The sequence below is a fragment of the Colias philodice genome, chromosome 14 (assembly GCF_061535455.1).
Source record: "Colias philodice isolate Cphi_HAF_F1 chromosome 14, ilColPhil1 Martin Lab GWU primary, whole genome shotgun sequence".
Taxonomy (NCBI): domain Eukaryota; kingdom Metazoa; phylum Arthropoda; class Insecta; order Lepidoptera; family Pieridae; genus Colias; species Colias philodice.
The window spans coordinates 10898764-10959833 of record NC_143099.1 but is presented as its reverse complement, the minus strand read 5'-3'; the positions used below and the strand labels follow the sequence as shown (position 1 = coordinate 10959833).

The following is a 61070-nucleotide window of genomic DNA, read 5'->3' as shown; positions in this document are numbered from 1 at the left end:
TTTTGTCGTTTATATTATTTGCTAGAACAATTTATTAGATATTTAGAAGTGACTGGTACCGCGTGGAACCAATTTTGTTACTCAGTAATTTTGGTAAACAACTATGAATAAAATTAATAACATCTAATAGAACCCAAATAAAACTCCATTAAACATGAATAAGAATCTAATTGATTCACTTTAGATTCACTGTAAATCATCATTCACTCAATTTAAATCACACTCAATTCAGTCCATCTGATGCAGAGCTATGTTATACTACAAACAAATAGGTAAATAGCCTTAGACGCAGTGATACAGTTATTTTTATTTGAACTAAAATTGTAAAGTAAACTGATTAAGTTGATGGGCAATCGGCTACGAAATAATGTTGTAGGACCTAAAAAATAAATTTTAAGAAAAACATCACATGCATATTTTCGTAAATATTTCCCACTTTTAATATATTTATATACCACTTTTAATTTATATACCAATCTATGTTCATGCGAATATATTCTTATATGGCGAAATTACATATTATACATAAAACTAAGCATAAAACATACTTTTTTAATTTGGAGGGCGGAACTTTATATTAGAATCAGATATGGAGAAAAGTTTATCATATAGAAACCTTCGGATTATAAAAATGATTATAGGTAAAGGAAAACATGACGTGGAGCATAATAAATGATATTAAATACCTGGATAATTTTTTCATACAAATTATTAGTCGTTGATGAAAAAAATACACATTGTTGATTGTTACATTTTCACACTTTACTACTGCATTGGATAGATAATAATAGTTTAAAAAAACTAAAAAACACGCTTTAAAATTTTAATTATTTTCTTACCTTATCGACTATAGATGAAAATTATATAAATTAACAAAAATCATATTTTGCAAATTGAAAAATGGAATAATTTTATCAAATTAGTGTATTGTCATCGGTCCTCAATAAATCTACAAAGTTTGAACGAAATCTGGCCATTTAAAGTGGGTCAAAATCGCGCCCAAAGAAGTCGGTTACAAACAAACATACAGGTGAAGCTAATAAAAAGCGTGTAAAATGATAAAAGCAATCTATAATGTAAATAATTTGATAGACACAGGGTAGATAAAACCTTGAAGAAGGTCATAGACTATTTTTATCTGAAGAACAAACAATGTTGCTCTCTCATCTATGTCGATAGCTTAGTCGTCGAGCTTAACGTTAGAATTTTATTATATTTTTATTTTGTTTTGGTCTTTATTATTTACCAGCTGTACCCCGCGTTTTAACCCACAGTGTTCCGATCCTGTTGGTCTTAGCGTGATCATAATATATAGCCTAAGTATAGCCCTCCTCGATTAATGGGCTATCTAACACCGAAAGAATTTTGCAAATCGGACTAGTAGTTCCCTAGATTAGTGCATTCAAACAAACTCTTCAGCTTTATAATATTAGTAGATTTCACGAACTTCGTGAGTTTTAACTCCTACATGAAAAAAATACAATGGAGTAAAGCGTCTATCTATATATACAAAAATTCACAAATATTTGTGCGAATAACTTCATAAGATTCTGCGCTAATCCGAAGCATGGTAATAAATTTTAAAGTTTCAGAGAAATCATTTCATAGGACACAGGGTATACATGCGTGACCCGGCTAAACTGGGTAATAAGGTTACATATAAAACAATATGGTAGAACGTACCAGTGACATAATATTAATACATATACTGAGAATACGAGAGTGCTTCGAAAAGAAGCCTAACTAAATTAAACCCTAAACTTACGGGCAGACTGAAAATCAGCGCTGTTCAGGTGTTAAAGCCCGACAGCATGGCTGAGTCTGACCCGATTGCCATGTATTGTATATATTTTTTTAGTAATATAAGTAGTTGTAAAGTGTGTGTAACATGTGGCAATAAATATTTTTTCTTTCTTCATTCTTTCTAAATTAACAAATTTTGAAAATTATACGTCGGTGAATCCATACTATATCAAAAGCATATTCATTTAATTACGAGTCAAACTTTTAAACTCTTCAAATATTTGTTCATATAGAGATAATACCAATTCAGCATTCGTGCATTTTAGCCCATTTGCAAACATATTGGTTCCGTATATTCCACCCTTCTGACTTTTAAGTGAATTACTGAACATGGCATTCGGGAATATATTTAAGCATTCCGTAGCGGGGAATGGGGAGTAGGGAATGCTTTTGATCGCGTTTTTAAGATCCTTTGTTCGATATTTAATAGTGAATTGTTTATGATGAGGTATCCTGGCAATCAAGATAGTTTAGAGGGCCTAAGGGTACTTTCCCGCCAAATGTGTAGCGAGTAATATGTTTGTAAAGGACCAATAGTATCGCTTCAAACGCTAAACACTTTAAACTTAATGAAGCGATACGATTGGTTATTTATAAACACATTCCTCGCTACACATTCTCGCACACTTTTGTTGGAAAAGCAACTTTGATGTTATTCATAATCACCGTCGGGAGCACACATCGACAATCATTTGTTAGGCCAACGCTGTCCGTTGTGAAGAGGGCCCATGATAGTGAATTAATTATGTTGAGGTATCCTATGTAATATTCGTGAAAATTTAAAGATTTGTTTGTAACTTGAGGATGTAAGGAATATGGATACGGTATCGATGCAATATGGGTGTTATAAAGATCAGATAGGTAGATATCTAGCTTTATACATTTTAAATATTTGTCGTAGGTAATATTAATTATGTGTTATTCCATCATTTCATTAAGCTATGTAAATTTGAAAACTTTGTACTGTAACTATAGATATAAGGTATAGGAATAAGGTAAATTTTCAAAATGACCCTTTTTATAACAACATCATCCAGTAAATTAAAGATATTATGAAAAGAAAAGTCAGAGTTTGATAACTCGCCAGCTGATAACACAAAATGAGTTCTTAAAAATCACAATCTGAATTATTAAAGGTTTTTACCGCAACCTTCCTAAATTTATGATCTCATTTCCTTGCTACGAGTCAATGTTAAACCTTTACAATGAATGGGGATGTCTAGTCGCGTGGAAAAAGGAATAATTGATTTTGTCGTGGTTGTGGTTGGAGGCTTTATTTATGCACCGGTTACCATGGCAACGGTTATTATTTTATCAGCTAGTGATAGTATTTAGTAGAAAAGTATTTAGGTCAAATACTAAGAAGCATCAAAGCGAATTTGTGGTACTCTCATAAAATATTTAACTTATATTTGATATTTGAATCTCCTATTCTCATAAAATACTAACTGTTGCTACAGTTCCACTTGGTTATATTTGAAATGTATTTTTCGTACACCAAATTTAAAAACAGTTATTATACTAGATTGTCCACGCAGAGACAAATTCAACAACACCAAATTCATTAAAATCTGTTCAGTCGTTTTTGAGTAATTAATAGGGCTCATAGACATAATATAGAAACGATGACTCGTCACAAGTTTAAGTGAAAAGGTTTACTTCAACTTGTTTGTGTTTAAGTTAGGACTGTTATTCTCACTTAAATCAAACTTTGGTGTTAAGTTTCAAGTTACCAAATTAGTAAGCGCATGATGCCACGAAACTTAATATTTGTCCGAGCCAAAGTTTATAGCAGCTAATTAGATCAAACTAGAGTAAAGTATACTTTACTAGCTCCTCTTCCCGGCTTTACCCGAGTTCAAATGTTTAATTTCAAATAATTTTATTTCACAAAAAACTTAGCCGTCTTCAAATTATCAAAAGTGGAGCAAATTTTAATAGGATCATGTGGAAAAACACAATTATCAAAATCGGTTCACTCAGTTAAAATTCAGCAATAAAAAACAAACAAACGAATAGTCGAACCTCCTCCTTTTTAAGTCGGTTGATAAACATTGAATCTCACTAGTTTTATAGGTTTTCCGATAGGTACGTATTCCTAAAACCTTCTCAAAATCGCAACCATTTAATATTCATTAGGTATTAATAATTTAATAAATAGATATGTTTGTTCTATTCTAGATATCATAGTCCTAGCATAAAAATTTACTTCGATCTCGACGTCTATAAAAAATACAGTATATTTTAGTCATATTATCAAAATATCTTATTTCTAAAGTAACTCTTTAAGCAAAAGCCCCAATTTAAAGTTATTCATAGAAACGTCTGAATACAACTTACAGTTTGTATGAAACTTGTAAGCCAAATTAGTACTTATATGATGTGCTGTAGATATTTATCCCGAAGTTTATCGTAACTCGTAATCGCATTAAATGGAGACTGTATTACATGTTCTTACTGTATATTATTTCCTTGTACATGAACGAAGTTACTAGAATGTTTTAAGTAACTTAATAGTGGTAAATATACATTTTAGATAGTAAATTAAGAAATTTAATATTATGTCTAACTGTAAAGCTCTTACGAAAAAATCGATGCACCTATACTGATAAAAACGTATAACTAAAACTTATTTTAATCAACTACTAAAGAAGTGCAACGAGTATGAAAATTTGTATAGCGAATCCCTACTAATATTATAAATGCGAAAGTAGCTCTGTCTGTCTGTCTGTCTGTTACGCTTTCCCGCTTAAACCTCTCAACCGATTTTGATGAAATTTGGCACGGACAATCTTTAGAGACTGAGAAAGAACAAAGGCTATCTTATATCAAAACACCACGCGGTCGAAGCCGCGGGCGGAAGCTAGTTACTAACAAAATCGAAAAATGAAAGCAGATCCAGGTTTGAGAAGGTAGGTTATTTATTACTTTATGTTTGATTTTATCCTAGTACGGAATTTAAGCCATTTGTAACCTTTAAAAAACAAATACTTCAACTTTAAAATTATGTATTGACGTGATAAAAATTGTTAAATTGAAAATTTATTAAACATACAAATATACGTTTTAAACATTTTTCCTATTTTAAGCGTATTTAAAACTAATATATTCTGCAATGACCTTAGTGCAAGGGTCAAGAGGAAAGCCCCTAAGCAAATATGTGACCTTCTTGTGGTTGATCGTGATTAGATTCTACAAAGTGCAATCGAATTTTCCTGATAAACTTAGTCAAAGTCATCTATTTATTTTGTTATTATAGGTCAAATTAATAATAAGTAGAGTTAATATTCAAAATATATCAATTATAAAAGTTTCGTTCAAAAGATATTGCCAATAGAGCGTAAAATTAATTATTTTTAATAAATCAGTTTTTATATTGATGTTTCGGTTAGTTTAGGATGGTTAATAGAAAATTTAAATTCTGTAATTATTCTAAAAAATACAATAATTTGGTATATAATATCCTTATAATAATACACACACGTTATGTAATATATTGATAAAGACGATGCAGTCTCCCATAATAATTATTACACGACAAGCCTTTGCTCGCAGAATTAAAAAAAAAACATGTTTCTTCATCGATTTTCCCGCGTAATTAAACGTCAGCGATCGTTAATGGCGCCAAACAAAAACAAGCGAACCCGTGAAAGTGACGCGTGGTGTACGTGCCTGAAATTAAAATTAAAATGTTATTCTAGTAAAACACGTTAGCGATTTGGTTAATTTTTTAGCCAAATATTTTTACACACGTTTTATTTTACTATGCAGAATATAAATGAGGCAAAATTATAATGTTTTCTGAACGGTGATAAAATTTGAATAATTACTTGGGCCAAAAATATTTTTTCATAAATTTATTAGATTTAAAAGGAATAGTAAATACAATTACTAATGATTTATTGTTATCATAATAATAGGCAAAGTATTTGGCTTAAAATTTGAAATAGACCCTATTACGTGACCTATGAATACATCATTATTGTTCAAACAATGCACTTTAACAACAGTTGTTAGTGCCTAAGCAAATTTTATGCAGATTGCCTATTACCGTTAGTCAAAGCAAATATATTTGCACATTCAGAACACATCGGTTTTGTCAATATGATCACACAATTGTGTTTGATGGACGCCACATCGATTGGCAAGGTAAAATGCATATCACGTTATACGAATTGGCTCAAGAGTAATTATGTAATTAATTAAAATAAAATTAATGATTAAACCATCTATGTATTATACATGACTATGCGTAGTCAAATTTGTAATATGCGGTCTGTATAATATTATTAAGAGTTCTCGTGAAGAGCTTACTATAGAAATGATCCTATGAAGTAAGGTCTTTGACCGCCTCCTTGGTACAGTGGTTGACGCGTGAGCGTAGAACCGAGGGGTCCTGGGTTCGATTCCCGGTGGAGACGAAGAAAAAAAAAATGTCTCGGTCTGGCAGGACACAGAAGGCTGATCACCTACTTGTCCCTAAAGAAAATCGATCAGTGAAACAGATGTATGAATAATGCATCTGCCCCTTACCCCACTACGGGGACACGGGACTTCACTTTATAATATTATTAACGTTGAATTTTCAGTTTTAAAGATAATCTAATGAAGGCAAAAAATATATAATTGCATTCAACTTTTCTCGTTTCAATTTATTGCCATATCTTGACTGCAGATTTAGTTATCACGTATGCAAGATATCGTTAAACAAATACACTGCAACTTCGAAATCATTTACTTAACCCAATATACGTGAAAGCTGTTTCACGTCGTTTACATAATATTAAAAAGGCATGCAACCCTCAAGTGCGATAACAAAGACCTAATTAGTGCCGGCGAAAGATTTCACGAGTCATGAATATTAAACTGGGTAAGGCATTTTGTAAACTGATCACCGTTAGGAACCACGTCACGTACAAGCAATGAACAATGACAGCTCCTAATCGGACCTCTTACACAACCGATGATCTTCAGTTAGGGGGCCAATGTCACACGCTCGGCCAGAATATCGATGACACATCCGGAGTCTACGGAAACTCAAAAATCACATGTTTATATCCCTATATATACGCTTTCGGCATTTGTGTCAGCATCATTCGGTAGCCAACCGTCTAAGTAACAACAATGAATACTTTCGTGTGTGTCCTCTTGCTCGCAGCAGTTGCGGTGGCTGAGCCGCCTAGATACCGCTTAGACAGGTTCAGATCTGCGAGACAAGAAGTTGAAGGCAGCGGTGGTGACGCACCCTACCCAGCGGCTGGCTGGAGACCAGCGAAGGCGTTCGACTTACCCAACCGCCAAGAAGTTCCACCATCCACTTCCTACGGCGTGCCAGCTGACAGCTACGGTGCTCCCTTCAACACATACGCACCACCACAACCAGAATACGGAGTTCCAGAAGAACCAAAAGAAAACGAAGACTCTGAAAACGTCGAGCAAAAGGAAGACACAAATGCGAAACTCGAGGAAGCACCAAAGAAAGACGCTGAAGTAATCAGCTCTCAAGGCGCTTACTACGTTTTGCTACCAGGATCGCAGCTTCAAAGAGTTCAATTCCAAACCGAGAATGACATCAGGAACATGGCGTATACCGCAAAGCTGCAATACAAGAGCGAGGACAGAGCACCAATTTTCGTGTACACGGTACCACAGATACAGAATGCGGCATACGTTCAGTTAATATGATTGGCCTTTACTACAGTGTGTCGTTACAAATGAACGCTTCGTAGTGACAGGATTTGCTGAATATCAGCTCTACCAAATATACCCAATATTACACTGTACTGTTATGTGATGATTTCTGGACTCTGGATAACCGTTTAATTGTACAAAATTTCTGTATCAAAATTGTATTCTACGAATTGCGCGCATTTGTACCGAAATATTTATTTTAATTTATCGAAATAAACGACAACTAATTACCGAATATGTTATTTACTTCAAAATTCTTTAATTTGACTTATTGATTACAGATTCAGTACACTTTTCCCATCAATTGATGATATAATCTTCATTTTCAAAAAGAGTTACGCTTGAAACATAACCACATACATAATCGCAGTATACAAGATGGCCCAATACTCCATATTTTGTAAAACAATTTTAATAACAATAACACCACGCAACTCATTATACAAACAACAACGTAATAGTCTGACCCACATAGTTTAAAAAAAAAAAGAAAAGACGCATCGAATTCAAAAGAAATTGTTTACAGCAGGACCAAAAGGCTTCCTATCGAACTCACTAATGTTCCCGCGGTTTTAGCCGCATTACTCCGCTCTTATTTATCTTAACGATATGACATATAGCTTATTGACTTCCTCAATAAATGGGCTATCTAACACTGAAATATTTTTTAAAATCGGACGTGTAATTCCTGAGATTAGCGCATTCAACCAAACAAACAAAAAACTTTTCAGCTTTGTCTAGTATCGATTTATGTACCTATATAAATTAACGTGTATATTATTTATTTAGCATAAAGTACATTTTCATTCCTATAGAAGATTCCAAAAAGCTTATCAACCTCTTATAGATTAAAAAACACAATTGCAACGCTGCTGCAGTAATCGTATCATCGATTTAATCTCTTTAAACGTTGAACGAACTCTAGTCCTTTGAAATTAGATACCAAAAGGTTATTAAAGGGATAGAGGAAACTATAAAATCGTCTAGGGTTCCGTCTAGAGGCCATAAAACTGCTAATTTATACAGGATTTTAATTAGTGTAACATGGCGTCGATAGCGTGGAGAGAATTTTAAGTGACCAATTAGATTATTCATTATACCTTCATATAATGTTATGTTTAAGAACAGAAATTCTAAAATGAAAAGGTTTGTATTCACTTCAAGTTAATTTTATATCTGTTTCACATACATCGGCTTCTATTTCATGTTCTATTTTTGATTTAGTTTATAAAGCGCCTTATCTAAAATGCTTTGTCAATGTAAATTTTTGTTAATAATAATTTAATTTATACTGTTTGTAAAAAACGAGCGTATTTATCTTATTTTAATAACTTTAATATGTTATGGTTGAATAATCAGATTTATTTATTTGTAAATTAATGAACCACTGAAATGTGAATTAATTTTAACACACTGAATTCAGTAATGAATACCGTAAATATAGAAATTAATAATAATCAACTTTATTTTATAACAGCAGAATGCAGTTTATAATGAAACTTATAACATAAATCCTTTATTTGTTCATAAAATTGAAATTTACTGACAACTTAATTGGTGTGTTTATTCTGTCGAATACGATGCATTCGCCATTTTTGTTATTTATTATTTTCTCAAAAAAGAATTGCTTTTTATTTGAGAATACTATGATCTCTATTTATTTTAAAAGCATTGGAATGTTAAAATATTAATTACAAATTACTTTTTTCTACTCATAAAATAGGTTTCAGTAGTGAAAATTTCTATTAGATTTGAAGAAATGGTTTTGTGATGAAGCCTACGGACTTATCTACTATCACCTTAACTTTAAAAAAGCACCACAAGTACACCACAATATACCGAAATCCTCCACTTTTTACGCTCAACTAGCTACAAACACTCGTCTCTAACCAGTTAAAAGACAGTTAAATCGACAGCACTATCCTAAAAGCAGAACAAAGGAAATGGAAAAGGAACAAATCGTTTTGTATACGAGAGACTGGGCGCAAATAAAATTGACGGTCTTTGTGCATGAGACATAGGAGTATGAGTCTAATTTGGCTGTGTTGAATAATATAAATATTTACCTGGAATATGTTAATAATGATAAATATTATGTTAAGTATGATAATGTACGAATAGTAACAACTAATTTTATAAACGCAATAGTTTGTAAAAATGTTTGGATGTTCATGAATGTTTGTTCAATTTTTGGTACAGAAATAGATTATAATCTGGCTTAACATATAGGATACTTTTAACCCAGCTACCTAGCGAGAGACGCCATGGGTTTTGACTATTATACCATAAGCAGTTTTAGTCTGTTATAAATAAAAATTTTACGATTTTTCGAATAAAGATGCAAAATTCTGCCTCATTTTCAATCCAACAATATGCACTTTTATGCCCTTAGAGATGTGGCTTTATTGTAATTTAATATTCAATGAATTCAAGGGAGTAAATTGCTGTGCAACCTTATTCCCGCGACCATGATATATTTATTTTTATAATATTATTATGTTTATTCAAATTCCCTCATCCATTAAAAAATAAAACCTTCCCAAAGCGTATTTTATAAAATATTCACGTCAAAATCTCAAATGTCAAACGCAGTTCAAAACAAAAAAGTTTCACTTCCAATCCTGCCAATTCAATACGTTTGGGACTCAGATGTTTTGGATTAAGTTTTCTTCGTGTTCATTTTAAGAAAAACTTAGGATATAATAGAGGCAATGCTACGACATGAATTGACTGAGATTGAACAACCTGTCTCATTGCTACCTAGGGATAAAACAGCTTGCTTGTGGATCTCTGATGTTATCATTCTACAATGTACGTATTTACGTAATCTATTAATATATTTAATCTCATATTGAGATTGAAGGCATAGTTTATTGCAAATTCATTAAAGTATTTTCGAAAAAGTAGAGTCTTAGTATCACTCTACTATGGTTATATTACTCTACGTAGTTAGAAATTATTCCTTGATACTATACAACAATTTTAAGCTGTACATTAAATTTGATAAAGTTTGCTCCTTTCCCTTTGAAGCTCATTATACTACCTTTGTTTCTCCCATCAGCATACTTCTTCTTCAAATAATAATGACTGTAAGTTTTTACAGGTATTTTGGTCTTCGCTGGAGCAGCCAGCATCATATACTGCGTGTGGTCTCCAGAACACTCCAAATACGACTACGACAAACTAGCCCGAATCATGTATCTCTACGACGCTCAAGCCTGTGGCTGTAACATCCGAGGCTCAAAGTCCATAACAACGTTACAATTCAGCAATGAGACGTATGGTCTGAATATCCGACCTATAAAGTACATGCCAGCGATTGTTACTGTGTCTACTAGGCTCTCAGCGAAAACGAGGAAGTATGATCCAAAAATATGTAGTTTAATGATATATTTAAACCTGTGTATACTGTCCGTATTATTGCAATGTTTTAAAATATTATATCTAACTGCCATGTGTCATCAAAATCCCTCCCTGGTTTTTGCGTGAAATTGTAAGATTTCACAAATTTTCACGTTTTATAATAATTAGTAGGATATTATAATATCATAACGTTCAATATTTTATAATTAATTAAAGCAAAAAAGCGCCCCCACCCAATATAATTCATAAATGTAACCATAATACATAATTCATATTAATCGATATATAAAATCAAATTATAAATAATACTAGCGGTCCGCCCCGGCTTCGCCCGTGGTGCCTACATGTTTAAACTATCCTATCCTATCTCTCAAGTTGGATCGAACTGAACATGGTATGCGAATTTTATTATAATCGGTTTAGTGGTTTAGGAGTCCATTGAGGACAAACATTGTGACACGAGATTTATATATATTAAGATTTGATCTAAACAATAAATTGCATCGATTCTAATTAATTGTACTTTTTCATTGATTGTTATCTATTTATCATATTACAGATTCATCAAGTACTCCATACTAATTCACAGCTACTGGATGATTATCGCCATAGCGTTACGAATCTTCAGATTCGCTACCAAGTTGCGCGTCTTGAAGTTCATTCTCTCCCTTAGCTACTACAGTTGCATCTTCGTCATCTTCTTCGACGTATCCATGGCCATTTTATACATATCACATATTCAACAGAGCTTGACCACTGGCATGATCTTGCGCTATAGCGGCTGGAGTGTTGATATGAAACTGGCCCACTACAATAGCTTCGGGGGTTGGCTTCCTATGATCGCTTCGATTTGTTGGTTACGAGGCATCATCATTTTCGGCTTGAACGTCTATATATGCAGGGTTATTAAGCTTATGAAGAGAAGGATCTGGAAACGGGAGGTTAAGAAGAAGTTAATGTTGGAAGAAAATAAACCAATACCAGAGCCAAAGTATCAAGAACCAATGGATAGGAGCGTGTTGTATTATAGAACAGGGGAATATCAACCGACAGTGAAGAAAACGCATTTCCCTGTATTTTTCTAATGTAAAATAAAATATTAATGATTTATATTGTGTATTTTTATTTCGTATCACCGCTTCTATAATTTCTGAATGAAAGTTAATATGCTTGCGCTGCAAAAAAATATGATTCGAGTTGTTTTTATTAAAAAAAAATATGTTGTCAAAAAATTCACTCCATTCAAAATTTTATGATATTAAAGCTTTTCGTTTTTCATACGAAGCTATTTTCAAATAGTCATTCTAAATCCTATTCAAAATATCTCTCTAACTTGTTAACAAGAATCTTTGTTACATAAAATGTATGTGACATGATAATACAGCGTATTTATAATCTGTCTTCTTCCTGAAATGGGTCGAAAGGATTTGAATGCGTTACGAATATGATGTAGGTATGTTTTAAAATACGAAAATCTGCATAAACAGAAGATTTGTAGGAATAAAAGGAATAATTTTAGACATTATTATTTACCACATTTGAATCTTTGGAAATAAATCAGGTTTTACAGAATCGTATTAAGATGTTTGTAAATTGTACGTACATTTTCTTGTAAACAACTATCTTTCCGCCCGCGGCTTCGCCCGCTTTGTCTAAAACATAATAAATTATAAACTAAAACCTTCCTCTTGAATCACTCTATCTATTAAAAAAAACCGCATCAAAATCCGTTGCGTAGTTTTTAAGATTTAAGCATACATAGAGACATAGGGACAGAGAAAGCGACTTTGTTTTATACTATGTAGTGATGTAGTAAAAAATGAACATTGCAGTTGTAGTGTATTTATGTTTTTGTACAGCTTTATTCAAAGAAGCTAGATACAATAACCATCCATTTAATGTGACTAACATTATCTTTTACTCGAAAGCAGGGGACTAAAATAAAATTAAATCTATACTAATATAATAAAGCTGAAGAGTTTGTTTGTTTGAAGGCGCTAATCTCGGGAACTACTGGTCCGATTTGAAAAATTCATTCAGTGTTAGATAGCCCATTTATCGAGGAAGGCTATATTTTCATCACGCTAAGACCAACAGGAGCGGGGCAATGCGGGTGAAACCGCGGGGAACAGCTAGTAAAATCCTATAAACATGAACTCTTTAATCGCAATACAATTTATAAGCACTCTTTAAGCACTTGGTTAATGCGAAATTCTATAACGACGCTGAAATTCAATCTGAGAAGGGGGCATTAAATTTTTCATTACAGAAATGTCAGCTAAGGACGATCATTAATTTCGGGCATTTCGGGCTTGTATCAAAACTGAACTCCGGAATTACGGCAAATTTGTTCATGGCCTACTTGAATTGCTTGTCAGGAAACTGTCCTTGTTTCACTAACTTAGTTTAAATGTACTAAATTAAATTTTAATTGAACGGTAATATTGTGAAGCAAACAAAGATGAACTCTCTCGGCATTTGGACTATTGTGATGATAATTTATCAAAGTAAGTGAAATTCAGTTAAAGTTGAAGAGTTTCGTTATCGATCCGTTTGAACTGGGAATAAATTTGTCCATTCATTGCTTGATTATCCTATAAAATGGTTGTACGATGATGTTCTCAAATTAATTTTCTTTTGCTTAACAACAATGGACGAACAATATTAATAATTACTTGCGAATAATCATAAAATGTTCCGTGGTATTATAAATTAAAGTTTGTGTTTGTATTTTTGTTGAATCATCGCAAAAAAGTTACTTTACGGATAGGGATGGTTTTAGGCAAACATCACTACATAGTATAAAACAAAGTCGCTTTCTCTGTCCCTATGTATGCTTGAATCTTTAAAACTACGCAACGGATTTTGATGTTTCTTTTTTAACTATATAGAGTGGTTCTCAAGGAAGGTTTTAGTATATAATTTATTAGGTTTAAGACAAATGGGGCGAAGCTGCGGACAAAAATCGAGTAGTTTATAAAATGATTTGTCATTCTATCTAGAAATTTGTCCAAGCTCAATGCAAATTAGTAATGATAGTAAGCAAATTTGAACTATCCATAATTTTAACACATCATCGAAATTTTCTTAACTCCAATATTTCTTTTCAGCAGCCATATGTGTGATAATCAGCTGGCTGACCCTCACCTGCCGCTTGGCACCTGACAGCAATGAGCTGCACGAAGTGACTCTAATGAAACTCCTCTATCTGTACGATCCAGAAGCGTGTGGCAGAATTCACTTCTACAACTTTACTGTACGGAACTATGATGACTTGCTGTTTTCTACTATAATGTGGCCTGTGTCTAATCCTATAGCTGCTCAGTTTAGAAGGTATGCTACTATCAAGTATCCTATGGATGTATGGATGAATGTTTCTTACTCTTTAACGAGAAAACCACTGTATCGATTTTGATGATGATGTAGTTTATGTAATAGAATAACACATAACATAAGCGAAATACTGGCTTGTGTCCGCGGGTTTGTCCGCAAGTAAAACCGTGCAGCACAGCTAGTAAAATAATATATATGAATGTTTGTATCAAGTTTGTATCAAATGAGGTTTATTGTCATGAATTATCAATTTATTTAAGTGTTTTGGTATCTTCTCATTAATCTGAAAGGCCATTTACCTACTTATTTATTTTAAATTTTATTTATTTGTCACCACTGAGTTAGCTAAGTATCAATACAATCAATCATTTCTCATTATTAAGCCACCGTAATGATCAGTCAAATCTGAAAGTGATGAGCGAGCAACTTAAATTTAACCGAAAGGCAAAGTTTTCAAATTGCAGTAATAATAATTATTATGGGACACAATTTCATCACCATAAGAAATTTCCATGTTACATCAAACTTTTGCTGTTTAAGCGCAATCTTATTTGCATACTTTTACTTTGACGTGTTTAAATCTTATTTCTTTCATGTTTGATATAACAACTCTATTCTGTTTTAAAGATGTTACTAATAGACTGAGTTAATTTGAAGACTGATCTTTGTCAATTCGATTCTGCCTCTAAGTGCTCCCACTTACTCATAATGCGAAAGAATGATCTACAATAGAAAAATTGTTTTGCCTATTCCGCATCTATTTTGTTAATCACACGATTGGTAATCTACGTCAGTCACGCCATTTCATAGATAATTAAATGGAGAATAATTCTGCTACCGACAAAAATGGTTACTTCATTTAGCGTCGTTTAATAGTTATTATCGAGAAACTAAAATTACTTCCTTCTTTTCGTCAAACGAATGAGCTTTATGAGTCGTGCACTTTTTTCAAATGTTTTATTTTATTTACTAGGGCAATACGCCTCTGGCTATCACTCCACATCATCTGGCTGGTCTTCAGTATCGTGAACGTGACCCATGGTAGGAGGCCTTGTGGCTTCTACGCAGTACTGGTACCATTCACGATCACGGGTCTTGCTATGCTGGTCGTGGATGTCGTATTTATGGCTATGTTCTTACAGGATACTGCTGAGTGCAATACTGAAAGTATGTATGTTTTGTTTTATGATAATTTTAATTTTATAGATAAAAAAAAATAAAATATATGACAACTAAGTCTAGTATTATTGGTCTTACATTTTTATGAGGAGGTTATTAATAAGCATTTTTTCCCATAGGCGTTTATAAATATCACCTTGATTTGTTCTATAAGTTTAAGTTTAAACAATAGGTACTTTGAATAAGAATTACATTTTCCAATAGTTTGATTACGAATTATTAATTAGTGAATTCAATATCTCTTCTCTATTACAAATTAATAAACCAAATTCCCCGATCTAATAATTCAATACGTACAATTTAGTACAGGAAACATATCAATGGCACTTCAATACAAAACCATTTGAGCATTAATTGAGTCTGAGAGCTTCACTTCGAATCAAACGGTTCCTAATAGCACCTATATGTTACCAGTTAATATAAGTGACTATGAAGTATGAAACTAGCGTCACATTGTACTGGCAATATCGGCTATCAATTATTGGTATGAATTTAGTGCTGGATTTTGGGTAATAAGCTGAATCCGTATGGAATTTAGAATTAGTAACGAATCAATGATTAAATTTTTGAGTTGGTATGCCCAATTCGTATAATATTATGAGAACTGCAAGTATTTCTGTTATAATATTTTCGATTGGATCTGATCCCAATTGAGTTACCAGCTGAATTGGACTTTAACTATTACCACAGGACTATTGTTAATTAAGTAAGAAACTCTTATAAATAATATCTTACATTTTGAAGATTCAAGAAAATAGAGTTCCATTGTATTATTATTTATCTAGTCAACTATGAGTACTCTAACTTTAATTTTATTTAGCATATTTTATTATATTAAAACAAGTTTATTATTTGATGAAATGCTAACATAAAATTTTGCTTTTCTTCTAACCAAATTATTTTTAATCAATCTACCACTGACCAAAATATCTCATTAAAATCTGTACCAAAATGTATTTATAAATAGTGTGCGCCAATTTCAAACATCCTTAAACCCTCTATCGACGTTTGACAACCTAATAACTTTTAACCGCTTTATGGCTGTCGCTTGTTTCATGGCCCGTTCTGTCGTTGATAGCTTTACCTCAGAATGGAGTAGTTATTACTTGCGGTAAGAGCTTATTAATATCCTATTTATTGAGACGAGGGCGTGGTTTGATCAGCTTTACAGGGTAGATTGTTTTCTATCATGCTGTATCTGCATATTGAGATAAATCAAATCGTAAGTCGTAACCACCTGCTATTAAATTCGATTCAATGTTATAGGGTTTATATCCCTACTAATATTATAAATGCGAAAGTAACTCTGTCTGTCTGTCTGTTACGCTTTCCCGCTTAAACCTCTCAACTGATTTTGACAATTTTTAGACCCTGAGAAAGAACTTAGGCTACCTTTTATTGCGAAATATGTACCACGGGCGAAGCCGGGGCGGACCGCTAGTTTAAAATAAGATTCCTATAATATGATCTGGATAATGAAATGTAAAAGAAAATGTAATTCTAATGAATCTCACCCGTTTTCCACTGCATATATTATCACGATTAAACATATATTATATGCAAACTTAGAAGAACTCTATGAAGTAGAAACGCAGAAACATTTTAACAAAAAAAAATTGGTTGTCTGTAAAGTCGGTTTACTGACGATAGTTGAACGTGACAACGTCCGACTGTGCTTCTTTGTCGCTCGTTCCGCGCTCTCGCTTGCACTTCAAGCCTATGGAACGCCTCAGAGCGAGGTAACGCCGCATGAGTCATGTTTTTTCGTGCGTGCAGCCGGCTCTATCGAATTATAAGACATTGTCACGTCAAAAACAATTATATACTGTAAATACGTACAAATAAACAATCAGATTCATAAATACCTATTAAAACATATACCTTATTCTACAGTTGCAATCCTGGACTACATGAACCGAGGTGGCAGATCGCTCCGCTGGATCATCAAAGTCTACCCCTGGCACACGGTATTCAAATCATTTTATTTGCCAGTGAACATGATATAAAGATGTACACATTAACAGCACGAAAATTTACACATCTCACATTAAGACGATACACAAAAAAAAATCCACTGCTTGGCGGGCGGAGTCTAATAGCTCGCTATCGCGAACGCCGGTGTGCGCGAAGTCATTCTTGCAAACTCGCCGCGCTGCCGCTGGCCGACTCGGGACAAACATGTATGGAGTCGTCATACAGTTATAATATTGTTATACATTTATTCAATTGTTGATTTATTGGTTTTATTTTCTTGCTTATAAACAAATAATCTTCTTTCCAACAACTACTTAGACATTATTAATAATTATTATTATTTCGTAATGTTTACTTTATTACAAAATAATACAGGTTATAAATAATCTTTAAAATAACAAAAAATATTGTTACTCTGAAAAAATGAAATGGTACTCAATAACGCGGACTACTGAATTGATTTAGATAGAATTTGATGCTGACGTAGATATTACATCATGCCCAGAAATGAAAGGTACTATTTCTGAAAGAAGTTATAAACCCTAATTCTTCTCAGTCAAAGTCAAGAGTGGAAGATATCACTAATACAGTAAAACTGATGCGAAACTTTGGATGTTAATTTGTATATTTTTTTGTTAGTTGTTACTTAATCACGTCAAGACTACATTACTAATTTTTATAAAATATAGCTAATTGCCTGGATTTACACATAGGATACTTTTTATCCGAACTGAACACTTCTGTGGGATAAAACAGGATTCACGATATAACCTAATTCCACGCGGGCAAAGCCGCGGTCGGAATGATATTTTTTTAAATAAAAAAATTGTTTAAAAAAATACACAAAATATATTGACGCATGTATTTATTTTTTGCACTCTATTATAATTGTAATTATTCATTACAAATAATCAAAATAAAATAGCCAGAACAAAGTTAGGCCCTGGTAGGGTAGGTAGGCAGGTACAGCAATGTGAGACGAACACTGGCTTATTTATACCAATAATAATGTATTATAAACATTAAATTAAGTTTACTTTCTAACAACAAAAATACATAATATTAGCTAATGCGAAAGCGAATCAACCAATCATCCCACAAAAATGAAATGTGCACACAAATATTCATCCAAATCGGTTCATGTCATTAGGAGGAGTGACTGCAGCGCCATCTTCCGGGCCCAATTGTGTTTCCAGATCACCCAGGAACTCAATTTAATATACTTACACAAAAATTTTCGAAATGAAAACTCACATTACTATGTAAATATGAATATAAACCTGTTTTATTACTAAGCAATTTCCCGCACAGGTGTAGTAAGTATAAATGAAATAAATATCAACATCAAATTCTTTATACAACATACTTATCTACCACCTTCTAAGAAATGTAATTCTTGAAATTATTTCGTATTTTTTTTAAATATAATACTACTCCAATGAGCTCCTGTTCCATATTATGTCCGCCATACTTCCACTAAGTTCACCATGATTTTTTATTTCTTTGCACTTTGTTGCTTTTTGCTAAAAATGGAATCATGCGATAAAACCAGTAGAACGTTGATAACATACATTTTTGACTGAATAAAGGTACTTACGAAGGAGTGGGTTCACATTGTGAACAATCAGTGGGTTTATTTTCCTTCTGGATTCCGGATTTCTGAAAAGATTATCTATGCTATAAATGAAACAATCTTACACATTCGTTATGTACTTAAAACAGGGGTACATATCAAACATCGTCTATAATACAATTATCATCAAATTTAAAATAAAACCAACTTACTTCATTAATTTGTTCCAATTGTAAGCATTCTTTTTCCTCCAACCTTTATGTTTCTTCTTCTTATTTTCTTTATTGTCCCCATTTGTCTCATTTTGTCTTATCGTGTTGTCACCCTTTTTTACGATTGCGCGAGCGACACAAGTTCCCCGTGTGACGGCCGTAGCGGGAATGACTCGTGCAGCGATCGGGGTAGGAAGGTACAGGGCGGCTCTCGCTATATTGGCTGGTCGCGCGCTAATTTCAAGTATTTCTTGTTTATTTCAAAACCATCGCATATTTCAAAATTCTAAATCGGTAGACGTATAGGTTGTATATTTTATAGTTAATATCCAAAAAGTCGTAACTTTACGTTTGTTATTTTGAAGATGCCAGAGATTATAAAAAAATAACAATGAGAACTTTGTATTTTTTTTCTATCGAGAAAATATCATGGAATCATGTTTCTAAAACGGTAGACGTATTGTGTTACTATTGAACTTTCTTGTCAAGAATTTTCATCACGACAACTTTAATAATATAAAAATTACGAAGGTTTGAAAAGGGCCGTAAATGTTAGAAAAATTAATTCATCACCTTAAAAATGAAACGCTAAAGTTGCTAAGCGCAAGTCTCGAGAACGGCTGCCCCGATTTCGTTATTTTTTTTATAATATTCCTTGAACTACGAGGATGGTTGCTATGGAGAGAAAACGTTAACAGGTACTAGGGGCGAAGCCGGGGCGGACCGCTAGCCTGTACATATTTTTGAAGTGAAACTTCTTTAGGCACGTTGAGAGTAATAATTCAACGTCATATCATGGCAATACCGTCACGTCATGGAATAAGGCGACGATTTTGGTATCTTTTAATCTTGCCAAAAAAAGTTTCACTTCTGATACGTGCGCTCGGCACAAACGTTCTTTTTTTGTCACTTAATTTTAATTTGTCACATAAATCAAATGTCAAACGATCTATTTAAATTAACATAGGTGGAGGAGCTCCAGCATGCTACCCTGGAAGATACCTCCTGGATTCCCCTCCTCTTTGCCTTTACCAGCTGCAGAGGTATTGTGCAATGGATTATCAACTTCTGGCTGGTTAAGGACAACTATTTTGCCGGTCTTGGGTTTTATCGTGAGTTTCTTTTTGTTACTGTAAGGGTTTGTTGATTTTGTCTACCTTTTCCTGTTAATAACTTTGTTACGAATTTATATTCTTTGTTACTTTAGAGCTATTTTTAGATTGGTTAGTAGATTAATATTATAAACTGAAAAGCTAAATTCGATAAGAGTTGGTTTATATTATTTATATTAAAGATTTTATGTAAATTATACATACAGTTAATTAATTTAAAGTTACTTATCTTATTTTTAAATAATTTTCTTCAATTTCTTCCATAGAGAGATTGAAATTATGTGATTCGTCGAGCAGATTTATATCTATTTCTGAATTGGTTAATCATTTTTTTCTCTTTTCAGGACAATTACAAAAAGAAGCTTACAGAAGCCGAGCGCGTCTGAAAGAATAAAATATGTATATAGGTATTAATATTTATATACCTTCTTAAATGTTTTACAATTTATCATTCTGTATTTAAACATAATATGCAAGTTTGGCATCCAGATAAATACCTAAAGTGTATGAGACATTTATGAGAATACACCTTCAATTTCGAAATCCAAATTTACGTTTATAAATAGCAATTTGTATAAAACACAAGTTTATTAAATCTCTGTCTAGACAAATAAATAAAACGTATCCTATTTTATCACAACAAGCCGATATATCCTTAAAACCGTCGAAAACTCGAAACGTATAAGTTACGGGCATCAGTCAGTTAGTGCTATAAAACAAAAAATAAGCAAGATCCAAATAATATCAAGATGAAAATCGCCCCGAATTCAGATATAACTAGAAATATGAATCCCATTATTTCAAATATTAATTCAATGGATAAACAAAGAGGATATCGCGTGGAGCAATTAAAATTGATATTACCTTGCTGTTCAAACAGTAAGGTTTCTGTATTTACTCCGCTCCCAATTCCAACACGTAAGCTTTACAGGCAATAATTATTATCTATATGGGAAAAATTTATATTGAGTTTTTGCTGTTTCATTGATCTTTGTTTATTTGTATTTTTATCGGATTTATATTTGATTGTGTATTGTTACATGTATTACTTTATGGCAGACATTATCTATACTAATAATAAAGCTGAAGAGTTTTCTTGTTTGTTTGTTTGAACGCGCTACTCTCCGGAACTACTGGTCTGACTTACAAAATTCTTTCGGTGTTAGATAGCTTATTAACTATCGAGGAGAGCTATAGGCTATCATTACGCTAAGACCAACAGGAGCGGGAGCCATGCGGGCTGAAACCGCGAAGCACAGCTAGTTATTGATAAAAAGAAATAGTTCAGAGTATCTAATAAGTGTGTTCGAATCACGCTGAATAAATAATTATCGATGTATATAGTATATAGTATGAGATCATCTCGATAAATATCCTTCTAGACAAACAGATATTGTTATTTGTTGGTTCGTTAATTCGTCATGTATTTATTGACAAGCTTTCAAAAGGTGTACAAAGCAGACAATCATTGCAAACATAGCTACCTAAGAGCGAGCGCGCACGAGCAACTTTGTCTCCGCAACTATTTTGTCTCCGCAACTATTTTGTCTCTCCCACCTATGGGCTAGTATGAAAGTGCGCGCACGTAGCGACGCAACTCCCCATACAAATTGATGGGAGAGACAAAATAGTTGCGGAGACAAAGTTGCTCGTGCGCGCTCGCTCTAATAGAAATTAATCAATGTAGGTACTACATCATAATCCATTGTCTACAAATCTTTAAACACAAACATCAATCACTTCAAAGCTCAATAATTAATATGTAACTTTAGAAACGTCATTAGCCAAAACTAGAGGGTGTACAAATTGAACATTATTATACGACTATATAATATTTACTTAGTTCTCGAATAATTGTAGCGTAAATACAGGCTTCGTTACAGAACTGGGTAATACCGTTTCAATTAGGCAACCTATATCAAAGCCGAGACTAAGATTGTATTTATATAGTGATATTATTCTAATGTAGGCTGTAATAAGCAGAAATGTGGTTCATTCTGGGAATGTCTGCTGAAATTTTTATGGGAGTAAGCCAATTGTATATTAAGGTTTTATTTTATTCATTTATTTACACTGAACATTCGTGCTTTATTCACAAACTTTGTACGGTTTTAAGACAATATGATTATTGTCGCTAAAGTATATGTTTATAACTAAGCCGAAACAAATATGGAGTTTTAAACACGAGGAAATAAGCGTCTATTTAAAGCTTCAAAATGATAATGCAAAAATACCCACCACCGACTGTGTTTTGGGGGATGTGCGTTCATTTTGTAACAGTATTTGTTGAAGATTTTCATACCAGACAATGTAAGTAATACTTTTACTCTTTCTATTAAAATTAATATTAATTTTTCTTCACCAATCATGGCATAACATTGACGACTCATCAAGGGATGTCCATTGCTACTGACGTCATAGGTTCAATGCCAGCTACCGAAATTCGTGCCTTGCATATCCACACTCATTAATACTCTGTCCTCCCGATACCATTTACGATACACAAAGAACTATTAAACGAACGATCTTAGTATAAATTCGTCGACCTATCAACCACATGCATCAGATATCAAATATGAAGTGTATCATAGTGTTGTGCCTTGCAGTGAGCGCCTTGGCTGAGCTACCTCGCTACAGACCAGCGAGGTTCCGTTCTCAACGCCAAGAATTAGCTCCAACAACCACGGATAGTCCGACCGAATCCACTACGGACGTAACTGGACCATATCCGCCGTCTGGTTGGAAGCCGTCTGGTGCGCCGTTCACGCTGCCAGACCCAACGGATCCAACACCAACGGACGCAGAGCCTACAGGACCTTACCCTCCGTCTGGCTGGAAACCAGCGGGCGCGGCGTTTACTCTACCAGACCCAACAGACCCCACGCCAACAGACGCTGAACCTGCAGGACCCTACCCGCCCTCTGGCTGGAAACCTGCAGGACAACCGTTCGCGCTACCACAAGAAACTTACGGTGCTCCTGACAGATATGGTCCACCAGAAAACACATATGGACCTCCAGAAAACACATACGGACCTCCAGAAAACACCTACGGACCTCCCGCGTCTACCACAGAAGCAGAAAAGTTAGATGGACCTATAGAAGTTCAGAGAAGCATTGGAACGTATTTTGTTTTGCTACCAAATGGACAGTTGCAAAGAGTTGAGTTTCTCACAGAAAATGATATACAGAATATGAAATATACTGCCAGATTAGAGTTAAGAGATCGTGCGCCGTTGTATGTGTTCGGGCCCTAAATGGTATCAAATGTAAGGACTAATAAATTATTAAAACTATGTCTTTGTATTTATTGGAAAATAATATATCGTTCATAATTATTTTACAAGCTTAATTTTATATTGATTTATGAATATTAATGATTATAATTTAAATTTTCTGTTTGATTTTTAAAAAAGGATTTGAATTTTTAGAAATAATTATAGAAAAGCTTTCAAAAAAACGATTTAAATTATCTGAAAATAAATTAGGTTAGGTATGTAAATTATTTATGAAATTATTTTTCGTAAAATATATCTAATGTCTGACGTGTCCTTATATTATAATTTACAAAAAAATGTTAAAACTTTTAAAATGAAATGTGAGGTCTAAATAAATACGTCACACAGTAGAATAGGGACAGACATTTCTATTTAAAATTACAATACACGTATACGATTTTTTCATTATAAAGCGCTGTAGCGCAACGTTTGATTGTAAATTAATGTTGAACGGGACACAGAAAGCGCTTCAGATTTTGATTAAAAATTCAACAATCACAAAACGACATCGATTCAGCGCTGAATCGGTTGCGAAAACCTGCTGTTTTTGGGGAAATTAAAAAAGTTGAGCAACAAATTAATATGCGCCGTGAGCTTACCGTGTAGAGGCGCCTGTCTGAAAAGAAAATTGCGAGAATTAGTTACATTTTTTCTCAAAAGAAAACTTAAGCAGGTGCTACACGAAATTGGCAATTGTAATACATATTTAAATGTACACATTTTATGGCATATTCGTAAATAAAATACCGGAATAAAAATGAAAATTACGGTCCATCTACGTTGTAAAGACTTGATCAAGTATGCAGTCGATTCAATAAAATCATTATAAGTAAAGGCTATTAAACTAGAAACTCCCATTAGTATGCTAAAGCGGTGCCTCGGCCATTTTGTCGTGTAAGTGAAGAACTTAGGGCGTATTCACACTGCTGGGAAACGCTATAAATGAACATTTAAAGTTTATTTCCTAATTATTGATTTTAATTTGAATAACGATGTGTTCTTAATTAATTTGGTTGTGAAAGAGAATAATGAAAAAAAACTAGGAAAGACGGTTTCACACCATTTTAATATAAATTATTATACCAAAAATATTTGAAATTATTAATGCACCGAATTGGGAACGTTTACAATCAATAGTCTTATCAGATATATACCATAATGGTAGAGCTATTATTTAATTGATTTCAAAGGATACTTAATTGATTTTTATTGTCAATATTTAAACTTTAAGACCCTAAAAGCTCAAAAGATTTGGTATTTTTAGTTCAATATTTATATTTTATTTATTTCTGGTTTATTTTTAAACTCTATCTAATAATAAACACCGTTCTATCTAGACTAAGCACAGCGTGGACTACGAAAATACTAAAGTAAAAAGTACAATTTAGCTTCCGTATCATTTGGCTTAATCGTAAATGGCGTCTTAGCGAAATAGCAGCAATAATAAAACCACAATAGAATCTATTTACGGCACATTAAAAACCTAAAGCGGCCATTAAATTCTTAACCATTTCCGAAGTGCATTTACGATTTTCAAAACGGAACTGTTTGAAATGCCCTTAAAAACGTTTTTAAAGATATTTTTCGGTATTTTTATTTATCGAGTAGATGGGACTCTGCAGAGTACAAGCTTTATTTTAGACACAAAAAGTAATTTCTGGAATGGCGTAGTTTTCAATCTATACTAAAATTCAGGATTAATTCTCAGGAACCACGAGCCCAATTTTAATAATTATTTCACTGTAAGGTAGTCCATTTATCGAGGAAGGCTATAGTTATATCATCACGCTAAGACCAATAGGAGCACAGCTAGTCTAATAAAATAACATTATAACAATATTTAGTACCTACACAAAACTTTTTTTAAAATACGCTATAAATTTTTTTTTAATCTCTTGCACCATACCAGAACTAAGTTGGTCCGTCTAAGCAATTAGATAATTTGTACTAACGCAGCGATTATCCTGCTGAGTCGACTAACTCATACAATGGACCATTGAATAGCCATCAAGTATTATAAAGTCAATGTGATATTATTATAGCTCTTACACGTTTTTTTTATTTCTCAAAACACTGACAAATTCGTGCTGCTTGTACATAATTTACATAATATTTTACATTTACATTGTTTATAAGCATATTTTATGTAGTTAATAAATATTATAATAGCAATGTCTATTATAAATTTTATATATAAAATTCTCGTGTCACAATGTTAGTCTGCATACTCCTCCGAAACGGGTGGACCGATTCTCATGAAATTTTCTGTGCATATCGGGTAAGTCTGAGAATCGGCCAACATCTATTTTTCATATGTACCACGAGCGAAGCCGGGGCGGACCGCTAGTTATAATATATTACTTCCTACTTTATTTGTAGCACACTAACCTTTAAATATAACGTCCCTCTGTTTAGTGCAAACAAAAATGCATTAAATCATGTTTTGTTAAACTTTTTAAGAAGTTTAATAATTTATTGCTGAAAAACTCTTTATTTTTACTTCTTATCTATACAGGGTGTCCCACTATCAGTATACTAAGCGCGAAGGGACTTGTAGTTTTACATACACTGATCTCGTAAAAAATACTTAAACAAAAAAATTACGCCAAAATTTTTTTGCTAAATTTTTCCTTAAAATCCATGTTTTCTTCTCTAACTTCGCGCTGCCGGCATATACCGCTTCGCTAATGTGAGCATTTTATCAATGAAAACATAATCTTAAAAGATAGCTGACGTGCTGGTGGCAAAGTTGGGCGGGATGCTTGTTAGTTCTCTACACATATAGTTTTAAGAATTCATCTATTTGAAAAAAAAATACGTCTGGAATTTTATAAGTATTTTTTACGTACTCAACGTGTGCAAAACTATAACCTCCTTTGAGCTTAGTATACCAACGGTGGGACACCCTGTATATTAGATATAATATTATGTAAAAGTACCTAATTCAAAATCGAGTTATTTCAAGTAAGTAGATAATTTATTGCCGCAACATCATTATAATCGGTCCATTCACATTATCAACAGAATTGATAAAATAATAAATTTTTAAATCTTTTCCTATATAGAGCAGATATTTAAAAATAACTTGTCTTTAACTCTTTATCTTGACCAAACATCACAATGAATGTACTGGTTTAATTTAAACTTGTCACCAAACTTGATGATATGATGAACAACAAAACATAATATTATAAGATTTGAAAAAAAACTAAATATTCCGCTTATTCACTGATAAATCAAACTGGTCAAGTGCGTGTTGCAATTAATACATTTAATTAATGCTTAAAATATTCTGGTAAGTACATAATATTTCGCCAAAAATATTGAAAAACAAAATATAAACTTCTAAGAGATATTATAATTATTATCACATAACCCGACATTTTCAGGAAAAGGATATTTTGCAGTAAATGGGGTCACGTGGCAAAATGTTTATCTATAACCTACAGAGATCGGTCCAGAGATTTTCAAATTCCATAAGGACATAAAATATTTCATTCTATTCATTAGGGAAATGAAAGTATATTATGTACGTGATAGGAAATATTTCAAAAATAATTATTACGAAAGAATTCACAGGAAACTGATCACAATAATTTATAGATGTATAGAAATCAACTAAATACCTTTTATCAAAACGAACTAGCTTTCATTTACATGTATGTAATAAAGTTTCGTACATACGTAAAACCTAACTGTGCGCCAAAATTAAACGACATTGTGCGCGCCTGTGACAAATTGCGAGCAACGTCTCTACTCGTAATTATTTGCGCCTTCAGGTGTAGCAGGCGATGAAATATTGATTGCTTGATAAAATTATTCTATTCTGGTTACAAATCGTATCAATATAACAAACGCGAATGTAAAGTAAATGTATAGATATTTGTGTGCTATTTCATACAAATACAGATAAATCGATTAAAAATTATGAATGAAATTATGCTTTCGTGATATTTACTGAAAAGAAATATGTAGATAGATCTAATAATTATTACTTTTTGACGTGCATTAATGAAAGCGCGCCGCGGCCGTTAGTAATTATGAACGGTCGATGAACGTGGAAATTGAATTATGTATTTTAGATAAATAATAAATAAGCATTTGCTAAAAGTGCTAAAACCTAAAAAAATGATTAACACTTTCGAATCTACGCTTTTCAATTTTTAAAGTCTGGAAAAGGCGAGCACAAAATTAAGCTACTTTTTAACTTCGAGAACAAAACCGCAGACTGAGAGAAGTAAGAATTATTTCTGTTCATTTACAAGCTATTTCATTACACTACATTCACACTAACTCACGGTATATTAAACGAAGTTATGACATAGTAACGACGCGGTATCGTCACGATAATTTGATCGTACCCTTCACGGATGAGATGCAAATATATTTACCGCTTGTAAATTCATTCAATTATGTTGTATTCAACGTTTCTATTTATAACAGAATTCGCTTTTAATTATGATGCAATTAATACGGAAATAAAAAAATTATATTTTTACCTACTAGCTACTAGCTTGGTACCTACTAGCAATTATAAGCCAAAAAAAGGAATTAAATATATATTATATAAATATAGTTACATAATATAAAACGTGTTAGACTTTTTATTTAGCCATCATCACGTTCTATTTATTTATTCATCTAGACTTCTATAAACTGTTTAAATGTTCAATTACAGACAAATTTGTTACCACCGATTCGGAAAGCGGGTTTTTCTGTGTAGAGCTAGCAAGAAACTCTATAATATCATTTGCTATTTAGAAATCGTGCTTTTGATATAACATTGAATGAGGAAAGCAATATTGTTACTAATCAATACCTATGTAATATACAGTCTATAAAAGTATTAAGTAAGTCGACTAGTTATTTCGCTTGTTAGAAGTGGAATATCAAGAAGAGCTGAACGGATTTGAATGATTATTGATCTAAGATTCATATTTCTACCTGAATATTAAAAAAAATGATAAATATCCGAGCTGAACTGGGACGAACTACTAGTATAATATCCATAAACTTTATCAATAGGGCATTTAATAAGGTATAAGGATCGGTTAAACCCTCAACCGCAATGCTCATCCTATTTAAGAATGTCCTAATGATTAGAAAGGGCTAACAATGGAAACCCGCATAATATGTCCGAAATTATACAAATGAAATAATTCCAAATGAATCACATTTATATGTGAAATTGCGTAAGTACCTTTCGACCTTTCCTGGTCATAACTGTCATAATTTCTAGATGAAGCAGCTAAAGGGCTAATTAATTATTCAAGTACAAAAGATTGCTACGATAATCTTAAATTAATTAATCGTTATCGATTAATTAATGTTTTTAATGGAAATCTAAAAATATTAATTTTTTCATGTAATCATTAGTTTAATAATGTTTAAAATGAATGATATGCAATCTACGTGCTGGTCTACGTCTAGAGAATAATAAAAACGTAAAAATCGTTATTTTTTTAAACAATTTTTTGTGTGACGACAGAGATTAGTAAAAGAATATTGTTGTCATATTGTAGTGTCAACGAATTGTATTTAATTAATCTGCACAGAAAAAGTCATCAAAATTGAAGAATTTCATAAAATTAAGGTTCCTAAATCAAGGTAGAGTTCTCACAAACCATTAGTTAGTATCTACTAATTCCTAAAACCTTTCTATCTACTTAAAGGTAAAATAGCACATAATATTATAATCACATCAAAACATTTATCGATTAGTTTTCCAAACAAACCTCAAAAACCTGACAGTCATTATAAACAAGCATCTCTGATAACGAATAATATACACTTGACCAATTACGTTAGTTTTCAATTTTCATACTCACACGCCGCTCTACCGTCGATTGATACACACGTGCCGTAAAAACCGAAATAAATAATAAAAAATAAGTAAATAAATAAATATGGTTATAGTACAAGTTAAGCAAGGTCGCTTAGAAGGGGAGAAATTAAATAATGTGACTGAAGATGGATTTTATTATAGCTTCAAAGGTATACCGTATGCCGCACCTCCGTTAGGAAAGCTGAGATTTAAGGTATGTACTTTATTGTATTATGTACTAGTTAGTGTTCGTGGTTTTACTCGTTTGATACTAAGTTATAGGTATATGCTAATACAGTTTATATGTGTGTCGAATTTCATACATTATAATCGATCTGATTGATTTACAATAAGTGTATATGCGTGATTAATTTACAAAAAATCATCTGTATATCAACACTTTTACAGTTATCACAAAGTATTGATTTTATAAAAGTAACTATATAGATAGTAGCAGTTATAGTACCTAGCTATATAGCAGACCGCAGACGTAAATAACCCATGGAGCCCCAAGCGGCCCGATCGGTCCCAGACACAATAGATTTTCTATTGTGTATGTGGTTCCGGCGCTTGAGTTAATAATGATATAATTAAATGCCGGAAAAAGATGTGTATCTACCTATGTAATATTGTTGTATTTTTTATATTTTTAACGTGCGTTGAATCTGTAATGTAACATACACATTGTTCTGTTGTTACATTGTAACAACGCAACAATTGTTGCAACGCGTACAAAAAGGTTAAAAAATTTATTGCCAATTTTGATTTATTTACATTATTTTCAAGTATATTTCGGCCATACATTTACTTATTTAACAATTTATAAAATTTAACGTGCAGCTTGCTAACATGATTTAATTGAGAGGTGTTACATTCGACAAAAACCGAAGGTTTATTAATTATCCCACGACGCGACGGAGCGTTGCGCTCATCAATTTTTTACATAGAGCTGAGAGCTCAAAATTTACTATATTTTCATGTTCCAAATTTCCAAAAACTTAAAAAATGTAATAAAATTTACAAGCATATTTAATAAGATTTAACAACAGATATTAAAGATATTTTATTGTCAGGAATTTGATGGACAAACCGAAAAACAAAAACAGCGCTGACCCAGGCTAATGTAAATAATAAAAAATACATTTATTTAACACGTTAAACAGGTTAAAATATATTTTGTAATGTATTACAACAGCGTGAAGGTCGTCAAGCCGGCTTACATCTTGAGTGATTTAATCGTATTTTTTATCGATTTTTTTACGAACAAAAACATTATAATTTATTTTGATGTGCATCAAAATCAGTATTTGTACGTTACATTGACGAGGATGAATAGTCATAACGTCTATATAAATAAAAAATGTGTGCGTGTACCTACTAGTGTACACACGTAAGAAGTGAAACTTCATTATGACCTTATTTTTCAAAAAATAATTTACTTTATGCAACTTTACAGAAATACGTCGAATCACGCGTGGTAGGGATAAGAAAAAGATGGCGCGTAACGGAAAAATGTTACACTAAATTTTTTTCCAACCCCGATAAAGAAGTTTCACTTCAATATTCCGTAGAGTTGTGCAATATAAAAAATGAGTCCAGCCTTGCATTTTTATTGATAATTATATAGTATCAAGACTGCACGGTTGGATGACAAGTTTAAGGTCAAAAAACAAGCAAATTATGTAATTGTACAACTAGTATGTGCACAATAGTTGTTTTATATTATTATAACTACGTTAAAAATGCATATATAAAATTACCTCATTATTAGTTGTTTTAAATAATAATCTTAAAAAATATTCGATTCCCACCCGGGCCAGATATTTGTGTGATGAACATAAGTGTTTGCTCTGTGTCTGGGTTTTAATTATCTATATAAGTATTTATTTAAAATTATATATTATTTATGTTTATCAGCCATCTGGTTTCCATAACACAAGCGAAAGCTTAGTATGGGATCAGATCGTGCCGTGTGTGAAAATTGTCCTGAATATTAAAAAAGACGTGTGGCACTCGGGGACTGCCGCTGTAAAGCTATTGCATGCAATGCCTTCAAGCCACACCTCAATGCCCGTCGGAGTGGGGAGCGTGAGGTTTTTTCGTTATGGAATTTCTGGATTCGGTCCCCGCGCTCAAGGCCCGCGATAGAAGCTATGCAATAGCTTAAAAAAAATTATGACGTAATATCTATTACATAAATTAAAAGAAACTCAAAACATTAAAACATTAGTTTCACAGGCCTTGTAACGTGGGTGGTGATGGTTTTAAATTTGATGTACATATTTAGATATTATATGAATAAATAAATACGATAACAGATAATTCGCAGAGTTAGTAAAATTAAATTAGACTTATCGGTCAACTCTATGTCAAATCTTATCATTTAAATCCGTCCACATTGGCAGATATAAGGTCATATAGAAAATAAATAAACAACATAACCGTGATTATTATTAAAAAGGAATAAATGTATGAAACATATAAAAAAATATATTATTGCAATTAAAAATTTCAACTTTTAATTATACTACCTTTTTTGTTATCATAATATGTATAAACAAAATTGATCTTCACTTTTTTGAATTAACAAAAAAGTGATTAACAAAATGAATGTCAAAACCTACTGAAGGTCTAAACAGTTAAAGAATGATACTCAGAGGTCAGCGTCAATTTAAAACATATTATGGTTAATAAATACACTACAGCTAGCTTGGTGCCTGTGACTCGTGTGTTTTTATACCCATTTCCATCATTGTATTTAAATACGGTACATAAAATAAAACCCTAGCGAAAATACCTAACTTATTGTATAATAGTAATTCAATGTAAACTTTATATTTTCAGGAACCGCAGCCGCCGCTCCCATGGGAAGGTGTAAGAAAAGCAACCGCACATGGACCAGTTTGTCCTCAACTAGACATATTTACAAACAAAAAACTACCTGGGAGTGAAGACTGTCTATTCCTCAACGTATATTCTCCAGATATCAAACCATCGAAGCTATTACCTGTTATGTTATTCATCCACGGAGGCGGTCTTAAAAGCGGATCTGGAAACGATGACCATTACGGACCAGATTTCCTCGTCCAACAAGGTGTCGTGTTAGTCACCATCAATTATAGATTAGAAGCTCTTGGATTTCTATGTTTGGATACGAAGGACGCACCTGGTAATGCAGGATTCAAGGATCAAGTTGCTGCTTTGAAGTGGGTCAATGAAAATATATCGCAATTTGGTGGTGATCCTCACAACATTACAATATTTGGCGAAAGCGCTGGAGGATTGGCCACTGCTTTACACGTTCTATCGCCATTATCAAAAGGATTATTTCAAAGAGCTATCGTGATGAGCGGATCACCATTCTGTGAATGGGCCCTCCCTTTTGAAAATAGAAGAAGAGCATTTGTACTTGGAAAAGAATTAGGCTTAGAAACGGAGGATCCTGAAGAGCTTTTAGAATTTCTACAAAATGTTCCCATCGAGAAGCTCGTGCATACGAGTCCTATTGTTTTTGGTCTTGAGGAAGTTTATGGAAATTATCTAAAACACTACCATTTCACAGCGGTTGTAGAAAAGAATTTTGGACATAACGCGTTTTTATCGAAGGCACCCGAGGAAATATTGAAAAGCGGCAATATCAATGACGTTAAAGTGATGATCGGCCATACAAGTGAAGAATGCATCATTGGTTTATTGGACAAGAACGTTTTAGCAACGTATTTTAAATATGATGACATATTTGTCCCAAAACAAATATTATGTACTGCTACACCAAAAACTATTTTAAAAACGGCGGATACTATTAAAAAGCACTATTTGAGTAAAAGTGTGGATAAAAATGTACGAACAAAAGAAATTATTCGGTATTGGTCTGAATGTACCTTTGAGTACCCAATTATGAAGCTCTTACAACTCCTATCAGATACAGGAAAATGCAAAACTTATTTGTATAGATTTTCATCAATATCAGACAGAAATGTTATGGGAAACATGGGAAAGGAGTTCGGAGTCACCGGCGCAGCTCATCTTGATGATTTAATGTATTTGTTTAATCCTAAATTATGGAATCTTTCAACTGACAAAAATGCCGAAAGTTTCAAATTGGTTGAACAATTTTGTCGCCTGGTCACAAATTTTGCTAAATATGGGTGAGTTGATTTTACTGTTAAATTTCTATTTTTAATCAGGCACATTGTCTGATGAACTGAAAAAAAAAACACCTTAAAATATCCTACTAATAATATAAATGCGAAATGTTTGTGAGGATGTTGTAAATACTACTGAACCGATTACAATCAAGTTTAGTATGTAGGTAGCTGAAGACCCAGAATAAGACATAGGCTATACTTTTTATCCCGGAAATCCCACAGGAACGGGAACTATCCGGGTTTTTCTTTGAAAACGCAGTCGAAGCCGCGGACAGAAATCTAGTTCTAAAATATATTTAACAGACTTTAAATGCTTTATTTAATAATTACAGGAATCCTACTCCAGATTCATCACTGGGTGCAACTTGGCAGGAATATGATAAGAAAAACAAAGCATACATGGATATTGGTCAACATTTAGTACCAGGAAACAATCTAAATGAAGATGTTTTCGAATTCTGGGAAGGGGTTTTTAAGTCATCTGGCAGTCCCCTGTATTTGCAATGAAAACTTGAACATACTGTGTACGTTAAAGATGAAGAAAGACATAGAAGTGAATGCAATAATAATTTGAGTATCTGTATCGATGCGAATCAAAATCAGAGAGCAAAAACAGTAGTTAGCTGTAACTCAAGTAGTATTTTTATGTGTTAAGATATTAGTTATGTATTTTATATGAGAATTAAAAGCTATTTTAAAAAAATATGTGTATTATTTAACAATATCTTATTTAACACACCCTTATTTATTGTTGTGGTACCTTTAAAAACACATAGGTTACACACTACATTATTTGATAAACATGAATTTAATCACTATTTTCATAACAGACTATACAATATTTCTTTCCAGTTGAATAAATCGAATTCATAACAGCTAAGAGTTTTCTAACTCCGCCGCTAATACAATTTTCTCTTCGTAACGTTTAATTTCCGTAGTTATTAAGTTTATTATTGACTAGTCCACCCAGTTTATTATGCAGCTCTATACATACATAAATAAGTTTATGCTAATATACATAGACTTTATTTTAAACACTATTACATATTAAGCTATTGCATAGCTTTTATCTCAGACTTTGAACGCGGAGACCGAATGTAAAAATTCCGTAACGATAAAACCTAACGCCCCCCACTCCAACCGGCACAGCGATGCGATGCTATGCAATCTAGCTTTACCGCGGCAGTTCTCGAGTGCCACACGTCTTTTTTTACTAGAAGTTATCATTGAACTATCCTGTTCATTAGTTTATTTATGTGTAGTGTGTACTTTAGTTATGTATTAAATACCTATACTAATATTATAACATAAGAAACATGATACAATGTTCATATTAAAACATTTTTAGCTGTTTTTACAAATAAACATTCTAATCTCTATAACCTGAAGCCACAAACTTAAAAGATCCTAGTTGTAAAACTATAATATAGGAATGTTTGAACGTAGTTTGAGTTTTATCATCACTACATAGTATAAAACAAAGTCGCTTTCTCGATGTCGATGCGGTTTTTTAAATAGATAGAGTGATTCAAGAGGAAGGTTTTAATATATAATTTATTCGGTTATAGACAAAGCGGGCGAAGCCGCGGGCGGTAAGCTAGTTAAGTATAAATAAATATTAAATCAAAACACAACTTGCCATACAATTCATATTTTCCTAGAATGCATCAACTTCCAACACGATACGTAATATTAACAAGCAGTTACAAACATGAATTACCCCGACCCCACACTCGACCATTTCAAATTTCTGTCACACGAATAACTTCTGTAGAAAACCGTAAGCCAGTGACTTAAGGGTGACCCTTGCTTTAATCTCTTTAAATACAACTAAATGTTTGACCCAAAGGTAACGGTCGAAGATTATCTGGGCAAGGGTAAATTAAACTTCTAAGAATTGTCCCTCTCATGTGCTTTCCTCTGATAGGATTGTGGTTCTTCTTTGGACTTTGTACATTTGCTAATTGGAAGTTTTGTTAGGATTTTTCACTTCCTTGTCTTTTGTCATTTGGATAGATATTTTCAGATCCTTTGGTTGTTTCTTTTAAGTTTAAAATGTGATTAGTCTTGGATTAGTCATTTGGTTTCATTTATTCATTTTAGTCATTCTTACGGAAACTGATTTCATTGGCGGTCAATGTTCATCGAGGATTAATAACGATACTTTTTTTTAAATATCAGACTTTTTATTTGATGATGAAACTAGAATTTTATCTATAATTGATATAAAAAATACTTTTCTATAATGTCTACTACTATAAATTCTTAGCTAGTTATTACGACGTAAGATGATTTGAAATTTAAGTAAATATTATGTATTTTGAAACCTTGCATATTTTTGCTCATATTTACACTTTTAAAAACAATAAGATAGAAATTTCAGAATCTGTAAAGTAGAGTAGTTTCAGAACCCGCAAAAGCTACACACGTAATAATTTTTAACCACATCTCTCCCCAAATGGAATAATAATTATATTCGCAAAACTTTTAATACCCTCGAGCGGTACCTAAACATAACTAAACAATTGAATTTGCCTAAAAGTAGTTGGTCAGAGTCGCCAAATTAAATAAACCTTTACTGTACTATATAACCATTACATTGAGTTTAACTGTGAACTAAAATTATTAACCATTTAAATCAAGTTACGAGATGTTTGACCTTTTAGTTGTAAGTAAAGATTTAGAAATAAAAGCAGAATTTCAGATATATTACCTACTAGCTTACCGCCCGCGGCTTCGCCCGCTTTGTCTAAAACCTAATAAATTATATACTAAAACCTTCCTCTTGAATCTCTCTATCTATTACAAAAACCGCATCAAAATCCGTTGCGTAGTTTTAAAGATTTAAGCATACATAGGGACATAGGGACCTAAAGGTGAAGGTTTTATACTATGGACACCTAGTGGTAGTGATAATATGTTATATGACTCTATTTCAGTTTCAATTATATCTTATAGATGTTCTTGGTGAATATTTTGAAACACGATACATTTGCTTTCATAATATTTATTGCACAACGAATATCCTGGGTATATAAGATTTCTAGAATTCAATTAAATGCACTGAAATACGTGTGAATTTTGTGTTCACTCTATTTGGAAGCTATAATACCAGAGATATACAGATTAATTTCATATCATGTGTTCACTTTCATTTTATATCTATTATTGCACGCCTCATAAGCGAAGCGTTGAGGTGGGTAGGTACTACTGTCACTTCGCGCAAAACATCTGATTTTTCAAACTTAAAATGTCTTTATGTATCATACATTGCACTTGTAAGATAATACATACACACACATATTAAGAAAAAACACTATTTTTAACATTCATGATATTTTTGATGTCATTTTTGTTATTTAAACTAGTTAAAAAACAGTTTAAAAAAGTTCTGTCTTGGACGTCCGTGTGTCTGTATGTGCGGAGGATTTTCTTGTTAACACGATAGCGACCGAAATACTTTACTAGTCGAGTCTTTTTTTTTCTCTTACGCTTGAGTATTCTCAGGAATAGAACCCTTTCATTTTTCAGGGTCTGATTCGATGTGGTTTAATTGTTATTAAATAAACAAAAATAATAATTAATAAATAATTATTAAAAAAAAATTATGAGGCGTGCACTTTTGGATTTTCCAAATTATTTCTTATTTTAGTAAGGGATTCAATAATAATTTAATTATGAATTTATTGTAACACGCTTTAAATAACTGTAAGCTGTATCTCATTGTAGTATCTACTAATTGTACACATTTTGTTGGGTTGCGATCTGCTCCCGAAATTGATATGTCGCCTATGGGACCGGCTAGATCGTGACCTGTTATGTGTATTTAATTTTAATTAAATAAATAAAAACCGTATGAAACTCGTTACTTTGATAAAATTGAATTTAATCTCTACATATTATTCTGGCATATGTATTGTACAACTATATTTAAACCTCAGATCGTAAAACAACCGGTTAATCTCAACTTTGTCTCGTAACAATATATAGAGGTAATAAAACGTGGTTTATGACCGCACCTACACTTTTAGGGATATATTCAGTATCTGTGAGATCCTCTTAGTTTTGCTCAAAGGTTCTGAAAAACTTTTCAACAATGGACTCTGAACTTGAAGTGTTTAGAAACGCTTATTGTACAGAACTAAGATAATTATAGATATTTTTTTTTATATAAAAGGTATATATTATAATTATTAGGTATAATAAAAGTTTTCATACTACGTATTTCACTTTTTTACCTCACATATTTCGTTTTTTTACTTTAATCTCCGTTGCCTGGCAGAGATCGCTACATAGTCATAAGGCCGCTGCCAATTGTGTTATATCATTCTCGCAGCATATTGTTTCTTACACAATAAATTGTAATAAATAATATGAATTAAGCACAATACAAAGAGTATAGAATTATGAATTTCTTGAGCTAGATGGCTTAATTTTGCCGTTGCCATTTTTTTTTCATAATCTTATTATTTCACTATTAATTTTAATACGACTATTTTTAGTAGCTAATATCTATAACTAACATGAACTATGAACTACTTTAAATGAAAACACGTTTCATTAAATACTCACTAATTTGTAAGGAACCATAAAATTATATTTCAGGGGCACGTTTAAATACAAATGCACCTCATAATAACATTGTGATAACATGTTTTACACTACTGCAACTAATTTAACGTCCATAGTTAGACGTGTGGTAGAAAAGACCATTTAAAACAATAATTAAAGTAAGTATTGAATAAATTAAAAATACAACTTCGACACCTATAATTTAATAATATCTTCTATACCGGTTATTAATATGCAATTTCTTGTTATATTATTATATTAAAATTTTTATTAAAATATGCGTAAGTACTGCGTAGTTATTTTTGTTCATGAAAAGTGAAGTCCCGTGTCCCCGTAGTGGGGTAAGGGGCAGATGCATTATTCATACATCTGTTTCACTGATCGATTTTCTTTAGGGACAAGTAGGTGATCAGCCTTCTGTGTCCTGCCAGACCGAGACATTTTTTTTTTCTTCGTCTCCACCGGGAATCGAACCCAGGACCCCTCGGTTCTACGCTCACGCGTCAACCACTGTACCAAGGAGGCGGTCTTTTGTTCATGACGTTGTATGTAATTCGTAATATTTATGATCACGAAAACTATAACTATTTCAATAAACATAGAAACGCAATGATATTTTCTGTATTTTTTTATATTTTTTTATTATTTTAGAATTACGAACCAATGGTTAAAGTAAAAGTTAAAGAAGGAATATTGGAAGGGGAAATAATAGAAAATGTCTACGGAAATCCCTTTTATAGCTTTAAGGGAATTCCCTACGCGGAGCCACCTCTTGGAGATTTGAGATTTCAGGTAAGCAAAAGTTATAACAATCACGCAGTACAATTTCTAATTTTAATTTTTGTTACAATGATGGTGATGTTGAAATTCCACTTTAATTTCAAATGAGACAGGTTGAAAATTTTCTTATCTGTATTCTGGATACCTACCAATTTAAAAAAATAGTTCATAATTTAACAAGAATGTATAGAAATCAAGCACTCTTTTCTTTTGTCTTCTTTTATCTTTTTTCTTATTTAAAGGCACCAAAACCAAAAACACCATGGACAGGAGTACGTCAGGCTAAACAGCACGGCCCAGTATGTTGTCAATATGATTACTTGAAAACATTGCAAAAGAAAGGCGAAGAAGATTGTCTCTATCTAAATGTATACACACCAAATATTAAACCTCAAGAGCCCTTACCTGTCATGGTATACATACATGGGGGTGGTTTTGTATCTGGTAGTAGTAACGATGACTTATTTGGACCAGAATTTTTAATAAAACATAATGTTATCCTTGTCACAATAAACTACCGCTTGGAAGTACTCGGTTTCCTTTGCCTTGAAACTGAAGATATACCAGGAAATGCAGGAATGAAAGACCAAGTAGCTGCCTTCAAGTGGGTACAGAGTAATATACAAAGTTTTGGCGGTGATCCCAATAAGGTGACTATTTTCGGTGAAAGCGCTGGAGCGGCGAGTGTGTCACTACACTTGGTATCTCCAATGAGCAAAGGTCTTTTCAAAAGAGCTATAATGCAAAGTGGAATATTGCTCTGTCCATGGGTACAAACACATAAACCACGTGAAAGAGCTATACTTCTTGCTAGAGAATTAGGTTGTAAGTCCAACGACGATGCCGAAATCGCAGAATTCTTTAAAAATATACCTGCTGAAGCTCTTGTTAAACAGTCAGCGCCACTAATATACGTTGAATATTTTAGAACATCACCTAAAACATTTTTTGGAATTGTAATTGAAAAACAATTCGGTCAAGAGTGTTTTCTTAGCAACGGAGAAAACATGTATGATGTTTTGAAAGGTGGCATTCACGAAGGTGTTGAAGTTATTAATGGACACACAGAGGACGAAGGAATTGTATATTTTGCGATGGGATGCAACGCTGACGAAGAAATCGAGCAAGCCAACAAATTAATAGAATTTTATGTTCCGTATGATTTGACGATATACCTTCCTATGCTGAAACGAATAGAACTCGGGAATAAAATCAAGGAGTATTATTTAAAAGATAGAGTGGTTTCTAAGGAACATATTGATGATTTACTGAAATGCCTCAGTATGATATACTTTGTATATGCCGCAGTGACATGGCAGAAAATATGTGCTAAGAGAAATAAGAATAAGCTATATTTTTATACGTTTTCGTGTAAATCTGAACGGAACATTTTTGCTCGGGTACTCGGGGGTAAATTTATATCAGATCGGAGAACTCCTGTTTCACATGGTGATGATTTATCTTACATTTTTCCTTGTAAAATTGCACTAACTAAAGTGGATATTAATTCGAAAACTTACCAAATGATTGACCAAGTAACCAAGTTGTGGACGAATTTTGCAAAATTTGGGTAAGGATTTGTAGTTTTGTTTCTTTTTTTAACATTGTTAAACAATGAAATAAAAAAATTCAAGATTTCAGTAAATGTATTTTAAAGCTTCATTTTGTTTCTTTCAGCGATCCAACGCCAGACAGTAGTTTGGGAGCAAAATGGATGCCGTATACTATAGAAAACCAACATTATTTAGATATTGGAGAAAAATTAACACCGGGAACGTCCCCGAATAAACAGGATATGGATTTCTGGGAAAACATTTACCGAGAATATTATCCACAATTTCTTTTTTGACCTCTTCAAATTGTATAAAGTTTTTTTTATTCGGTAAATAGCACTGTTATTCGCTTCAGTTTAAATATAACATATCAATATGAGATATAAATCAATGTATGATAATTAACACTAACATGATAAATAAAATAAGGAGAGTGTAACTTTTGAAAATAATCAGATAATTTTGATTGATTCATCGTCAAATCACACTGACGAAGTTACGATCCATTCAAAATATTATCATAGTGACCATACTATTATATTTTTGATTAGTAATCCGTACTGTACAACAAAATCTTAATCTTATAATATAAAAATGAATCCCAAAATGTGTTGGTAAGCGCATAACTTGAAAACGGCTGAACCGATTTCGATAATTCTTTTTTTATTATATTCCTTGAAGTACGAGGATGGTTTTTATGTAGAGAAAACGTAAATATGTACCACGAGCGAAGCCGGGGCGGACCGCTAGTATGTATATACAGGGTGTCCCACTGTTAGTATACTAAGCTCAAAGGAGGTTATAGTTTTGCATACGCTGAGTACCTAAAAAATACTTATAAAATTCCAGACGCATTTTTTTTTCAAATAGATGAAGTCTTAAATCTCTATGTGTACACCCGTAACAAGCAACCCGCCCAGCTTTGTTACCAGCACGTGAGCTATCGTTTAAGATTATGTTTTCATAGACAAAATGCTCACATTAGCGAAGCGATATAATGCCGGCTGCGCGAAGCTAGAAAAGAAAACATGGATTTTCAGGAAAAATTTAGCAAACATTTTTTGACGTAATTTTGTTCTTAAAGTATTTTTTTCATAATCAGTATATGCAAAACTACAAGTCCCTTCGCGCTTAGCATACCAATAGTGAGACACCCTGTATAAATCTCGTGTCACAATGTTTGTCCTCAATGGACATGTTAGTGAACTTAGCAGATCATTTTTAGCAGATCAAAAAAAAATGTGAGTTCTTATCGCGTGCAGTTGAGTTCTACAGTTCCTGATACTTTTTAGAAATAGTTCTGGCGTTTTACCTTAAAAAACGACATTTGAAAAAATGATCTGCCAACTTCCCGTAACAGATCATTTTTAGCAGATCAAAAAAAAATGTGAGTTCTTATCGCGTGCAGTTGAGTTCTACAGTTCCTGATACTTTTTAGAAATAGTTCTGGCGTTTTTACCTTAACAAACGACATTTGAAAAAACCCGACCTGCGCGATGCTACGACGTGATGCTACGGCGTGATGCTACGCTGTGATGCTACGGCGTGATGCTTCGGCATGATGCTACGGCATGATGCTACGGCATGATGCTACGGCATGATGCTACGGCATGATGCTACGGCATGATGCTACGGCATGAAGCTACGGCATGATGCTACGGCATGAAGCTACGGCATGATGCTACGGCATGCTGCTACGGCATGGTGCTACGGCGTGATGAAATATGACATAAATAAATTTTCTAGTGTTTCATTTTACGCGAGTATTTCTAAAAAGTATCAGGAACTGTAGAACTCAACTGCACGCGATAAGAACTCGCATTTTTTTTTTGATCTGCTAAAAATGATCTGCTAAGTTCACTAACATTCAATGGACTCATAAACCACTTAACCGATTATAATAAAATTCGCACACCATGTGCAGTTCGATCCAACTTGAGAGATAGGATAGTTTTTATGAAAAAAAAAACGTAAACATGTAGGTACCACGGGTGAAGCCGAAACGAACCGTACAATATTATATGTTTCCTCATACATAATTGTGTTGTTTATATGCATCGTTGTGTGGTCGATGTTTATATGCAATGTACTTGTAATGTGTAGCTTGTAGTAATCATAGGCGATCATGATAATTCAGAATTAGGTGACATATATTTTGTTTGTGGCTCTGGGGGGTGTTGGCGTGAGGTGATGGCGCTAGTCGACCTATGGTACCAAGCTATTTAATCTATACTATTTATTAATATTAAAAAGCTGAAGAGTTTGTTTGTTTGTTTGAACACGCTGATCTCAGGAACTACTGGTCCGATTTGAAAAATTATTTCGGTGTTAGATAGTCCATTTATCGAGGAAGGCTATAGGCTATATAATATCATCACGCTTAGACCAACAGGTGCGGAGCAATGCGGATGAAACAGCGGGTCACAGCTAATAATAAATATTATATGGCCAATTTATAAAATTCTATCATTATCCAATACGCTGGCAAGTGGGACTCGGAAAATGTCAAACTTTTAAGTTTTTGAACAAATTGTTTTTACGAGGATACAAATTTAAAAAATAAATTGATATTTTGCATGTCTCTGTTTCTTCCAACCAGAGATATCACTGCACACATTGGACAGATTTTCTAATGAATCTATATACACGCCCATAGTGATAAAGTCCTATTTAATCTGTGAACGAAAACATTATCACGATTTCTGTTTAGGGGCAAGTGTGACGTCATCTAAATGAATTGGGGCTACTGAGGGTGACTTGTCAATAACCTTCGCGTATTTACTTGAATTGTTTGAAATATTAATATTTAAACCAAAAAATTATGTACGTTTAAACGTACCTACATAATTTTTTGGTTTAAATGTGTAGGCAATAATACTAAGAACTAATTGCATCAAATAGGTACCTACTATTTTTTTTGTGTTTTGCAGCCAATAATAAACAACTTAGCAATCATTTTAACAGAGATAAAAATAACTTGACACAATAGACCATCTCCCTTAAAAAATTTTATTACATTAATCATTATAACGATTCGATTATACAATAATATTCGATTCATTAGATTATTCGTTTAACTAGAATCGTCATTCGCTAATTAACTATTGCAATTACAAAAGCATTTCTCTACATTTCAATTTTCAATACATATAAAATTGCAAAACTCAGGGCCGATTTTTCAATTACCCGTCCAAAAAAGTATTACACGATAACATTAAAATGTCACGTAAACTGTCAAATACGGGCAATTAGAATACGTTTTTAAAATGATAGTTTTATACATTATTCGACGAATAAGTTTTAACCAAGGATTGAAAAATCAGCCCTTAGACATAGGAATAATTTCACTATATAATCAAACTCGGCTCTATGAATATGTAACATGGATCGTAGTTCGCTTGTAATTAAATTTTAATCCTTTGTTGAAAGTTGAGGCAAACTTGCGTTCTATCGAACTGAATAAGCTTACTGAAAGGAAGTTTCGCTGAGAAAAATGCCCTAGATTCCACAGTTGGTGTCATAAAACATTGCAACTGTAAACAAAAGGAAGTACCTACTTAGTATAAAACTACAAAGAAAACCTGACTTTCATTGGAAACGGATTATGAAAGATTCAATAATACCGTACATTTTCTAGGCAATTTTATACCTTTCATCAATAAATATATAACATAACTCTTCCGTAAATGAGTGACTGACTGACTGATTGACTGACGGACAACACACAATCTAAACTACTGAGCGTAGAAAAATGAAATTTGTCTTGAAGATTTCCTAGCCCAAAAACTGACAAAACTGATTTTTACAAATACAACAATGGAGAAAAGATATTAGAGGTTTTATATACCTACCAAAAGTATAGGTATTTACAAAAATTTAATACAAACAATGTTTCATTCTACACCTCACTTCTTTGCAAATTTAATAAAGTACCTTTCGAAACGTCACAATAAATATTTTCTCGTCTGAATAGATATCGGCGCTAACAGCATATGAATAATTCATTCCTTCACAAACAATCTCGCCGCTTATTATAGTAAGTAATTTTGCTCAGCTTAGAATATCGGAGTTTGCTCAAGTTATAATTAAATTATAATCCCTTTGAACTAGAAAACTGAACTTTATTCTAGGCATGCATGTCTATTATGGGTACGACTTTTCTTTTTGTATTGGAAAATGTTCATTTTAAAATAGATAAGACTTTCATGCATAGTTGATACGAAAAACTATTTACTAGACCTCTAATCTTTCATCTTTTAAAACACGAAAGCAATATGTACACAAATTAAATTCATTGATATGAATCGGAATAGCATAAGATATATCTACCTATGTATTAGATATATTATTTTGTACTCAAAATAATACAAAATTTCAAGTAATATCTTACACATATAAGTATAATGTCTTACACATATAACAGGGAAATATACAGAAAAACTTTTAGCACCTCCAAGGGATGGACCGTGGTGATTCATCATTCGTTCCCGCGCTTTGTTGCGTTTCCCGCGCTTTTGTGAAGGGAGATTCGATTGCTTCTAGAAGGTTTTGGGAGTGTGTGAAATGGGATGTATTGATACTTTTCTGTGTTATTATTTGTCTGTGTATTATAGGAATAGTTTATGTAAAACCTTATGGTACCTCGATATCAAAATGGATATATTATTTTAAATATTTTAAGATATTTCACTAAAGCAAAGGATGTAGGTTCAATTCCCACGGGATTTTAAGCTATTGCATAGCTTCTATCGCGGGCCTTGAGCGCCCCGCCCGAATCGAGAAATTCCGTAACGAAAAAACCTCACGCTCCCCACTCCGACGGACACGGGGGTGTGGCTTGAAGGCATGCTATTCAATAGCTTTATCGCGGCAGTCCCCGAGTGCCACACGTCTTTTTTTTTATTTCTGGAACGGCCATTATTTCTTTTCCCTTTCAATTTTTTTAATACCTGAGTTCATAAAAAATATCGAAATGAATACCGTCGACCTAGTTGGTAAAATGGATAAATACTAACAGGGAATTTTCTTTTATCAACTATCGGCAATGGGCTGAAACTTGAGACGTTAGTATACATTGCACAGCGTTTAAATTTTTACCATCGTTCTAGGATTCAATATAATACAATACTGTCTATTTAGATTGCTATTTCTCATATATTTTGATAACATACCTACTTTCTTATCCAATAAGTGTAACTCAAAAGTTTAACAAGCGCTGCCCACTACGGCCATTTCACGATACATTGTTTACTCAATTTGTTCCCCCATCTCAAGAGACCAGTAGCCAGCCGTAAATCTGCACTTAACACAACTATATAGGGTATGTTTTTGTTTGTCTGTTGTTTCGTGCAATTTTGCACAATGCATTAAGGGGTCGTCGAACGTATTTCAGCTTTTGAGTGAACCAAACTTGAGTAAGTTTTCAGCTGAGTTGGTTCGTTTAAACGTCTTGCTTAATTTGAGAAGATATTTTCAAGTTTAGCTAGGTTCATTTCTGTGATAGACTGTTTTATGGTGAATTAAATAAAAAGTAGGTACGTGTTCTAATTGTCTTTTTTTACTTTTTATTACTCGATTCAAAAACAAAATAATAATACAAACTTTCATTTTTCTACATTTTTTTATTTGTTATTATTTTCCGATGTTTACTTGATTCCTTCATTAGTATAACTTACCTAAAAAAAATATTGTGAATAAATTAAACAATTACTTACAATTTCATTCAATTTGTAAAATCTCTACATGTGTAAAAAATAAACATTACACTGCACACAATACATAGAACTTAATTACTAATCTATGACAATTCAAATTATTTCATTCCCAATTCACACTTCCAAATGCGTAGAATATTCTAGAAGAAACGAATACCAGGATCGCATGGAATCATAAGTCATTCATAAGCCAGCTTTTATCCCGGAAAGTGCAGCAGTGTCCCCGGGGTAACACGAAATATAACATTTTGCATGCAAATATATTCACCTTACTAAGCTTTGTGAATACACGGGCTAGTATTGCGCTTTGAAACGCGGTGGTTGCTCCGATTGGTTTGATAATTAATCAGTGGTACGTGCTTTTGGGATGTGGAGTGCTTTGATATGTCTTGCATGAATTAGTAACTAAATAACAATAACTGTATATTTCATGAACCCAACAAAGCAAAGCATGACTGCTGAATGTGTCTTATAGCGTTCACATGCACCTGTCATTACCATAAGTATGTACTAGTCAAAATTGTAAGTAAAGTCATCGTCGTTGTCGTTTCCGCCTTTTCAAGACGTCCACTTTTAGACAGTTAAAGAAAAATATAGGTACAATTATAATCCTTAGTGATAAAAGTTAGCACGGTTTTATCATAAATATTAATAATACGTATATAGTAAAAGAGCTCGTTTACCCTATTTCACAAATACAAAAGCATTTACAGCTTTTTGATTGAAGGAACACATTTACACATCTTGAGTTGACTGTTTGTTGACCCGAACAAAAAATATAGCTGAACACGCCGCGGTTTTCAGCGATCCAATAACTGTATATTTCATTTAATTATATTACAGTAGCCAGTAGCTATTTAACCGCAATATAAACTGGATATAAATTCTTAATTTTGCCTTTCAAATTTATCGACTGAACATTTACTCTTTTTGTTATGACTTCATATTATAAGTTTTAATTATAAAAGCAAAAGCTTGTGAATGTGCACTTAAGTGAGTTTGAAATGAACTAATTGAAACTTAATTAATAAACCAACACACGTGTTCTATATTGTTATGTGTAAATGAAATATTAGAAGCGACAATGATCGTTAAAAACACTATAATTTGAATAGTGCTTTTTGTGTGAAAGTTAACACGAATAAAAAGTTTTCAGTTCAAGAGAGATTGCAAAGCAGATTTCTGAAAGTGCAATGCAATTTTCAACACTTTCATCTCCTTCTTATATACGGATTCCTTTGTACTATTGTTATTGTATTCTTCAAAACAAACTTAATGTTTTCATATACATAAATTAATAGCATTAAAGAAAATAAAATCAACCCTCCTAATTTTCCTTAACCCAGCCTAATTTAAATATGTACATATACCTAATTAAATTTTAGTGGCACAATTTTACATGAAGGTACATCTACTAATTAATCCTTTATTCACGAATTAATTAACTAATTCCTCAACTTCAGAAAGTTCAAAATAAATATGTACTCAAGCAATGAATAAACGAGTTTGAATTTGAAAAAGTGCATAAAGTCCTGTAGGCTCTACCAATGGTGTTGGTAAACATTGTTCCGTATCTTCCAATACATTCCTATTTTCTATGTATGCATCTCTTCCATTCCTTACCAAAAGTAGCCATACTACGCATCTATACATTCCTATTTCCCACGAAGGCATCTTTTCCAATACTTACCCTTACATATGCAACTATCTCACCTCACTATCGATCGAGCGTCCGTTGCAATAACACGTAGTGTGATAACCCTAAATTCGTCAGTACCTGGAATTTGTGACCCACCTCGATAAGTTGATAGCGTGCAACGTCTTGGTACAGTGAGAAGGAAAAGGTGTTTATTTTATATCTATACTAGTGGTCCGCCCCGGCTTCGCCCGTGGTACATAATATTTACGTTTCTCTACATAAGAACCATCCTCGTACTTCAAGGAATATAATAAAAAAATAATTATCGAAATCTGTTCAGCCGTTCTCGAGTTATGCGCTTATACCAACACATTTTGAATTAGATAGAGAATTAGATTTGTTAGAGAAAGATTACTAGTATAGTATATAGTATCTGTGTCTACTTAATCTATACTCAATGGTCGCCCAGTGATTGAAATTAGACCATAGTAATAACAGAAGAGTATGTGTCTGGCAAAACGGTATCTTCTTGCCATAACAGAAAAAAAAGAGTATATGCCGTTGCGTGTGTAACGTAGGTATGTCAAATGCGTGGTAGAGCGGGTAATTTTCTTTTATTTTGTAATGATATAGGTAAGTCTATTACTAAGCCAGTACACACGTTAAAATATACTCTACATGTTCCTACATTTTTATAGATAACTATAGTACGAACGTAAAATGAAAAAGCATACGCAATTACATTAAATGATTACAATCAACAGTTCTGACCGCGACTGCTCGTTGTCCCCACCGTCCAGTCGGCTGCTACCAATTATTTAAACCCAATCTACCCTCCCCCACACAACAAAGGGTATATTAAATATTCAATGCGTTTAAATGGGGATGCATCGAAACGAAGTTAAAATTTATCTGTAAAGTCTACGGTATGAATTGTTTTCTTCCTGTTCAAGATATAGGAAAAAGATGCGTTATTTTGAAACAACCCTTCACACATTTTAATCCATTATTGATCCCCTTGTTTTGTTTTGGACAAAACACAGTTTTCCTGTATTTATTTTAGGAACTGCAAGTAGGAATATGAAAATTGAGGCAAGTTTCTTCGATCGATATCTATCTAAGATAGAGTTACTTTCACATTAATTGCATTATGTTACAAGTGTGAAACATAATATTAAAAATATTCTATAAACGGAAAACGATTCAAATTGTTGATAAAACTTGACGTAGAGATAGATTAGATTGTCGAAAAGAAAATAGGTTTTTCAAGGGTTTTTCCTTTCGACGGATACATTTGGTACACGATAATCACTCTTGACAGCAAATTAATATGAAATTTGACAGGAAATTAAAGAGAAGTCAGATACAGGCGATATTGAACGATTTTATATAACAAGCTTTCCACCCGCAGCTTTTCTCGCTTTTTCTAAAATTAACAAATTACATACTGAAACCGTCCTCTTGAATCATGAGCTATTAAAAAACCTCATCAAAATGTGTTGCGTAATTTACATTATTAATACAGATGGTGGAAAGCGACTTTGTTTTATACTACGTATTGATATTGTAACATAATATCGTATGTAATATCATAGCTCTGTAGATAATCTCTGTAAGATATTTTTAGTCTAGGAAATCTATAAATAAAAGCAAGCTACACAATAATAGACCGCAGAAATTGAATCCCCTTGATTGAATTTCTGAGGTTACGTTGAGATATCGAAATAGTTCAAAATTGCAAGAATACAATATGTAGTTGCTTAATCATGCTTCATGTTATTTATTTTCGTCATTGTATAGAAGCCTGGAATGAAAAGTTTCATTTCATAACTAGATTTCCGCCCGCGGCTTCGCCCGCGTTTTCAAAGGAAAACCCGCATAGTTCCCGTTCCCGTGGGATTTCCGGGATAAAACCTATCCTATGTGTTAATCCAAGTTACCCTCTATATGTGTGCTAAATTTCATTGTAATCGGTTCAGTAGTATTTGCGTGAAAGAGTAACAAACACACACACATACACATCCTCACAAACTTTCGCATTTATAATATTAGTAGGACTAGCTGTGCCCTGCGGTATTACTCGCAATGCTCCACTCCTGTAGGTCTTAGCGTAATGATATATAGCCTATAGCCTTTCTCGATAAATGGGCTATCTAATACCGAAAGAATTTTTCAAATCGGACCAGTAGTTCTTGAGATTAGCGCGTTCAAACAAACAAACTCTTCAGCTTTATAATATTAAGTATAGATTTCGAATAAATACTTCAGTGGTGTACTTAATACAAGCTATTGTCAAAAAGTGCTCTTAAGCAAAGTTGACATAGTCACACTTTAAATTAAAATAATAATAAAACGCAGTTTTTTAATACTTATATGATATAGTCAGCGAGAACTATTGCTCAAATTTTGAGGAAAATTATATCACAATGGACTACGGTCACAACAACAATATACAACAAGTCGTAAATAACAAACTAAATTACGCTCTGAAACCTCAAACTCGCATGATATAAAACTGACTAGACCCAAACTAAACGGCCACTGTCGACCTAGACTAAATAATTTAGGTTTATAGGCTATATAGATATAATTATAGGACATTATTACACAAATCGACCTAGTCCCACAGTAAGCTCAATTAAGGCTTGTGTTGTGGGTACTAGGCGACGATAAATATAATATTTAATAAATACATATATAGATAATAACACCCAGACCCAAGAACAAATAATTGAGTTCATCACACAAATATTTGCCCTGACCGGGGATCGAACCCGGGACCGTCGGCTCAGTAGGCAGTTACTTGACCACTGCGCCAACCGCGTCGTCACGTCAGATATAGATATATATAGACAGGGCTTTGGTTAAATGTTGATAGACACGATCAATTTTTATCTAATGTTTTATTACGACCTTTTCTCTGTATTTTAAATATTATTTGAAATTTCATGACCAGGAAAAAGTTTTTATTTTTAAATAAAAACATTATAACATAATTATCAAAACATTTTTAAATGAACTTGTATATAAATTAAGAGAATCATCATGGTATCGTCACGCACTAGATTTAAAATTGGTTTCCAATTTTCGCCATCATGTAGATATTTTTTGTCATTTTATTTTTCATTTAATAAATAGTGCGTTTTGTTTTAAGATGATAAAATTCTAAAACTAAAAGTAATTTATAATTTTTACGAAAAATAAGCTTTTATAAATCGATTAAAAAAATACCTACCAAAAATACCATGCCTGTAAATATATTATTTTAAATAGAATTAATAACGGTTTGATAATTACATTCTCTGGTTTTCAAACTCAAACTCAAACATTTATTTATTCAATTAGACTTCTTCTAGAAGCACTTTTGAAACGTCATTAGGTACATATTTTTAACATTTACCACCGATTCGGAAAGCAGTATCTACGGAGAAGAATCGGCAAGAAACTCCATAGTTGCTCTTTTTAATCATATCAGTTTTACAATTTTACAAATTACATATGTAACATTATAATAATTATATTAACATAATATGCCAAAGAACTGTCCTGTGGTTTTTACGCGACAACCCTCCATGGGTTTTTATCGTCCATATATTCCTTAATACTGTAATAGGCTCTCTGAACTAGTACATTTTTTATATAAGTTTTAAATTTAGAACTACTAAACTCTTTAATATTATGAGGAATTCTGTTGTAAAAGCGTATACCTTGACCCATAAATGAATTTTTAACTTTAGCTAGCCGGAAAAATGGCATTTCAATTTTATTTCTGTTTCTTGTGTCATAACAATGTCTATCTCCGACTTTTGTGTGTAAGTAAGCGTTATTGTGTACATATAAAATATTATTAAATATATACTGCGACGGTACAGTAAGGATACCAGTATTCTTAAAGAGATCTCTTAGTGAGTCTCGAGCACGCAAATTATATATAGAGCGTATGGCTCTTTTCTGTAATATAAATATAGTTTCTATATCTGCAGCCCTGCCCCATAGCAGAATTCCATAGGACATTATGCTATGAAAGTAGCTAAAGTAAACCAATCTAGCCGTTTCTTCATCGGTGAGATGCCTTATTCTTCTAACTGCATATGCAGCTGAGCTGAGCTTAGCAGCGGTGGTGGTAACATGGGTCCCCCATTGAAGCTTCTCATCTAATGTCAAACCAAGAAAAACAGTCGATTCCACAGGGTTTAATACCTCCCCGTTTAAAATAATATTCCTTTTCACCTTTTTTACATTTGGGAGGATAAATTCTACACAATTTGTTTTTTTTGTATTTAATAGTAAATTATTAGTATTAAACCAATTGGATATGCGTAAAAGAGCAGAGTTTACTTCGTCAACATTTGTGTCATGTCTATCCACATTAAATATTAATGAGGTGTCATCTGCAAACAGTACTATTTCACACATATCCTCCAAATAATAAGGTAGGTCATTAATATACACTAAGAACAAAAACGGTCCTAAGATAGATCCCTGCGGAACACCTATGTTAATCGGCGCACCGCGAGATTTCTCTCCATTAACGACAACGGTTTGTACCCTGTTCTGAAGATATGAAGCTATGAGATCCTGAGCTAAACCTTTGATACCATAAAAATTTAGTTTCCGTAATAGAGTGGAATGTTCTACACAGTCAAAAGCCTTAGAAAGGTCACAGAATATCCCCAAAGCATTCTTTGAATTTTCCCATGCTTTGTATATATGTGACAAAAGAGCTACTCCGGCATCAGTGGTAGAGCGCCCCTTTGTGAAACCATACTGTTTGGCGTGCAGTAAACCATTTGATGCAAAATGACTACTTAATTGGTTTAAAATTAGTTTCTCGAAGACTTTGCTCAAAGTTGGTAATATGGAAATTGGCCTATAGTTATTACTGTCTTCTTGGTCACCACTTTTAAATAAAGGAATAACTTTGCTAAACTTTAGTAAATCAGGGAATATACCACAGTCGCAACACTGATTAAATATAAACGCCAGTTGATTGGCAATGTTTTCTATGATATTATTTACTAAATTTACAGACATACCCCAGAGATCACATGTTTTTTTTAAATTTAATGTTTTAAAAGTTTTAACAATTTCATCAGCAGTCACGTGTCGCAATTCAAATAATTTGTTACACTCAGCAACATGATCCCTCAATAAAGACTCTGCAAGCGCTGAAGACGAATTTAAATTCTTAGTTATACTAGCAGGGATATTACTAAAGAAATCTTCAAAAGCAAGCGCAACATCAGCACTTTTGTCAATGACCCTACCAGAATTGACAAGTTTTATGGTACTATCATTCGATTGGCTTTTGCCCAATTCACCATTAATAATTGTCCAAACCGTTTTAACTTTATTGTCAGAGTTGCGTATTTTATCTCTGACATACAAACTCTTGGCAGTGAGACAAACTTTTTTAAATGTTTTTGAATAATTTCTAACATAACTAAGAAATGCCAAGTCTTTGTTATATTGTTTCATACCATATAACTCGTAAAGAACGTTCCTGCATCTGTGTATACTAGGAGTTGCCCATTGGCTGAATGGTAAATCCTTGGTAATAGTTAAAGATTTAATTTTAAATATTTTTTCATATTCACTATGAATGAACTTAAAAAGATTTGTAAACATTTCACAAGGATTTTTATGAAAGGATTGATCATTCAGGTCAGGCAGTTTATTATCAATATTATTTCTGAATGTATGAATGCCTTTCCTAGTTATAGGCCTAACATTAATTCTTTTAAATGTAGGTATGCAATCCCATTCAAAAACTACTTTCTGGCCACAGTGATCCGAAGTTAGCGTGTTGAGAATATATTTTTCTAAACATTTGCAATCACAGTATATATTATCAATACAAGTTGCAGAAGTAGGTGTTATTCGTGTGGGTTCATCAAAAAGTTTATACAGATTAAATGAATGAAACAAATTAACTATTCGTGTTGCCGTTTGTGTGTGTGAAAGTAAATCAATATTAAAATCACCACATACTATTACCTTCTTTTTACTCCTGCCTAAACGCTTTAATATTTCTTCCATGACTGTCTCAAACAAATTATAGTCACTGGAAGGAGGTCTGTATACGCAAACAATAATGTAACGCTCAAGTTCAACACAGGACAGTTCAATGGTGCGTTCTACAGAAAGGCTAACAATGTCAGTTCGTTCCTTGCATTTTAAACTATTGTGTACAAAAATAAGAGAACCTCCATGAATAGCATTTTTCCTAAAGTATATACTTTTTAATTTATAATTATCAATATTTATTAACAACTGACATTGTTTAAGCCAATGTTCTGTTACACAAAATATTTTAATTCTATTATGATTTAAAAATAATTCTATTTCTAATAATTTGCTAGCCAAGCCTTGAATATTTTGATGTACAATGGAAAAAGGCTGCTTAGCTGTTGTCTTACATACTAGTTTAAATCTAGCTTAGGGCTAGTTTGTCTATCAACACTTAACCTAGGTTGATGTATATAATTACTACTACATAAAATTATAGTAGATCGATGGTCTGCTACTGAACATGTATCAGACTGGTTAATAATTTTATATGCTATTAACATAGCAAGTTCTCTCTTATATCTAGATGGCAGATACACTGTATTCCTTGTCAAACAAAAAGATTTTGTACAAGAATTTATGTCAAAATATATAAATGCATCACTATGATGATTTGTTAAGTTATATAATTTTAAGTTAATATTATAGATAAATCTATTTTGATTTTGTGTCAAACCAGGCAAATATGGTAATGTACACAACATAAATTTGCATTTTGTTTCACTACTAATTTTCAACATTTTTTGAAATCCTATATCAATGTCATGTTTTTTTAAATTAAAACTATCTCCGTATAATATAACAACAATACTATTTTCATTAAAACTAAAAATATCTAATGAATTCATGATATATGCAAATGAACTATTAGGAGTGCAAAAATTGGTTACTTTATGCCCTAAGTTGTTAAAAAAACTAAGCTTTAAGGTTCCAAAACTAAGCTTTGTTCTTATTATATTGAACTTAAAGGCTAGACTAGAAGTTATTTAGTAAATTAATTAATAAATGAGTTATTGACTTTCTTTATTCCACAATGACTTAGAGTTGAACGAACCAGCTTTGTCTGGAATTTTATAAATTTAATTTCGCTATTATTTCTCGATTCTGCTTTGATAGACGAAGTTAATTAATTAAAGAAAAATACTTTTTGGTAAAACTATGTATATATGGCATAAAAATAAATATTATACATTTGTGAATAATTTGGTGTCTTTTTGACTTATCTGCTATATTTTATAAGTACATAATTTTTAGCGTTTTGTGAATAACTAAAATAATTAAATTTTAACTTCGGAAAATTCACGAAAAACTAACTTATGAAGAAAACTTAATACCACGAGTAGACGTAGATGCTCTAGTCGCCTTTTTTCTCTAGAAATACATAAATGCTATTTTTATGTAACGTTTTTGTCACACTCAACTCAAACAAGAGTTTGGGCTTAATTAGGAAATGAAATTATAAACAACTGGACGAAATTTCGCTTGAGGGCCCGTAAAAAGTATTTGTTGACAAGCGGCTGCTAAAAGCAAATAGACCTTCCATATTTGCCCTCTAAAAGGGAGTTTTATTTTACCTAAAACATGGTTTTGGAGGTTTGGAAGTACTGAAAACCAGTATTTTTTGCTTGTGTTTTGGCAAAGTTTTGTTTGGTACTTACTTTTCGATATTATTAGGTTAGTAACACAATATTATATAATACTAGCGGTCCGCCCCGGCTTCGCCCGTGGTACATATGAAAAATAGATGTTGGCCGATTCTCAGACTTACCCGATATTTCATGAGAATCGGTCCACCCGTTTCGGAGGAGTATGCAGACTAACATTGTGACACGAGAATTTTATATAAAGATGTAATCCGTCCTTAAAAATAATACTTATAAAGAACACATCTGTTTTACTAGAAGTTGTTGAATTCTATTAGATTTTGAAGTCATGGAGTTCCTTGCCGGTTCTTCTCCATAGATGCTTTCCAAATCGATGATAAATGAAAAAAATATGTAATGACGATTCAAAAGTGCTTCTAGAAGAAGTCTAATTGAATAAATAAATGTTTGAGTTTAACATTTTCACGTACTGTATGTGACACTCAACTTTTCTGTCAACTCATATCTCAATAGCTCCATTTTTAAATCATTAAAATATCCTCATCATTTTAAATAACTTACTATAAATCATAACACTTTCTAATGCTCATTTTGAGTCCCAATGAGTAGATTACAGATTTAGTTACATTATTGAATTGGTACTTTTTAACCTTCATACTATTGTACTACGCATAAAATCTAGTCGTTATTTCATTGCGTGTTGTTTGGCTTCCGGCTTAGTGTTAAGCCATTGTAAGCAGGTCAATGACATTGCGATGTATATTTTGTAATTAACGGTCGATGGTCCGCCATCTTGATTGACGCTTTGCTGAAAATATTATAGTTAAACACGCGGTTTTGGCTTTTTATCAAGGTCTTTGCAGTGTTGATAGCTGATAAATTAGAGCTTTTGGAAAAATGTACAGTAAGAGATTATATTTCATACTAGCAGTGCTCCGCTCCTGTTGGTCTTAGTGAGATGATACCTTCCTCGATAAATGGGCTATCTAACACCGAAAGAATTTTTCAAATCAGACCAGTAGTTCCTGAGATTAGCGCGTTCAAACAAACAAACTCTTCAGCTTCATAATATTATTAGTATAGATTACAATGTACTCAATGTACATAATTACAATGTACAATGTACTCAAATTGTAAATGTATGTGTAGGTAATTATATTATGTATGGATATTGATGTCTGAAATAAAGATTTATTTATTATTTATTTATTAATGTCATTACAATATAACAAGTTTATCTTAGGTGTATTTACAAAATTCCCACTTACGTACTACCAGGAAAAACAATTATGTGTCCTATAGAAGAACGTTTAACAAAGGCCCATCAAGGTATCAAGGAAAAACGCCCAGCGGGACGCATCTGTAATTATAACTACAAAAGGATGATAAATAGGTACTTGTAAATGAAGGTGTCCATTTGAAAAACATTTTACGAAGGTTTTACGTATATTTCAGGCGCAAATGACGTGGACATTAATCATTCACGCTATTTATCACTTTTCATATTTACATTTATGATTTGCGAATTCTTTTGGTATTTGAAATTGAATTAGCGGTGGTTTGGTACAATTTTTGGATAACATTTCGCATAGAATCGCAAGTCATACGGTTTATAATTTAAATTAATATGTAACAAGCAAATCTATCTTCTCTCTATTTCTAATATCACTAACATGAATTTGTATTATTTACAAATAGAAAGCTAAGGCATCTAATGATCCTCAAATCAAACACACACAAAAAAAAACATTGTATGAAATCTATGAAACAATGTAGAGATTTCATTTATTAATCATTAAAAAAATGTGAATTTTTCACAGTTGCCATTTATGCCAGAGTAATTATCGAAAAATCAACCCAGAATACGCTGTATTGGCGGTTGTTTATGACAACAAAGCCTTTGTCCACAAAGACATCGAATTCCGGCGTATCGATGTAAATTAAACATTATCCACGAAGCTTAAAGTCTATTATATATTGATGCTTTACAAAAAAGCTGTCTCCGCGATTCTTAAGAGCATCGAAAGCCAATAATTTTCAATATTCGGTCACGCTGGTTCAAAGGGAATGTCGAATAAAGGTATTCTACCTGACGTCAAACGGCATGGCCGATTGAAAGTCCGACTATAATCGGATTGCAGACGAACGGTCCACGTCACAATTAAACTGATTTTTCAGTTTTCCACTCGCAACTGAGATTTTATGCATATAGGTTTACCTCTCAATTGTTTTTTTATTCGCTCTATTGCCTAAACTTATTAATGGATTTGAATCGACATTAGTTAGCAGTATGCTATCAAAAGATAGCATACTGCTTACTATAGACTACAAGCCCGCATAGGACAAAAATATGGGTCAAATGAACCACCAGGGGACATATCTAGAACGATAGCAGAGCAAAAAATAATAAGATTCATCACTATGCCGTCACTTGTAAGCTGTCCAACTGAGTGCAGATGAGAATTGAAAAGTACAGGTAGACTCGGTAAATTTTGGTCATATATTTTTGTACGGCATTCTTAACCATCGATAGATCCATTAAAAATAATAAGAAACCGCTCAGTGCCGTACAAAAATGGTGGTCCACCAAGTCGGAATTTTTATTTAATTTCCGAGAGTTACCGGGGGTAAATTTGGTCATTTGACCATGTACGGCATCTGTGTCATACTATTGCTATACTGCTTTTAATCCATTATTCCGCAACGCCGTACAAAAATCATGGGGACAAGGGGAAAAAATCGAGAGATGCAATCCCCTCTCTTTCCCCACTCCAGGGGGTCATTTGACTAAGTACGGCTTCGGTTCCAAAACATTATCTAGCACTCAAAAGTACTATTAAAAGCAATGCCGTCAAAAAATAATTGTTCTTTTAAATGTATACCAATAATCATCTTAATTTCATCGAATTCTTGATATAAAGAGCTGTAAGGTCATTTGACCCTGTACGGGAACTTTTTTTTTTAACATGATATTGTAAAATTCAATTGTTGTATAGTATTGCCGTTCAAAAGAAACCGTTCTAAAAAAAGTTATAGAGAAATGCAAAACCAGAAATTTTGTTAAAGTTTAAACATCGTAGATTAATGAAATATAATAGTTTTCTACACTTTATCCGTTGTTTTAAATAGTATTAACATAGATAAATTAGGAAAAAACGATGCCGTACATTTTTGTGCAGACCACATCTTTTAGGCTGATGAAAGCTACGAAAGCTACAATTTTAAGAGTGCTTTATGGCCATTTGATACAGTACGGCATTAACATATTTTTACCCAACTACGGCGGGTTATGGTTGTTTACAGGTCATTTATGTATGTTCATCTATTCCCTCGTAACTTCTAAACTACTTATCAGAATTCGACAAATGACATATCTTTAGAGGCGTCTGAATTGTTCACTGGATAACCAACGACCAGCTAGCTAAAGGCTATATGGGGTTTCACAAAATCTAATGTGGCGCCCTCTAGCGGACAAAACATACAGAGTAAAAAAATAAAGTTAAGATAAATATGCAGTGTTTGGTATCATTTGAAAGCGCTTTACTTGTACATTTTGAATATGTATATATTACTAGCATTTGCTTGTGACTTTACCTGTATTCATGGACTGATTGCATATAATTCACATCTTTTCGTTCATAGCTTTTTTATTAGTTCATCAATTAAACGGAGTCCATTCCACCTGACTCCGACTTTCCAAGGTGATAATTAACCACCTCGAGCTTCTTAATATTAATGTATATTTATATTTTATTATAAAAATATAAAGCAAACATTTCGTTATATGGATTTTTTTCTTTTTCAGATTTTTCCCCTTTGAACCAACGAAAATGTACGGCACATGAAAAAATATTATCTTTGCATAAAATACTTTAAAAATAAATTTATTTCGTGTTGTGTCAAATGACCCCCTGGAGTGGGGAAAGAGAGGGGATTACAACTCTCGACTTTTTCCCCTTGTCCCCATGATTTTTGTACGGCGTTGCGGAATAATGGATTAAAAGCAGTATAGCAATAGTATGACACAGATGCCGTACATGGTCAAATGACCAAATTTACCCCCGGTAACTCTCGGAAATTAAATAAAAATTCCGACTTGGTGGACCACCATTTTTGTACGGCACTGAGCGGTTTCTTATTATTTTTAATGGATCTATCGATGGTTAAGAATGCCGTACAAAAATATATGACCAAAATTTACCGAGTCTACCTGTACTTTTCAATTCTCATCTGCACTCAGTTGGACAGCTTACAAGTGACGGCATAGTGATGAATCTTATTATTTTTTGCTCTGCTATCGTTCTAGATATGTCCCCTGGTGGTTCATTTGACCCATATTTTTGTCCTATGCGGGCTTGTAGTCTACTAATGTCGATGTCGATAATAGCAAAAGCTAGAGCAAAGATTTGCAAATTTGAAAATAAGGTAGACCTTTTTTTCAGATTTGCAAATCTTTGCTTGCATGACTAAAGTGGTTTTGTTAATTGATAAATACTATAGTTTATTTATTTTAATTAATATAAAATAGAATGGGTAACTTACTTATGTAGTATGGAGATCAAAGTCTGATTATCTACCTTATTTAAAAGGACATATTAAAATGTTTTGTATAATATTTTGTGAACTAAATAGCTTGTATTTTGGAGACCTGATTATTTAATTTAATATTATTATTATTTATTACCTGATTAACAACGTTGTGTTCTTACTGTACAAGATAATATCTCATATTTACATATTATGATTATTTTATAAAGTATTGGCGAATTATTGAAAAGAAATAAAAAGTATTTACTAATATTTTACTCATTATTTCTTTTTTATTATACTGGTTTTTCCCAGCTAAAGAAAAAGGAATTCTTGTAAATTATATTATCATAATAATTATGAGCCTTATTTAAAGCTTAATAAATGTTTTATTGTATTTCATTCAATTTTAAATAACCAGATGTAGATTGCTTCTTTATGGCAGCGCTGTAAAGATAGAAAGGTTTCAATTTCATTTGGTATGAAGACGATGGAATAATCATTTTCAATTTCCGTTCCTCATATTGAAGACTTATACAGCTGTTCTTCCTGTCTAGGCATAGACTTTAGTGTTTTTGATCGATATATAAAACCTTCATAGGAATTTTCAAAATATACTTATGAGGTTGGTGCCTTTCATTGTATGATTACGATTTTCGTAACAAATTAAAATTTGTGAATTTTTCCAATGCTCTCTTAAAAACTACAAATAATTAATTATTTTATATTAATTCGTTTTTTGTAAGTTTTAACTATAGTATATAGTTAAAACTTACATAGATAGTATAGTCTACATTAGTATAAAAAATATAAAAGAAATTTGTATCTATATTAAAACATCTAGGTACCTATTAAAACATGTGCGTTCGTAATTATACCCTATAAACTAATTGACACAAAGCTCTCAGATACAAAGTTTTTGGAACCACAAATACTACCTTAAATATTTGATTTCTACTTCATAGCTTGGTAATTTCCAATTAGCAAGGTCTATTAAAAATTAAAAAGAAATTCAATTTAATGAAATCACTCACCGATCGTTTTCCTCAATGATTGCGAAAACATCTAACTTCAAATGTAATTACGTAAAAGAAAATAATTAGAAAAAATGCTTTTACAAAAT

The 61070-nt window shown here is 32.6% G+C and overlaps 6 protein-coding genes, 1 long non-coding RNA gene and 1 other non-coding gene across 8 annotated transcripts; 6 read left to right on the top strand and 2 right to left on the bottom strand.

Moving 5' to 3' along the window:
* Positions 1-6068: 6068 nt before the first annotated feature.
* LOC149483061 (small nucleolar RNA U3) lies at positions 6069-6147 on the bottom strand. Its single transcript, XR_016316647.1, has one exon. It is a non-coding gene; the product is annotated as a small nucleolar RNA U3 (small nucleolar RNA).
* A 730-nt stretch (positions 6148-6877) lies between these two features.
* Positions 6878-7721, top strand: LOC149483060 (uncharacterized). Its single transcript, XM_089703474.1, has one exon. It carries the CDS (start codon positions 6928-6930, stop codon positions 7486-7488), a length of 561 nt encoding a protein of 186 aa, XP_089559600.1. The 5' UTR covers positions 6878-6927; the 3' UTR covers positions 7489-7721.
* A 2484-nt stretch (positions 7722-10205) lies between these two features.
* Positions 10206-11942, top strand: LOC149483059 (uncharacterized). The gene is made up of 3 exons (XM_089703569.1): positions 10206-10305; positions 10598-10853; positions 11417-11942. Exons 1-3 carry the CDS (start codon positions 10206-10208, stop codon positions 11940-11942), a joined length of 882 nt encoding a protein of 293 aa, XP_089559695.1.
* On the top strand, positions 10206-20729 carry LOC149483057 (uncharacterized). The gene is made up of 8 exons (XM_089703568.1): positions 10206-10305; positions 10598-10853; positions 11417-11682; positions 13968-14190; positions 15164-15357; positions 17263-17336; positions 20096-20240; positions 20585-20729. Exons 1-8 carry the CDS (start codon positions 10206-10208, stop codon positions 20632-20634), a joined length of 1308 nt encoding a protein of 435 aa, XP_089559694.1. The 3' UTR covers positions 20635-20729.
* On the bottom strand, positions 18183-19703 carry LOC149483058 (uncharacterized). The gene is made up of 2 exons (XR_016316571.1): positions 19129-19703; positions 18183-19002 (listed from the first exon to the last, which is right to left on the bottom strand). It is a non-coding gene; the product is annotated as an uncharacterized LOC149483058 (long non-coding RNA).
* Positions 20730-22762: 2033 nt separating the features above from the next.
* LOC149483056 (uncharacterized) lies at positions 22763-23535 on the top strand. The gene has a single exon (XM_089703444.1). The coding sequence runs from the start codon at positions 22798-22800 to the stop codon at positions 23494-23496; it is 699 nt and encodes a 232-aa protein (XP_089559570.1). The 5' UTR covers positions 22763-22797; the 3' UTR covers positions 23497-23535.
* A 5796-nt stretch (positions 23536-29331) lies between these two features.
* Positions 29332-34194, top strand: LOC149483055 (juvenile hormone esterase-like). Its single transcript, XM_089703167.1, has 3 exons — positions 29332-29555; positions 32186-33489; positions 33822-34194. The coding sequence occupies exons 1-3, from the start codon at positions 29424-29426 to the stop codon at positions 33994-33996; spliced, it is 1611 nt and encodes a 536-aa protein (XP_089559293.1). The 5' UTR covers positions 29332-29423; the 3' UTR covers positions 33997-34194.
* Positions 34195-38724: 4530 nt separating this feature from the next.
* Positions 38725-40728, top strand: LOC149483054 (esterase FE4-like). The gene is made up of 3 exons (XM_089703443.1): positions 38725-38853; positions 39084-40411; positions 40519-40728. The coding sequence occupies exons 1-3, from the start codon at positions 38725-38727 to the stop codon at positions 40688-40690; spliced, it is 1629 nt and encodes a 542-aa protein (XP_089559569.1). The 3' UTR covers positions 40691-40728.
* Positions 40729-61070: the final 20342 nt, after the last annotated feature.

Coding starts and splice junctions, on each gene's coding strand:
- LOC149483057 (XM_089703568.1), top strand. CDS start 10,206: ATGCTACGACATGAATTGACTGAGATTGAACAACCTGTCTCATTGCTA. Junction 15,358..17,262: donor TGCTGAGTGCAATACTGAAA/GTATGTATGTTT, acceptor CTTATTCTACAG/TTGCAATCCTGGACTACATG. Junction 20,241..20,584: donor TGCCGGTCTTGGGTTTTATC/GTGAGTTTCTTT, acceptor TTCTCTTTTCAG/GACAATTACAAAAAGAAGCT.
- LOC149483055 (XM_089703167.1), top strand. CDS start 29,424: ATGGTTATAGTACAAGTTAAGCAAGGTCGCTTAGAAGGGGAGAAATTA. Junction 29,556..32,185: donor TAGGAAAGCTGAGATTTAAG/GTATGTACTTTA, acceptor TTATATTTTCAG/GAACCGCAGCCGCCGCTCCC. Junction 33,490..33,821: donor ACAAATTTTGCTAAATATGG/GTGAGTTGATTT, acceptor TAATAATTACAG/GAATCCTACTCCAGATTCAT.
- LOC149483056 (XM_089703444.1), top strand. CDS start 22,798: ATGCATCAGATATCAAATATGAAGTGTATCATAGTGTTGTGCCTTGCA.
- LOC149483059 (XM_089703569.1), top strand. CDS start 10,206: ATGCTACGACATGAATTGACTGAGATTGAACAACCTGTCTCATTGCTA. Junction 10,306..10,597: donor TGATGTTATCATTCTACAAT/GTACGTATTTAC, acceptor AAGTTTTTACAG/GTATTTTGGTCTTCGCTGGA. Junction 10,854..11,416: donor CTCTCAGCGAAAACGAGGAA/GTATGATCCAAA, acceptor ATCATATTACAG/ATTCATCAAGTACTCCATAC.
- LOC149483060 (XM_089703474.1), top strand. CDS start 6,928: ATGAATACTTTCGTGTGTGTCCTCTTGCTCGCAGCAGTTGCGGTGGCT.
- LOC149483054 (XM_089703443.1), top strand. CDS start 38,725: ATGGTTAAAGTAAAAGTTAAAGAAGGAATATTGGAAGGGGAAATAATA. Junction 38,854..39,083: donor TTGGAGATTTGAGATTTCAG/GTAAGCAAAAGT, acceptor TCTTATTTAAAG/GCACCAAAACCAAAAACACC. Junction 40,412..40,518: donor ACGAATTTTGCAAAATTTGG/GTAAGGATTTGT, acceptor TGTTTCTTTCAG/CGATCCAACGCCAGACAGTA.